At 36.6% G+C, this 72089-nt stretch overlaps 2 pseudogenes; both read left to right on the forward strand.

Moving 5' to 3' along the window:
* The first annotated feature begins 21126 nt into the window (after positions 1-21126).
* On the forward strand, positions 21127-41214 carry LOC139704311 (zinc finger protein 845-like; annotated as a pseudogene).
* A 928-nt stretch (positions 41215-42142) lies between these two features.
* On the forward strand, positions 42143-47683 carry LOC139704312 (zinc finger protein 34-like; annotated as a pseudogene).
* The last annotated feature ends 24406 nt before the right edge of the window (positions 47684-72089 follow it).

A 72089-nucleotide genomic window follows, 5' to 3' on the forward strand; every position in this document is an offset into this window, starting at 1 on the left:
TGGTGGTGGTGATGATGATGACGGCAGTGGCAATAATGATGACAATGATTATGATGGTGAAAACAGCAATGGTTATGCCAATGATAGTGACATAATGTTGATGGGAATGATGTCATGAAGAGGATGATGACCATGTGACAATGATGAATGTTAGCAGCTGACATGAATTAGATTATTTTATCTTTCCCATTGGGCAGAGTCCAGCCTAGATTCTGTTGCCCTCAGACTTGGTCATGTGATCTGTTTCACCAGTGAAAGAGAGTGGACAGTGGATTCTTTGGGAGGCATGATGAGATTCCACTTACACATTACGGTTTCTGTTGGAAACATGGCCTCACATCTCAGCTCTTCAGAAACAGGTTTAGGTGGAGAAAGGGACTGTGAAATTGGGTGGTGTGTGCTGAGTTCCTGTGGCAGATGTTGTTTCAGGATTTGTCTGAGCAAACATTTATTGAGCATCTCTGTTCTAGGCATTGGGGATAGAATGTAATTGGAGCTTATAATTTTGAGAGGGGAGAGAGAAAAAAATATAGGGTAGATCAGGAAAGGTAAAGGCAATGGGCACAATGTGGGGGGCACAGAGATTGTCTGTTGGAGACAGGGATGAGAGGGGGAACCTACAGACTGTTGAAAAGCTCATGTCCAAGCAAAATCCAGAGGGAGTGAGTGGGTAGTCCATATGATAAGTGGGGACGGGAAAGTTCTAGAGAGAGAAGTGGAATGACAAGGGCCCTGGGGATAACATAGAAAGCTAACCAAGGGGGACAGTCCTGGATGAGGAGGCCAGGAACTCCAGGCAGGGCCTCCATGGGATTACCAGGTCCAGAGACCCTGCCACCCTGGACAGCACTTATCCATATTCAAGAGTCCAAGAAGATGATCAAAATGTCAATCCACAGGGAGCCCTTAAAATTCAGCTAATCCCACTCCACTGTGCATACATAAGTTGCCCCTAGTACCCCAGATTGCTATGTCCTATTCTGTGGGTGCAGCCCCGTGTGTCCCTGCTGGGCACCTTCTCTCCCTTGAGGCTCTAACTCACATGTCCCAAATGTCCCTGTGGTGTGTCATGTCTTATCATCCAAGGACCCTGGAATCTTGCAAAATAACTGCCAGCATTCGAGCAGGCCTTTGTCACCCTGCTTTAGCAGATCTCTTCCTTGTTCTGATTTTCAATTTTTCCTGTTCTTGAGTGGCATCAGATAACTCCGTGGTTGCTCCATGTGTTTGCTCCTAAATTACATCTTCACTAAAGACAGAATACCATTAGTTCAAAAGCTCATGAATGCCAAATCCAAACTTATTTACCCCTAATTATTTTAAAAATATAGATGAAAGTAGAAAAATTCTCACCATTCACATCCCACCTGCTTTGGGCACCTAGCATCTAATGTCCAATTAAAAGAGGGTGTGGTTAAGAGACCCCAAGGTGATACCACCCTTCAGATTTTTATAACCCCTGCCATACTTCTAGCTATATTACCTGGGCAAATAATTTCCAGAGACACTTTCTCTGACTCTCTTTTTCCCCATGAGTTCACTTGAAATTCTCAACTTTTGGATGATGGCTCTTTGTCATAATTCCCTGGACAGTTTCATGCTGTGAAGGGTGTTATTTTTTTTTCTTTTTCTTTTCTTTTCTCTTTCTTTCTTTCTTTCTTTCTTTCTTTCTTTCTTTCTTTCTTTCTTTCTTTCTTTCTTTCTTAACTAGGAATTGAACTCAAGGGCATGCTTAACCTTTAAGCCACATCCCCAGGTTTTTTTTTTTTTACTTGTTTGTTTGTTTTTTTTTAACATGGTCCCTCTAGGTTGCTTACAATTTTAAGTTGCTGACTCTTGTTTCAAATATGTGATTCTCCTGCCTCATTCACCAAAGCTGCTACAATTACAGGCTTGAACCACCATACACAGTGAAACATAGATTTTTTTTTCCAATGAGACCCTCTCCCATAATTGTATTTTTATGCCTTATAAGCATCCAAAACCCCCAAATTTCTTACAATAGTCAATTTCAACTCCATCACACCAGAAGCAATCACTATTTTTATATTTTCTCAACTGATTATAGTCTGTGTTAGAATTTTATATAAAACACAAGAGTTTATGTATTTTTATTTAAATAAACTTTAGTTATCTTGTTTTATTATTAATTCATAGTACATCTAACAGTAAGGCATTGAAGGACTTTACTAAATGCTATTCAATGCATAGGTAAATTGGCCAGAGTGTATTTAATTTTCTATTTGTAGACTCCAAACTACAAATATTATGTATTATGAATAAAATGTTACTAAATGCTACTTTTGTGATGTGTGTCTTCACTTCTCTTGGGTAAAACTTCAGAGTGGAGGTTTGGGGACTCACATTTGGTGTCTATGTTCAATTTCAGAAACAAAAATGGAAAATACAAGTTTGTTTTTCAAAATGTTGGGTCCATTATATATACTCAGAAATATCACAGAGGATTTCCAGTTCCTCTGCAATCTTGCCCACATGAGGGGCTATTAGCCTTTTGTATTTTAACCACTCTAATAAATATGTAACAATATGTCATTCAGATTTTAATTTACATTTATCTTAAGACTGGTTTCTTTTTTGTTCTTACTGATATTTTGTACATCTTCTTTTAAGAACCATTTTCTAATCTTTTGCACACCTCTAGGAAATGGGTTATGCCTCTTTATCATTGAGTTTTAAAAATGTTTTTATATATCATTTACCAGAACTTTGCAAAATATTTGTTTTGTAACATATTGTCTGTAGGTGAGTAAAACAACGTATGACTGTGAGCTATATATTTCCAGTTCAAAATTCAAATTGTATCTTACTTTTTTGATAATTTTATTGTTTTACCATACAAAACTTCACTTATTTTAGGAAAACAAAAGCAATCACATGAACAAGCAGCTGTAGTCTTATAGAGGTCTGCCTTAAACATTTCACAAGTGCTTCATGCCAAACTCTGCTGGAATATCTAATTGAATCTCGACATTGACCATTTGAAGAAATCAAATTTAACATAATTTCCCTATCAAAGTAAATGTAAGCCTTAATGTTAAAACTAGATAGAAAATATACAACAAATGTTGGTAACATGAACTGTGCTAAAGAACTTTTAAAGAGAAAAAAAAACAATTTTATATTTACTCTTGTATTGGAAATTGTTTTCAATTATTAATCTTTTCACCTGGTGTGGTCACCATTGGTATGAATATTTCAATGACATAATATAAAAAAAAAATATTTAAAAGGCCTGGGATTTTAAACCAATCTTTTGACTCTGAACAGTATTAATCATGAACGCAGCCTAATTCCAGTATAAGATTGGGAGACATCTTGTCAAAAAGCTATAAAAAGTTTATTTTTATTTTCTGTAAGAAAACTAAAATTTCTCTTTGGCCTGACAATATTTTGATGTTTTAAACTTGTTTGGAATTTCTACCTGTGCTTTGAATTCACCTATGCCTGGCTATCCCTGACCGGATAACAACCCTCTCTAAAACCTTACTGGTGCCTCATAAATCCTGGCTCCCACTGACCAAATAACAACTCTCTCAAAATCTCAGTGGCAGCTCATAAATTCTAATGTTTGGAGTTGAAATTATTCCCTACCTTGAAATGTTGAGACATGTAGATCCTTAACCTGCTATCTGCCTTTGTTTTATGCTTGTCAAAATCTTGTTATCTGTATAGTACCAGAGACACCTACCTTCTTTGTAACATTTTGTGCTGTAAAAACTTTTTCCTGAAGATCAGGGGGTGATCTCTAGCATGGAGTTTTGTAAGAGAGAGTTCTGTCCAGGTTTTGTGTACACAATACAATCTTGATTTAATTTGATTTCAAATCGGAGTTGGTAGTCTTTTCTTTGTGTTCTGTTTCAACATTAACCTTTTTTTTAACTTCACTGTAAATAAAACCAAAGAACAAAACAAAACTCCTGTAAATGAACCAGGTGCATAATAATAGCCATTCTTTACTGAAAGCACCATATTGATTATAGAAATGATATAAGCTTAAAAATTAAAAGATAGCTCAAATATCAAGGAAGTTTAGAAGTTAGAATTTTTTTTTTCTTTCAGAATATAGGTGGTAAAATAGGTAGATGGAACATGTGCTGGGATAAATCAAAAGTCTTTGTAGAGGAGGCAGCAGAGATTTGAGTCTTTCTCAGGTCTATGTTTTGTACAGAAGAGAAAATGTGAAGCATAACTATATCAAGTAATGTGCAAAAAATCACAAAAATATTTATTATAAAAAATCATATCTACAGAAATGGTTCAAAAGAAGCAGTTTTTTTGTCAGGAATAAACATTTGGACATGAATGGAAGTTTTGGTACTATTTTTTAAGTAGTTTTACTCATAGAGAGTAATCGTTATACCTTTTCTCCATTTTACAGGTTGGAATTAATTACAATTTATATATCTGCTAAAAAAGGTACTGAACACAGAAAAATATTAGTTGCTCATGTTTAAATCACCTACATTATTTGATCCTTCCCTTTTTAAACCAAAAATATGCATAAAACCATCTCTTAATAAATATCTCTATCTCTGTATATTAGCAGCAACTCAGTCATAAAGTATACTATGATAACTTGTCTCTTCATGTACTTATAGATTATGAATTTGCTGCTTAGCATTTAGATATAATTTTCTATGGTGTTCTCTACTTATTTATGTCTCTATGCCAAGTTTTATACCAAGCTCTTAGTATGTGCCTTAATTACTCTGTGTAGCAATGTAGGATCCATGTCTTATTTGTGATACTTTGTTCCCAGAACTGTGTCTAAAGGGAAATATGTACAAGAAGATTATCCAGGCAAAAAATATCTATCTAACATTATATTTTATTTTATACTTATTTATATATTTATGTATACATATTATTTTTTATTATTTAAAAATACATTTTGTTCTGAAACTACAGTGATACTAGTGTATTTTAGCTTGAATTATTTGTGAGAAACAATCAAACTAAAAAAGACATTTCTCTTTGTTGGCTGGTGTTTTTTTTTTTTTTTTTTTCAACTGCAGGAGCCTAGTGAAGAATGGCAGATATAGATGTGTAACTCTCTAGTTTGAGGCAGACCCATCAAATTAGATGACGTTTTGCTTCTGCTTTCTATCTTGATCATTAGAAACATACCTTTATATTCACATGGAACGTTTTTGGAATTCTGTTCTCTTAGTTCTTCTAAAAAAATAAATAAAAGTGAAAAAGAATGCAGGAAAGATAAATAAATAATTTCAAACAATTCATTTTTTAAATATTTTTTCAAATTACCAAAAATTCTGAAAATTTAGAAAAGTTAAAAGCTTTAGAAATAGCCTAAAGCAATTTTCTCTTTTGCTCAGGACAGTAGACTATATCTCCAACTCATTCCTCTCTAGAATTGTACTGTGTGCAAATATGAAAACAAAATGTGCTAAGATGCCCCACATGGTTTATAAGTTTTAAAATCCTCACAGGGGATCAAATGTGCCATTTTCCTACTTTACAAATTACAAAATCTGAACTTTGTATACTTAGCAAACATTTACAAAACTGTAATTCAAAATGACCTAAAGAATAAAAAAAAAAAAAAAAATGAAGAACTGACCCACTGAACATTAATCATAGGGACTTATACTATTGAAGCCATTATATTAAATGTCTTTTTATCATTGTCACAATTTTCCATGTTTATATCATCAATATATTAATCAAAATTTTTACCCACTTAATAACAAATACCTTCATTTCTATTTTAATTGTTTTTTAAGAAAAAATAGTAGTAATTCATATTAATAACTTAGTGTTAATACTTATTAAAGTATGAAATATATACTTTAAAAGCTATGGCTCTCACAAGTGAAAAATCCAGTCTAAATTCCTCTTAAGATTGGGATCCATCTCATCACACAGCCATGAAAAGTTAATTTCTGCTTCATTATAAATTACTGTGATATCTAAACTTGCTTGAAATGCCTGCCAGTGCCTTGAATTCACCCATGCCTGGTTTTCCCTGATGAGATAACAACCCTCCCTGAAAATTTAGTGATGACTCATAAATTCTGGCTTTCCCTGACCAAATGACAACCCTCTCTGAAGCCTTAGTGGTGCCTCATAATTTCTGATGTTGTGATCTAATTTTACTCCCTAAGTGATGAACAATTTTAAACCATTAACCTTGTACCTGCCTTTGTATTATGCTTGTAAAAATCAGGGTTGTTTTCCCTGATAACAACCCTCCCTGAAACTTTAGTGATGACTCATAAAGGGCTATCTGGTCTCAGATTCAATATACATGATTTGAAGCCCCTTCCAGTCAAGAGCATTTTGTGGGAACTGTCCAATCCTGTGTGTCATCAGGGAGGAGGAGAGTGGGATTTTACTGTTATTTCTTATCTCCTAAGTCCTCCATTTTTGCCATTTGGCTGGCTTTTCCTGACCAATAATAACCCTCTCTGAAACCTTAGTTGTGTCTCATAAATTCTGATGTTGTGATCTAAACTTATCCCCTAAGTGCTGAACCATTTAGACCATTAACCTACTCTTTGCCTTTGTATTGTTTGTCAAAATCCTGTAATCCTTTTAAGTTCTCAAGACACCCCCCTTTTGCAACTTTTTGTGGTATAAAACTGCAGTCCAAAAGAGCTGGAGTGCTGTCTTCTATTCCCATGGGTTTCAGGAGAAACTGTTATCCTCAAATTTGGGACCCCCAAAAGACAACCAGAGACCAAGATTGATGTAAGCAGCAAAGATGCATTTATTGTTGTTATGCTTGAATTCTGGACCCCTAAAAGACCACCAGAGACCAAGATCGATGTAAACAGCAAAGAGGTGTTTATTGCAAGCTAGCTCGGTCCTCCGTGCATGCACACACAACAACTGGTGACGCTGAGAGGCCCCGAGCCCAGGGTTTGCAGCAGTTTTATAGTCTTTGGAGAAGGCAGGGACTTCACATACATCATAGCATCTCTAAGCAAATCATCACACACTGCAGGAAAATCAAATAACAACTCTAAAACATGATTAGCACATTCATTGGCGGGAACAATTTGGGTAAGGGTGATTGGTCAGTACAAAAGGGGTATTCATTTGAACTGATTGGCTTAAGGCAAGAGGGGAGTATGTGCTGAACTACATGGTTTCTCAACACCATAAACTACTGGGAGGGTCATCTGGCATCCCAGGTATTTCCCTGTCTCATGTTGATTGGTGGCTGTTAGGGGGTTTCTATGGATCACCACCTAGCCTGAGTCAGGGAAAACTGGTGCAGCAGATCTCTCCTGTTATTTGTAGATAAACCATTTAGCAGGGTGGGAATGTGCCTAGGAGTGCTCTGTGGGTCTTTCCAAGGACAAAGGTCATGTCCCTTCCTTGGACAGGCTTTGCTCTGAGATAGAGGCTGGTTTTTCATTGTGAGCTAGCTCAGTCCTCCACGTACACATCAACTGGTGATGCTGAGAGGCCCTGAGCACAGGGTTTGAAGTAGTTTTATACACTCTCTGGGGAATCCAGGGACCCCACATACATCATAGCATCTCTTAGCAAATCATCACACACCGTGGGAAAATCATAAAATGAGTCTAAAACATGATTAGCACATTTACTGGCGGGAACAAGTTGGGTAAGGGTGATTGGTTAGTAGAAGAGGGGGATTCATTTGAACTGATTGTTTAGGCCATGAGGGATGTACCTGCTGAACTATGTGGTCTTCTAACATGTTTTCAACCACCTTAAACTACTGGGAGGGTCATCTGGCATCCCAGGTACTTTCCGTATCTCATGCTGATTGGTGGTTGCTAGGAGGTTGCTATGGGTCCTCAGCTAGCCTGACTGAGTCAAGGAGACCTGGCTCAGCAGATCTCTCCTGTTATTTGTAGATAAACAACTCAGCAGGGTGGGTATATGCCTAGGAGTGTTCTGTGGGTCTTTCCAAGGACAAGGGTCATGCCCCCTTCCTTGGACAGGCTTTTCTCTGAGATAGAGGCTGGTTTCTCACCTTGTATCTTATGTTTTTTATGTATTTTTCTAGCTGTAGCTGGAAACAATACTTTTATTTCACTTATTTATTTTTATGTGGTGCTGAGGATCGAACCCAGGGTCTTGCACATGCGAGGTGAGTGCTCTACCCCTGAGCCAAAATCCCAGCATCTTATGTGTTGTTTTTTTTGGGCATTTTTTACTTTAGAGGGTTTCTTTCCAGTTCAAAGTTCAATCTGTCACCTAAAAAGAACAGAGATCAAAAGAATTTAAATAAAATTTGATAGTGATTGTCATTGTTTTATATTAATTCCTGAATAATATACAAGCATATATAATTCATAAACTGAAATAAATTTATATGTAAGTTTAAATTAAAATAATCTGTTGGTTGAGCTAGGATCTCACTTCTGGAAAAACAAACAAACAAACAAACAACAACAAAAAAAAACCAACTTGCCTTAAAATAACAGCAGCCTGAGGCTCTGGGTTATATTTCCAAGATTAAAAAAAAAAAAAAAAAAAAGCAGGGCTCAACAACCTGAGATTCTAACCCTTATTCATGTCTAGATTGGATAATATTCCCTGTCACTCAAAAAAAGGGCTCACTGGTCTCAGATTCAATGTGCATGATCTGAAGCCCCTTCTAATCAAGAGCATTTCGTCGGAATTGTCCAATCCTGTGCGTTATCAGGGAGGAGGAGGGTGGGCTTTCACTGTTACTTCTTTTCTTCTAAGTCCTCTTTTTCTTTCCATTTGGCTGGAATTTAATCTCATACTTCAGAGTCGCAGATTGCTCTGCTGTACAGAAACTGAGGATCCCAAGCAGGCTCAACTCCGGAGAACCAAGAAATGGTGAGTGTGCATTGGCCTAGTGAGGGAGGCTGGGGGAGAAAGACTATTTATTGGAACCACAAGACTGGCTGTGGTGAAAACAGGTGGTAGCAGATTGGGACTCTGGGCAGTCTCTGCAGGCTTTACTCCTCCACTGGGCCACTATGTCCTCAGTCCTACTGGCCAACCAGGTGGGGAATATGTCAGTGGAAGAGACTCTTTGCTGTCTTCCTTATGCTTAAAGGGCATCCTCAGTATCTGCCTAAAATACTATGTGTCAGGTGTGTTCCTGCAGCCCAGTGTCTTACCAGATGCTGGAGATTGACAGGTGGAATAATTATCAAAATCAAATCTCCACAGGCCATTTTCTTGAAGGAAAGGACCTGTTGTTTGGGGGCACCTAAATTCCTCTTGAGCCAGCTAACTTTTATTTTGACTTTCTTTTATTTTTACATTTATTATTATTATTATTATTATTATTATTATTATTATTATTATTTAGGTAGTTAGTGTTATTAGGTAAATCAGGTCTAATATCAAGTAAAATGAAGAATGAACATTATATTAGAATGGAGTTCAGGAAAAGGGGAATTGAAAATGTCCCCAAGGCCCAGAGCCTGTCCCAAGGAAATGTTAATGAAGCAGCTCCCAGCAAACAGGGAGATGATAATCCAAAAGCCTTTCCTGCCCAGATTACTGCTTCAGCCCACCTGTCCCCCAGCCCTTGGGCCTTCCCATGTACATTCCATCACTGCAAGATAACAGATCAAAGGACAGAAATGTGGGAAAGATGAAGGAAGAACTTAGTTATAAAACAAATAAGATCTTGCCCTTCCATGGATTCCTCCTCTTTTTCCTCTGGAGAGAAGTCTTTTCTACTATCCTTTAATAAAGCTTCAATGTTCCACTCTAAACTTGCCTTGGCATGCTTTTCTGATATTATACTTCAGCATTGCAGAGGCAAGGACTTGTCACCGGTAAACAGCCCTAATAGTAGGTTTAAATTTATTTTGAGAAAGGTCATAGCTAAATTGCTGAGATTATTTTTGTTATGGTTGATTTATCTAGACTTTGCTATCACAATAAAGCATACAGGTTTTACATACAAATGTATTCATATGGGGATTATATTTATATTGTGATACTTTGATCATTATTGTAATATTATGATTTCTCAATATATATGAATAGTAGGCCATGATAAGTTCTTTTTTTTTTTTTTTTTTTTTTTGCTCTTATAATTGAAAAGGTTTTTGGCTAAAGTTACATATAATTTTGTAGATTAATTTTTAAAATTTATGATTTGGTTACTTATTTCATTTAAAGTAAGTCTTTTTGATTTTTTTATTATTTCATTATTGTTGTATTTAATAGTCAGGACTATTTTGACATAATCATAACACATGAAATATAATTTGCTACCCATCAGTATCCAGTAGTTCCCCTTTCCCTATTCTTCTACTTTCTTCTATTGTATAATTATTTATAGTTTTTTAAAATTATTACATTATAGAATACACATAAAAGTAGACTTCACTGTGATATATTTATATTTGTACATAGCAATTTTGGTGAGATGCATTGGGGATTAATTTGGGGGAAAATGATCACCTTTATAATGATGAGTTTTATCATCTATACATGGGATGAATAATTCAGTCTTTGATGTGCTTCTCATAATTTTTATTTTCTTATAAGATCTACATATTTTGTTTCTAAAAATTTACATATGTAAAATACCACTTTCATAAGGCACCTATGTAAAATTTATACATAGTGTTTTATGCTCTTTTTTAAACTGGATATGTTATGAAATGTGACTGGCCTAGTGACCATTTTTCCTACAAATTATTATTCACCTCTTCCAAGATGTGTATTGTATTGAGCCATGCCCTTGGACTTAAAGTGTTTGGATGAGTACCATTGCGTAATTTTATGTTATCATGGTTACATATGCTCTAATTTCACTTAGTCTCTATGATGGGAAGTATCATGTATAATCAATAGCAAAATATTTTCCACAAATAGATACTAATTTAAACTCCTTTTGAGTTAATTATTATTCATTTGTTCTAAAGTTTATCAATATTATTATTTTTTTTCCCAAATTGGGTTTTTATTTTGCATTTCTTTAATTTCTAAAAATTTTGAATTTTTAAATCTAATAAACATAACTCATGTATAAATTTGCAGTTTAAATTTTTGGCCTTTATATTTTATATGATTTCTGGCTTAAAAGATGAGAAAATGGATCCAAAAATGCAGCTAGAGTTTGATTTCAACAAAAAGAAAAAAGTTTAAATTATTTTTAAAAATTGCCTTTTTTATCCTCATCATTTATTATAGGTCTCTTTTGTGATTGTATGTGTAGGTTATTTAAAGTGGATTCTAGGGCTTATCTTTGGAAGTTACTACAGGAAAAATAAATAAGAAATATCTCAACACTATGGCTGCAGGACAGTGAGTAAATGTCCCCAAAATCATATGGTAATTAAATTGTTAAATGACATATTTACTAAACATCCACTCCTTAAAGAATTTTTTTCGTAAATATTTTTGGCAGTGAATCATGAATTCTATTATTTGGATTTTGGTGTTTAATATAAATTCATATGGAATAAAATTTGGCCAATCCTAGAAATATTCATACATAATTTGTTGTTTACTTAATGACATGCTGAGGAGATAGCAACTAATGAGCATATTTATTTTTAGAAATAGTTACTTTTTTGCTTTTCAGTTTCTAATAAGCCTTTTAGATTTATTGCCTTACTGAGTCTCTCAGGGCCACTGATTTTTCTTTTTCTTTTCTTTTTTTTTTTTTTTTTTTTTTTCATTTTGTAATCTCCAGGCATTTACACTTCTAAGAAATCTGTCTTGGGAGCTCTGTTTCTGAAGAGTTTCTTAACATGAAAAAAAAGTATTTGTGTTGCCCCTGAAATGTAATGTCAATGCACTCTCTTCAAAATGGAAAGAAAATAATATTTCCCCAGACTGACATCCCTGTGTCAGGAGCTAACAATACATTGATGGTCTTTGAAGAAATTTCATACAGTTCTGTCTCTGGGTAGTGTGATGTGGGCTGCTGAATTGCCATTTAGTATACAAATACCCATGGTTTTTTTATCTGTACTGTGGGAATAATTTTAGAGGATACAGATGAATAATGCTCTTCATGGAGGCTATGAATACCTGTATGTTCTGTAGTGCACAGCTGACAAAGCCCCTGGAAAACACTGTGCAGATACTAATTGGTTAATGATTATCTGCCACTCACATAAAATTTATTTCAAAAGCTTGTAATAACCTTTTCACTTTAGGCATCCATGTCATCCACATTCCCTAGTATAAAAGTATGAATCTTTCTTTTCTGAATTCCAGGGTCCATTTCTCTTGTGCTTCAAAGTGGTGCAAATAATTATGGGTTTTTTTGTCTTTCTTTTACACTGTATTTCTAATAAAAATGTTCTCTGCTCCATGTCTCTATTTCCCATGTCCAGCTATGTTTAGAAAATGACATAGAAAATTGTATTTGATAATTTATAAAGGAGAGTTGAAAATACTTCTGGTTCATGTCTTCCTTCCTTAGAAACTGAACAAGAAGTATGCTTGGTCCTGCAAAGGGAGCAGCATAACCTATAAGATATATAGAAAAAATGTTGATTGATTGTATATTCTCTTCTAAGAATTGTCTGTTCAGATCCTTGGCCCATTTGTTGAATGGGTTGTTGTTGTTGTTGTTGTTGTTATTGTTATTATTATTATTATTTGCTTAGATTATTGAGTTCTTTGTGTACCCTAGAGATTAGTACTCTATCTGATGTGTGAGGGGTAAAAAATTCCTCCTAGGATGTAGGCTCTCTCTTCACCTCACAGATTGTTTCTTTTGCTGAGAATAAACTTTTAGTTTGATTTCATCTCATTTATTGATTATTTGTTTTAATTCTTGTGCTATAGGTGTCTTGTAAAGGAAATTGGGCCTAATCCTACATAATAAAGATTAGAGCCTGCATTTTATTCTATTAGATGCAAAATCTCTGGTTTAATTCCTTGGTTCTTGATACACTTTGAGTTGAGTTTTGTGCATGGTGAGAGGCTATATTTTCTCCAGTGCATGTTTTTGGCACCTTTGTCTAATATATGATAATTGTAATTTTTTGGGTTAGTCTCTGTGTCCTCTATTCTGTACAATTTGTCTATCAGTCTTTTTTGTTGCCAATGCCATGCTGTTTTTGTTACCATTGCTCTGTAGTATAGTTTAAGGTCTGGTATAGTGATGCCACCTGCTTCACTCTTCCTGCTAAGGATTGCTTTAGCTATTCAGGTTCTCTTATTTTTCCAGATAAATTTCATGGTTGCTTTTCTATTTCTATGGGGAATGCCATTGGGATTTTGATCAGAATTGCAGTAAATTTGTATAGTGCTTTTGATAGCATGGTCATTTTGATAATATTAATTCTGCCTATTCATGAGCAACGTAGATCTTTCCATCTTCTAAGGTATTTTCTGATTTTTTTCTTTAAGGTTCTGTAGTTTTTTCTTATAGATCTTTCACCTCTTTCATTAAGTTGATTCACAAGTATCTTATTTTTTTGAAGTTATTGTAAATGGAGTAGTTTTCTTCACCACCATATGTACTCTATCTTTTGTATGTAAATTTTTAAGCTTTGTATTTTTTATATATTTCAGTATTATTTATTAATAACTTATATTCAGCATTTAATGTGTCAATATGTTGTTATGTTTTATGAGTCTAGGGATAAAATAGCATTTTATTATCACACTGTTTTCCCAATATCCTAGCATCTTTCTTTGGAATGAATGCCATTTTTCCTCTTCCCTGCACTGCAATCTTCATTATGTATCACTGCCTAAATAACAAGAGGCTTATAAAGAGTTTTGTTTTTGTTGTTGTTTTCTGTAATTCCACCATTTATTTTATTATGAGGTTTACCCTGATTGATTTAACTTCATAGCATCAATCATGTGGCATCATGATATTTTCATCAGCAGTAGACTTTATGTACAACAGTGGATATAGCAAATATCTTAGCCATGAACTAGTCTATACCATCTAGATTCTTGTCATTATACTCAGAGAAATGAAAAATTGCAGAATATTCTTAGGATAAAATTTCCATCAGAGTGTATTTCCATCAAGTGAGAAATCATTATATATGCATATATTTGCAAATATATACTATATAATTAAAATAATTATTATTTGGTGAATTTTCAAATTTGCTACTGCTTTTTTAATTGTATCTGCTTTTTTTTATTTGTACTGTAAATTGAACCCAGGGGTGCTTATCCATGAAGCCACATCCTCAGTCCTTTCTGTATTTTATCAGTCTTGCTGAGTTGCCAAGTGCCTCATTAAGTTGCTCACTACAATATATATAAGACAATATTATATATAATATTGTCTTCGAATTTATGATCCTTTTTCCTCATCCTCCTCAGTCACTGGAACTACAGTTGTCCATCACTAGACCTTGCTCATTTGCTTTTTAAAAGCACCAACATTGATATTGGTAACTCTTTCTGTGTTATGTTCATCTTTAATATCTTCTAATTTTTCTCTTTTGCTTAAGATTTTCTTTACTTTTAGTTTATAAAATTTACTTTTCATTGGGATTGAGGATTTGATAATAAATTCTTAGTCATTTTATGGCTTACTAATTATTTTCTGTATGTTTTATTTTCAACCTCAGGTTTAGTTGAATTTTAATTTTTGCAGCTGTATAGAGGTCTAAGTGAAACATAATAACCTCTATGGATATTGTTTAAAGAAATGGAAAGACAATTTAACCCAGGTTTTTTACTGTACTGTATACACCCGAAGGACATAAAATCAGAATGCTACATTGACTCAGCCACATTAATGTTTATAGCAGCACAATTCACAATAGCTAAGCTATAAAACCAAACATTCAATGAGGAATGGGTCCATTCAATGATGACAAGATAAAAAATTGTTGCTTATGTACACAATAAATTATTAATCTGCCATAAAGAAGAATAACTTTATGATATTTGCCAGTAAATGAATGGATCTGGAGATGTTATGCTTAGTAAAACAAACCATTTCTTTAAAACTGAATTTTTTTTTTTTCTGATATGTGAAATCTAAAGTTCATAAAGTGGGGAAGGGTAAGAAAACAAGAACTGTAGATTGCACAGTGGTAAATAAATAAATAAATAAAAAGGAAGGAGATAGAAATATTAAAGATATATATAAATCCTACCATCATAGTCACCAACAAGAACAGGATTCTAATTAGGATAAGATATATCCCGTGCTTATTAATACCATAAAAATTGATTCTACTCTCAGGTAGAACTAGAAAGAATCAAAAAAAAATTATATTTTTTGAAAAGATATATCTATATTCTACTATAAACATCTTACAATATATGCATCAATCAAATTATGCATATATTATTTTGTGTGTTAAAATTATAAAACGGAAAATGCAAACAGGATTGTTTTTGTTATTTTTTATATTAATAACATACATAAATACCATAAAATGTTTGAACTTAAATTCACTATTAAATATTTCCATTAAGTGGTCTGTCTACCTTGTTACATTTCAAAATTTTTCTTATACCATTGGTATTGGGATTACTAGAGATCTCACTACATATTCAGAAAATCCAGCTCTATCAGAGAAATAACAAATAAGATTCTACACTTTAGTAAATTTCTGATTAGTGATTGTACAATTAAAATTTGAGGATTCCCTTTTTTAATTACAATAATTTTTTCATCTGAACTATATACATAATTTAGATCATGATATAAAAAAATCAAAAAATGTATATTTTTGTGGTAATGCCTGAGTTTTATATTGTGTTTAACAAATGTGGAATATATATATATATATATATATATATATATATATATATATATATATATATATATATATTTGAACTTAAATCACTTTTTCTGCAGAAGTAGATAATAGTATCATTTTTTTCCAAAACACCACCTACATGATAGTCTACTAATTCTCATTTTAACTTCAATTACCTTACATACTGTGCAAATGTTCATGTTGTCAATGTGTTATTTACTTATCTATTCTTTTTACAGTTACTGTTATCATTCAGGGATATAGCCATTGATTTTACTGAAGAGGAATGGGAATGGCTTCAACCTGCTCAGAAAAACTTATATAAAGATGTGATGTTAGAGAACTATAGAAACTTTGCCTTCCTTGGTAAGTTTAATTTCCCTTTAAAATTTTTAATTAATAGTTATTATTTGATGTACTTCTGTTGTATCTTCTGGGAACTTCTCTGTAAGAATGAGTTTCAGATTTGTGTTTCAAAGAAAAAGGGCATTTTTAATACAGATAATTTACTCTTTAATATATATTATGTTACTCTTTAATCTCTCTCTTTCTTGGTATGTTATACATTCTCCACTTTAGATAAGTAGTTCCTAGCATACTTTAATGATGTTAACTCTTGTAGCCTACACAGAGCAGGGGACACAGCGAGATGTTCAAATGGAGAAAACCAATATAAAAAATGTTGGTAGAGTAGTTATTTAGCAGAAAAAAACATTTCAGAAGCTTAGGTTTATTTCTTTTGATTTTAATCATTGAACACATACTGCCCTACATTTATCACATTTTCAAATTCTTTGTGATCCTCCATTTTCTTCTTTAGTGATATCCCAGTTTATTCAGATTAACTATCAAAACTTAGGTTTTATTGTTAGGGCCAGCATGATGTGTTACAAATCTTCTTGTGAGGAAACCTGTAAAGAAACAAAGAGAAGAGAGAGACTCAATCTCAGTGAAAATTTAAAAAAACTGACCACTCCTCTTCATGGCTGTACATAGTATACCCCAAAATTACATAGCTTCTGTTGCAATGACTACATTCTAACCTAGTATTATTTTAACACCAAGTGTTAGCTAACCAAGATAACGTACAGTTAATACAAACATAGAGTCTCTTCTCCCAAAGGACATTACCACAGAAACTAGATAGTGCACCTGTAGAGTTGTCTTAATAGCTTCAGAGAGAAACTGCTGGGAATTTCAATTGTGGGACTCAGGGTGCCAGTTTCCATCACCCCCACACTTTCTATTTCCAAGGTCAGAATACCTAAAGCCCCCCCCCCCTCTTTTTTAAGGCCTTTTGAAACAATAATATCACTTATCTCCTTAATGCTGGTGGGGGCAAAAAATAGGATAGCCATAGACAACAGCAAGTACAAACATCAGTAAACATCCACCTATGAATATTTTTTGACGCAGATGAAATTGAGTAAACATGATGTTAGCCAATCCAACAAGTCAATCATCAATCATCTTGTTGTACCTTTTTAATCATATCTTTAAGGTAATCTAACTCTTTTGAAATAAAATTACTATTATCACTTAAATTGAAGGAACACATGTAATTAAACTTATGATATCCATTATGATATAACAATACCAGATAATCAATTGCAATCATGAATTTTAAGTATGGCTTGACAATGTTGTTTTTGTTCTTCATTAAGCATATTAACAGCCATGGAGGCATGACTAATACTTTTTATGATAGCATAGGTGAGTTTCATAGTAGTTTTGTAAGCCCATAGAGCTAGTCAGGGAAACCCACTAAGGAAAATGTCAGAGCATCAAATTCTGCCTTAGAAAGAAGGTTCACTGAATTATCACAGTTTTTATCAAGAGGAATAGACCTTTTGTGAATAATTGTGCAGGATTGTGACCTATTAAATACTATGTGGATGGTAAGGACACAGTTATTCTGCTAACACAACAATGAATACCATGAGATATTTTTTTCAGGTATATAACAATTTCATCCAAGTGAGTCAAGATATTGTAATGGGTTGTAGAAGTTCAGGATCTGACAGTACTGAATTTCCCACAAGTGGTGTACAAAAATAGAGCAAAGCATTAACAGAGTTTTGTGTGAGTTTAGCAACCAAAGAAGTAACTAAGTTATCCATAGTACATTCTACCCTATTTGAGCCAACTCCTTTGGAGCTGAGGTTATTAATGGTTTTATATCCCCCCAAGTATTTGGAATTATAGTATCTTGGCTTCCTCTTTTAATGTTTCTCCTCTTTTGAGGAGAATAATTATTCTCTTGTTTGGAGGGACTCTTCTCTTCCAGGGTTAAATGAATCTTACTAATCAGCTTGTCAAGTACCTGATGTACATTTATAATTGCTATATTTCATGCATCAAAAAGAATATGTTTGCATAATTTAACAGTCTATGCTTTTCCCCACATGATCAAAGGCATAGTACCTTGCCATGCTGATAAGCTGGAATCTTATATATACAGATAGATAGATAGATAGATAGATAGATAGATAATGGATATTTGAGAATAAAATGCCTATTCAATGCAGATGACCAATTTTGAGTATTAATTTTATGTTGTATATTGAGCACATTAAGTGTAAATAAAACATTATTTAATGTATATTTTAATATGAGAGAGGCTAGATCTTTTGTTTGTTTCTGTTTGAAAAGGCAAGGATCGGGATATAATTTATTCATTCAACAAAAGCTTGTCCAAAACGATTATGAGAAACTTCATAATTTAAAACTATATCTCATTCATTAAAAATTGTGCAAAAGGATGAGATATAAAGGCAGAGGCATTATCCATCTTTAAACAAATAGGCCCTCTAGGAGCAGATCATGCTTGGTTTCTTTTAATGCTCTCTGCTGGTACTGACTTAGAAGTTTCTTTTTTTAGATTTAATTCTGTTAGTAAATTTTTTATTGGGTTTTGTAATAATGCATTAATAATCATAAATACTTTGAAGTGATTAACTCATTATACTTCTGCTTTGTAAGCTTTTTTTCTATATTTCTTATTTTTTCTATTTTGATTAATGATTTAAATTCTAGATCATTGATTTTCATTGTGGCATGATTGGATTTTTTACAAATATATATATATATATTTATATATTATATCCCCTCAAGTGTAATGTGTGTGTGTGTGTGTATCCCACTTATCTTTATATATCCTATAGGTTTTTAATTTTTACATTATTTTACAAGTTGCTTAGACTAGTCTTAAACTTGGTCCTGCATGATAAGCCTCTCCCATATTGGTAGAATTTCAGATTGGCACACTTAGGAATGCCCCTCTCATTTTTTTCCTTAAAGAATTATTCACATACACAATTTGTGCTTACTTATATTTATATTTTTTGTCTCAATTTCACTCTCTAAACTTACTTTAAATTGTTATTTAGTGTTCTTTGAGTAATTCATAATTGCCGGTATCCTAAATTTCAGTTTTTAGTGTTTTTTTTTTCTTTCTTGTCACTTGGATTAAGCCATGCTTCTTTTTGTTTATATTTGCTGTATTACTTTTTTTTTATTAAAGGAGCCAACAGTAGATTATATAGTTCCTTTTTGGAGAAAAAGTATAAAAAAAAACTCTTAAATAAATAAAAATAGGCAAGAACAGTGCTGCATCCTTGTAATATTTGCTAATTGGGAGGCCATGAAAAAGTACTTCAAGATTGAGGGAAGTCATAGAAATTTGGAAACAGCATGAGTCAAAAAATTTTAAAAAGACTTGTTTTGTAGTTCAGTGATATAAAATTTGGGGCTGGGGGGGGGGTGGGCGGTTAATCTCAAGCACCACACATGAAAAATTAAAAGTTGGATGACTTAAAGTTCCAGAAATGCCAGTGCTAAATATGTATCCATGAATAATTAAATCAGAAAACTGAAGAGATACCTCTGCTTTTGTATTTAGTGCACACATTGTTCTCAGTATTAAAGCTATGGGCTCAATGTATGTGCCTATCAATGACCAAATGTGTAAAAATATTGTACTTATATACTATTATTATTTAATTATAAAATATTTTGTCTCTTAAAGGGTTATAAGAAATATATGCAGGACTTTGCATTAAGAGAAATGTGGCATGCAGAGATTAATTTCAGGAACATTTGATTCATATGTGGTATCAGAAATTTAGTGGGTAAAATTTTGCTCACCAGGTACTGTGTTTTGTGTAGGGTTGATATTATACTCAAAGTCACATATTTTTATTTTATTGAGCATAAAAGGGTCAAGAGTTTTGTTTTACCACATGGTGAGTGTATTATATTCTTCATAAATACTAATAGAAGAAATACAATACCTTGTAAGAACAAAACTGATAATTATCTAAAATAATAATTGTGTTAATTCATTCTTTTTTTGTGTTAATTCATTCTATTTAGTCATTTTACCTTGTATATATAGTATAAAATACCATGATATATTTAGGAAATAAACAAAGGTGTATTTGTCAATGAAAGAAATCATCATATCTCACAAATTTAAAAATATAAAAATCAATTAATTATACTTGATTGTTATGCATTGTCTTCATCCAAGTATTATGGCCATAGGCTATCCAAGGTTTTTATAGTCATTTAAAATGTTTTAATGGAAAATTTTTTACACATATATGTGTATATTTCTTAGTAAATTTTTTGTTCATTTTTCTTTTTAATAGTCCATAGCCTCTTTAATCTTGTTGAATATTTGTGGTATTATCACTCAAAATATACTAGTTATTTTCATGTCTGTATGTCATGGTAGACCAAAGCCAGTTTTTAGACACTCTTTGAAAAAGCCACAAATGTTTGTATGTTTTACATTTGTCTTGTTCTACTGAGAGTGAAGGTAGCTGATAGATATTTCCTAAATACACAATGCTATCTTATAGAGAACAAATGGCTGTGGATGATAAAAGTAACATACTTACCTTCTCTTTATTATATAACTCTTCTTAATGATGTATTCCTCTTGGATGCTGTGGTCTCTACAAAAATTTGAGTAATATTCTCAAGGTAATTTTGTTTGTGCATTTTTATTGAACTGATATATTTTTTGATTTATGATGACTTGGACTTACTAATCTGCTACACTCCTTATGTATTTATTCTACCTTAATTTCATGTTATGTATGCAAAATATATTTATCCCTGTCTAGTAGTTATTGTTTATTTTTTTTTATTTTTGTTTATTTCAGCCATGACTCTACATGATACCCAAGAATATTCACCAGAGAAGGGCATAAAACATATATTTCACAAATTGATAAATGGGAAATATAGAAGTTGTGATCTTGACTATTTACAACAAAAGAAAATATGGAAATCCACAAGTGAGAGTGAACACCAGAAATCATATAAAAAATCAGGCGTTGTTCACCACCAGAGAATTTATACTGGAGAGAAGCCCTACAAATATAAACAATGTGGCAAAGCTTTTAGTAAAATAAATGATCTTATTAACCACAGAGTAACCCACACTGGACAGATGCCCTACCAATGGGCAGAATGTGATAAAGTTTATAAAGAAAAATCAATCTTTATTAAGCAAAGCAGAATTCTCACTGAAGAGAAGCCCTACAAATGTGAAGAATATGGTAAAGTTTTTAGTCAAAAATTAAACATTATTTACCAAAGAAGAATTCACACTGGAGAAAAGCTCTACAAATGTAGAGAATGTGGCAAAGCTTTTAATCAAAAAACAGACCTTATTCACCACAGCAGAACTCACACTGGAGAGAAGCCCTACAAATGTAAAGAATGTGGCAAAGATTTCAGTCATAAATCACTCCTTATTCGCCACAGCAGAACTCACACTGGAGAGAAGCCCTACAAATGTAAAGAATGTAGCAATGCTTTTAGTCAAAAATCAGACCTTATTCACCACAGCAGAACTCACACTGGAGAGAAGCCCTACAAATGTAAAGATTGTGGCAAAGCTTTCAGTAGAAAAGAAGGACTTACTTACCACAGGAGAACTCACACTGGAGAGAAGCCCTACAAATGTAAAGAATGTGGCAAAGCTTTCACTCGAAAATTACAACTTATTAGCCACAGCAGAACTCACACTGGAGAGAAGCCCTACAAATGTAAAGATTGTGGCAAAGCTTTCAGTAGAAAAGAAGGACTTACTTACCACAGGAGAACTCACACTGGAGAGAAGCCCTACAAATGTAAAGAATGTGGCAAAGCTTTCAGTAAAAAATCAGACCTTATTTGCCACAGCAGAACTCACACTGAAGAGAAGCCCTACAAATGTAAAGAATGTGGCAAAGCTTTCAGTAGAAAAGTAGGACTTACTTACCACAGAAGAACTCACACTGGAGAGAAGCCCTACAAATGTAAAGATTGTGGCAAAGCTTTCAGTAGAAAAGAAGGACTTACTTACCACAGGAGAACTCACACTGGAGAGAAGCCGTACAAATGTAAAGAATGTGGCAAACTTTTCAGTAAAAAATCAGACCTTATTTGCCACAGCAGAACTCACACTGGAGAGAAGCCCTACAAATGTAAAGAATGTGGCAAAGCTTTCAGTCACAAAATAGACCTTATTCACCACAGCAGAACTCACACTGAAGAGAAGCCCTACAAATGTAAAGAATGTGGCAAAGCTTTCAGTCACAAAATAGACCTTATTCACCACAGCAGAACTCACACTGGAGAGAAGCCCTACAAATGTAAAGAATGTGGCAAAGCTTTCAGTCGAAAATCACACCTTATTTGCCACAGTAGAACTCACACTGGAGAGAAGCCCTACAAATGTAAAGAATGTGGCAAAGCTTTCAGTCGAAAATCACACCTTATTTGCCACAGTAGAACTCACACTGGAGAGAAACCCTACAAATGTAAAGAATGTGGCAAAGCTTTCAGTAAAAAATCAGACCTTATTTGCCACAGCAGAACTCACACTGGAGAGAAGCCCTACAAATGTAAAGAATGTGGCAAAGCTTTCACTCGAAAATTACAACTTATTAGCCACAGCAGAACTCACACTGAAGAGAAGCCCTACAAATGTAAAGAATGTGGCAAAGATTTCAGTCACAAAATAGACCTTATTCACCACAGCAGAACTCACACTGGAGAGAAGCCCTACAAATGTAAAGAATGTGGCAAAGCTTTCAGTCGAAAATCAAACCTTATTCGCCACAGCAGAATTCACACTGGAGAGAAGCCGTACCAATGCAAAGAATGTGGCAAAGCTTTCAGTCGAAAATCACACCTTATTTGCCACAGAGAATTCACACTCGAGAGAAGCCCTACAAATGTAAGGAATGTGGCAAAGCTTTTAGAATAAAACAGGCATTATTCACCATAGAAGAACTCACTCTGGAGAATAGTCCTAAAAATGTGAATAAAGTGGCAAAACTTTTAATAAAAAATAAAACTTTATTCACCACAGCAGAAGACACAATGGTGAATATGAAATGTAAATAAAGTGATAATACTTTTAAAGAAAAACTAAACCTCATTAACAACAGAATTTATACAGGAAAGAACCCCTATGAATGAAAACAATGTATCAAAGCTTTTAATAAGAAATCATTTCTTTTTCACCACTAGGCTATTTATTCTGAAAAGAAGACATATAAATATAGAGAATGTAGAAATATTTTAAATTATATGTTGTACATTACTAGAAATCAGATAAAATATGCTGGAGTGAAGCTTTATAAATGAGACCATTGAACCATTCCTCTAAGAAAGGGTAAAAATTTAATCGCCACCACAATAATCTTAGCAGAGAGAAAGTTTTGAAATGTGAAAATTGACAATGTGACAATGCCTCCAAAATGTATTCACCAATACTCAGCACCTGTGGATACATACTGGTAAGAGAGAAAACAAATGGGGGATAAAACATTTCATTGCCACATGTTTCTTAAACACTACTGATTGGTGTAGAATTCACTGTCCCCAGAAACTCTAAAATGTTAAATAATATTTCCAAAACTTAATCAAATTTTAAATTCATTGAACATCTGAAAACTCATACCAGTAGTGAACATTGAAAATATTTTGTACAAAATATATGCCTTATACAACAACTAAACATTTATAGTAAACACCCTGACAAATATGAGAGTAAAATCATTATCTATACATTAAACCTTGATATATATGAGTATCAGTAAAAGACACAACTCATTTAAATATAGAATATAAGTAGTTGTGTTTAACTTTTGTTTAAATTTATTAAGCCTTATCAAGTTATTTGGTAGTAATATCAGTCATAAATATCATACATGCATGGTGCAGAAACCTTATCTTTGAAAGCATATAATTTTCTTCTAAATAAAGTATTACTATTTTCACTTTTAAATATTAGAGAAAACAGTTATAAGAGATCTATCTTTTGATGTTTAACACTGAATTGTAATACTTTACACTTTATTTATTTATTTGTATTGCAGTTTAAATTTAAGGATTTTTAAACACTGAGCCACATTCCTAAGCCCTCTCCCCACTATTTCAAATTCTGGGACTGGTCTTGCCAAGTTGCTTGAAATCACACTAAGTTTCTGAGGCTGAGTTTAAACTTCTGAAAATACTCAGCTTCCCAATTTGCTTGGATTACAAGCAAGGACCATCATGCTCACTTTACAGTGCATTTTTTTTTTTACCTATATTTACCTTATGTATGCAATATGTCTTTATAACTGAATATTTGTTTATATGTTAACACTCATGTATTGCATCATGTCAAAGTGTTCCACTTGACTAAATTATTTATGCAACAGTAAAACATACTATTGAATAAATAATACTCTAGCATCTCTCAATACTTTTACACATTTTAATAAAACTTAATATGGAATATAATTGCATAAGTCAGATCATTATAATTTTCTCTGTTTGTATTTACAGTGAAATTAAGTGTTCTATGAAGGACATAGATATAAAAAAGCCCCAGATTTTCATATCTTGAATTACAAATTTTAACATTTTAACAATTCCTAATGATTTGAAGAGACTGAATTTCCACAAATGTAAAGATAGCTCTTGTGGAGAGAAGAGCTTTATCTTTCTTGTGTGTGCATAATGGCCTTCTAGACTTCAGCCTCATTGGGGCCATTTCATTTTTCTGTGAATGAATGTTTTGTTTTCTATGATCAGTGTTTTCATGTACTTTAGTAAATTCTGACATCACTGCTATTCTATGGGTAGTATTGTATCAAGGCAGGAATAATCAATGAGCTATGTTTCATAGTCTTATTTTCTATGGACCAGTTAGTAAGGTAAACTGAGAAGGTTGTATGTAAAGATTAAGTTTCTTATCATAAAATGTTGTCTTGCCAGTTACAATAGGATAAAGGCTTCTTATTCATGGAATCCATAAAAAATCATATTGAATATCATTCAAAAATTTATTGATATTACATATAATTCATGAAGAACTGAGTTTACAACAACATATGGTTAAGAATAAGGTCTGGGGACATTTTACACTCTCTAATATAGACATTTATAACAATTTAATTATACATGAAACTACACTAAATGAAAGAAAAATCAATGGGGTCAACACACAATAGCATACAAATAAAATCTTGTAAAGACGTAAGCAAAAGACCAATAGTGGATTAAGTTTGGCTTCCAAATGCTAGGGCGGTGGAATGGATATATAATCAGAGGTAATTGAAGAAAGATATGTTACTAACTTTGAGCTAGGACAGCATTTGAAAGAAAAAGAGTCCCTACAAAATTAACAATGATTATTGACTTTCATTTGTATGCTTTGTAATATATTCCAAAAGACTTCTACATGTTTTATTTCAGTCAAATTGGGAAACAATACAGAAATTTAAAAAAGACAAATATTGCTCCTCTGGTTTTAAAAGCAAGAAAAAGAATATAGAGAGATTTACTGAGCTAGAAAAATTTAGTAGTTAGAGGTAAAAAAAAAAATAACTGAGATTTCCAGAGTCTCAGTATAATCAGTATTTCAGCCATCCCTGGCTGCACAGGGCATTTTTGCTTAACAAAAAATTTGTTCACTTATGTACTGTTCTGAATATGTAGTAAGATCCCTAGTAATCCAATACTGATGGTGTAAGAGAAATTTTGAAATTTTTGGAACAGCACCCTCAAAACTATGTCAAGACTGACTCCAGAAAATCTCTGTTCACAGTACCATATTTCAGAGTTATGCTTGTCCTCAGTTCAGGAAGATGAAGGACATGACCACTTATTTTTATGCTACAGGTGAAAGATACATTTTTTACCAATATTTCTCCTGAGACATAAAAAAAAAAAAAAAAAAAAAAAAAAACTACATAGAAACTGTCCTGAGTGAGGACAGGGAGATTTAACCAGAAAGTGAATTGGGAGATTCCATTATTATAGATGTAATTTTCTCAACATCTTTTCAATGTACCTAACCCAGTATTGATACCAAAATTAATGAACAACCTCTTCTCATGCTGAATGTGCATGAGGCTACTATATAACATGAAAACAATTGCAAATGTGTCAGAGATGCATTTTATAATATTAGTTGAAAATTCAATTGATTGATCATTATCACACTGTGTTTGACCCCAGCAAATACCTTCTCAGTGTGCAAGAAAAATGGGAAAAACTTTAAAAAATCAAGAAAATCCATGTCAAAGAATAACAACTATTTTTTTAATAAGGAAGTGGTCAATGACTTTTTGAAACAACATGACAATAAACTTTCCCCTATCACATAAAGGAAAGCCACAATTCTGTTAAACTTCTTCATTTTATTCTTTGAATATGCCAAGTATTTGGCAAACTGCCACATATTGTTTTAATTTCAGTGGTGTAAATTATATCTGGTTTTCTCTAAATTGCTACTTATTTAATGCAAATTTGTTGAGAAATTAATTCTGCATTAGCTGAGTAGTGAAAGGTAGTGAGGAATGGAAGTCATTGAAAGCTCTATGATTTGCAATCTCAGAATGGTGGGAGGAAGCTGTATATAATCATGAGAAACATTGAGTACTATTAATTTGTTCCAAATATTTATTTACCTTAGTATCCACTTTTCACCTAAACTATTGCTTTTAAATGGAGCTGACTATTAAATATCATAGGAAAGGACATCAGAGCAATCCAAAGAATGATGTTTTTGAAAAAAGCAATCAAATCATAAACATCTGGTTGAAACAAGAACTGGCCCACTGTTGGATCTTAGCTTTTGACTTTAACAAATTTCCTTCTATCTTTCTTTTGATGATGACTAAAAGGTACTTCTATTAAGAGCATGACCAGAACAATTTATGGCAATTTGTTTTTCTAAAACATATATAAAATTGACTTGCTAACTCAGAATAGAACTTAATGAGCATATCATGTTATGGTTAAAAAAAAAAGTATAACTACTCAACATGAAGATTGGTCTTTTGAAAAAAACAATGTGAGGGTGAAGACCAATTTGGAAAGTTAGTATTGAATATTTTATATAAAAGGAAAGGCAGTAATATTTAAAAAAACGTTTTGATTATTAGATGTGTGTAAAAATTAAAAGGGAGTGTCCAGGCCTGATGTGGTGGTACATACCTGTATTCTCAAAAATCATAGAGTCTGAGGGAGAATAATCACAACTTCAAGGCCAGCCTTGGAAACTGAGACCAGGTATCAAAGCAAAATATCAAAGAATTGTGAATATATATGAATGAAAATTCACCCCTGGGTTCAATCACCCGGACTCTATAAAACAGTAGTTTCCAAAATTTACACCCAAATCAGCAGCCTCTGCAACTATGTAAAGTTCTAAAAGGAAACTAAATTTAGCCATATCTACTACTAGTTGTATGATATTGACCATAATTTTGAAATATATACATAGAAGACCCTTCACAATGTTTTAGGGTTCCCATTATTTTTCCAATTGCAATGAGAGAGGGAGGAAAAGCAATTTAGCTCATGGGCCCACTTCTTTCTCTTCAGGCCTAATGAGTCAAATATTAAAAGGCTTTAGTGTTTATTGATTATTATTTACATAATCATAATGATATGTGTTCTGTGATTTCTTGCTTAATCTACATTGAACACTTTATTATTTCTGAGTATCAGCATCTGTACAGACCACCACACCTCACTCTATTTTTTAATACTTACAAGTCCCTATGTTCATGCTTCATCAGTTAGTTATTCTCTTTTAAAAATAATTATGTGTTGCATTCTTTGTCTACAGAAAATTTATGAAGGTTAAAAACCAGTAAGCATTTTCACAAATTTGACTTTAAAATAGTTTGCATCACAAAACACACACCAGAAGTAAGAATGATTTCTTTCTCTAATTTATTAGCGTTTTTGACATCCAGTATCAGGACATGAATGCTGCTAATGGAGGGATGTCCTTACCATCAAGAACAATCAATACTACTTTCTTCTATCCCATTAAATGTTACAAAAAGTGCACATTTGACTGTTTTTCATATGCAGAACTTGACTTTCCATTTTTTGTGTTTAGTGGGCTTTTACTTTCTTTTTCATCACTTTGTTTTTCCAGTATTTTCTAATTTTCATTTTTTTGTGTGTGGTGAAAAAAAAAATAGGTCACTAGAATCTTCTAACTTTTGCTACATTCCATCAATTGATTACTTAAGCATCATTTTAAAGGTAGGACTGAGGTATGCTAAAAAAACTATTTTCAAGGTCTACTGCAGAATCAGCATAACTTTCTTGAGCTCTGTAGTTAGAGCCACTATTTCTGTCCACAAACTCTGCTCCCTTTGTTTTATTTTTCTTCTATATTTAGTAACCCTCTTTGTAATGAGGCACAGAAAATTGCTTTTTAGAATTTTATCATTTATGAAGATCTATTTTTATTTATCATTGATGGACAGTCTGCTTCAGTTTAGAATACCAGGTTGAATACAATTTTTCCTTTAAATCTTGAGGTTATTCTGTATGTATCATCTATAGCCCATCATTAATGATAAATACTTGGGTTCTATTCTTGCTTTATTGAAACTGACTATAGATTTTCTTTACAGGATATTCTCTTTGTTTTAAGCATAGCTACTTGAGAAATTCTGTAGATATATTTAGCATGTTTAAATTTTATTTTCTTGATCATATCATTCAAAAAAATAGAATATTTCCAGACCTTATTTTCTTTCTTTCCAGTATATACATGTAGGAAACTGGATAAAATGTGGAAAATAATATGTCTGTTTTTCAGACATCAGAAACAGGCAAGCAGGTGAGTGAAACCATAAATAACAAGTGCAGAATGGTGAGGTGAACTATAACTTTATTTTTAAAATTGTTCTTAATAGTGTAATTTGATAAGCTTCTGTAAAAATTATGGATAAAGGGGAAGTAAGAATAATCAAAGTACACCAGTGTAAGAAAAACTTGAGGTTTGGCAGCTGAGAGCAGACTGTGGGGAAACTTCATGTTATAATAAGGAAGAACTCCCCACTTTCCCTTCACCCTCTCACCCACTTTATCTAACCAGAATCCACCAAGATGCCCAGAATAAAAAGTGTCAAGTTCAATAGTCACACTCTCTCCAAATACAAAAAGCAGTTACAATTCAACTGAACACAGAAGCTTGTGAGCAAAGTTATGAGGATCTGAGACATTATATAAAATATTAGGTTAAAGATGATTCTGTGTGTTTTATTTTTCTGTATGTGTGTGTTTTGTTTTGTTCTGAGGGTGTGGTTATTCCTTGGTCACGAGAACTCAACAAAGAAATGGTTATTTTGATCAAGTATCAGTGGCTGACCCACATTAAAAAGAGACAAATGTTAAAAAATTTTTAAAAAGTCTAATTACAAAAAAATATGTGCTGCTTTCATCCTCCACATTTTGCTTTTTAAAGTGTTTTTTTTTTTAATTTTTCATTTTTTTAGTCCTGAAAAGTTGACAGTAAAGGAGCTTCAGCAAGAATTTACAACCAACTGCATGAGGGTCTGGGAAGCTGAGAGGCTGGAGCAGGGTTGGGAGAAGCAGACAGGAAGAGGTCTTTCCCTTAGTCACTGGAGGCCCACTATAAGTCAAAAGAGACAAAAATCAATAAGTGTTTGTAAACCAGGAAATGACACAGATTATCAAGTTAGTATCAGTTATAAAAAATTCATATAATCAAGAGAATAGAGAAATCATGAACATAATTAGGAAAAAAATAGGTGTAAATTTTATTTTTAGAAGTTTATTTGTGATACATAAAATTAAAGATGAATTTTATATTTCTATTTTAAATGGAAGGCAGAGAGATATGCAAGTCATATAGTACTTGAAAAACCTTACTTCAGTACAAAAGTATAATCAATTGATATCTTCTACTTATTTTACTCTCTATCTTCCTTTACATTTCACCTGATGTCACACTTGTAGAGTGTGACCAATAACTAAGCAAATAACTAATCAAGAAGATAGTCATGAAGTTACTCTCTTTCTCAGAAAACCCCAATCAATTTTAAAGCAAAGAAGTAATACAACACCTATTCATTTCCTCCTTAGGAAAAGGTCCCTTTGTGAATCAGATAGAAGGGAAATTGGCCAACCTTTATCAAAATGTTACTAGAAATAAATATGAGTTAGCTTCATTTAGAAGTAAGCTGAAATAAAATAACACCATTGTACAGTATCTTTCAGCGTTATCCTTGAAAAATAAAAAAAATAAAATAAGAAAAAATCTCTTTCCAAAGATCAGAATACTTGGCAGCACACTTCATCCTTAATTACACGTGGAAAAAGAAGTTACCTCAGGTAAGAAGGTACATAACTAATAGGAAGAAATCAAGACTTGTCTATAAGGAATTTTGTAAGATGATAAAATTTGGGGGGTACAGTAATCAGGATGGATCTCTGAGAGAGACAATGCAGTGTAACTATGGGATTTCATGCTATCAAATACCAAAGCACATACATCATGGGCATTGTACAAGACAACCAAGTTGACAACTTGACTTGGCTAGTTGTTTTATCCAGCCTCTTATGATGCACAGGATGATTGAGGACTGAGTAACATAGTGGTTTCCAGTCACTGCAATTTTGTCTATCAAATGCTTCTTCCAAATATCCTGCCAGCTAGGAGGAGAGGTCTGTCTCTAGGTTCTTATGACAGCATCATTCTTTTCATCATTCTCTCATAATAAATTAACAAGTGGATCTCTTTTAACCCAGAAATAATTATAACTAGAAAAACCCAAGCATTTTTTTTTACATTTTGCTTTTACAGACAATAAATCCTAAGCAAGCACCACTAACAAAGTGCCAATAGATCATGCCTAAAATTGAATCAGACCACAGTTAACAAAAATAAAGATATTATATGACCATGGTATTCACTGTATTTTCAACTACAAAATAAAAATAAAAGCTACTCGCCTAGTAGAATTCTGGAACAGGTGATGGTGTTGCTTACACTTCTTAAATTTCACATCATTATATCAGGTTGTGCTATCAAGAGATAGACTACATAGATCCAGGAGCTAGAGTGTCAAAGTTGAAGAGTATTCCCTCACAATCACTCCCATTAACCAACTTGGCAATTATATTTTCTTACACCATGCCTCTGCATCCTCCAGTTTTATAAATCCTAATTATTTAAGATGACACTCTTCCATCAGAATGTCTAACAAGATTCCAACTAAAATTTAAACTGCACCTGAGGATTCTAAATTTTATGTAATAAATAAACAGAAAGCAAGAGGAAAAATTACAATCCTAGCTAGGTCAATTCACTCTCGTTACCAGAAGGACATTGATTCCATGTTGCAATAGAGATAAAAATCAGATGATTCAATTTGAAAACAGATTATGCAATTCTCTACTTTTTAGTACTCACTTGCCCTACAGGAATTGTAAAAGGACCAATGCAGTAGTTGTGTCTTGAGAAATGTATGGTGAGGAGGCTCAAATGATTTGGGGATGAGTATGAGTTTCACTCCATCTGTTAATTTATAGAGACCAAAAGAAGTCCATTTAGGACATCTAAAATCAACAGCAGAAGATGAACATTAATTTGACATTCAGTCTACACAGTTGTCAAAACAGTAATTAATTGCAATGTTTTCCCTTTTTATAAGTTTTCTTCAGGAATAGAGTCTCACCAGTACCATAAACTAAGTATAGAACTTAGACTGCAAAGTAAATTTTTGTGGTGTCACTATAGGGAACTGTGCTTTATTGCACCATTAGGACTGAAGGATTCATTTCCCAGACAATTGCTGAAAGTGGTCTTTTCAAAATATTTTCATCAGTAGAAAAGATTTTTTTTTGATATGACCATTCAGTCTTCCTACACTCAAGACTATTTGAGCCTCATGTAAATCACACTCCATGTCTCAAGTAGAAACAACTATGAGAGTGCAAGATAGCTCCAAAATTTCACTTGGAGTAAGCAGAAGCCTCCTCTGAGAGTAGACTGCAACCCCATATTCTGTGTGCCCAAACCTGCTTTCTTCTCTATTTCAAATGTGCTGATCTGAACTACATTAATTTATAGATTTCCAATATGCCTAGTCATGGTCTTAATCTACCCCCTGGTAAGCCCTAATTAGAACTCAAATGCATCCTTCATCTGCTTCCAGACTTTCTGTTTTCCAGAAGTTCTTTGAAGTCTTTTCTCACTGGAGATTACCTCCTCTTTTCATTATGGATGATTATCTCATTTTATGCTTCTCTTTGTTACTTTAATTCATTGTGGGTAAAATAGATGTGTATATTTGAACATCCAGATCTCTAAGTAAAATAGTTAGCTTAGTTTATGGGCTTATAATACACAATCAAACATGTTCAATACATTTTAATATAAATTAGATGAATAATCAAAATTGGAGAAAAGAAAATATGCTTTATATGGATATAACTCTGCACTTCAAAATTATCATTGTTTTTCACAAAAACTAAGAATTTTGGAAGGTAACATGGCACCAAGAAAAAGAATCACTATTTTTTATATATAGTTGGGCTTAAAAGAATAATAATGTCATCATAAATTGATGATATCATATAAAACAAAAAGCTTAATGACCAAGTTCTGTTTATTTTTGAAAAAATATATTTGAGGCAAAAATACCAAATCAATGAATCTCCTCAAAATACTATAAAGATACAGTGAATAGCATTTCTACATAATTCATGTAATTTTTATATTATGTAAATTTTCTGGAAATATTTGTAGAAGCTAAGTATACTAATATTCTCTCTCAAGGCACATTTATTTTGAAGCATATTTCCATAAATCTTCAAATACAATTAAATTTCACTTATTATACACAGATCAGTACCCCCAAAATGACCAAATTCCTGGAAATAATTCCTTTGGCATATTTCTATTTCCCAGACAATAAAGTCATCTTTAATATAATATATCTTCTACCTTTTCAGTGACAGAAAATTTTTGAATTTTAAGTAAACTTCTCCTGTAGGCTCAAAGTTCACATATAACTATGGTACTAATAAAATTAGTGATGGGTGTTAAGAGAAAATTTTTAGTACTTTTAAGGGAATTGTTTGAAATCATACACTAGATCAACACATGATCCTTCAAACACATTATAATAATGAAAGCACAGCAATAAATTTGGAATAAAGAAAATATAGATATTTATTAGCTAGAGGACTTTGAAAACACATGCTTTGGACCTAAAAGACAAGTATTTTGCTTTGTAATTACAGCACTTTTCATAGCTGTGTGATGAGTTGTAGGTCCATGTTTTTGTTTTCTGATCTCACATGCTTCATTTATTCAGATGTATTAATGTAATATATGCTTATATGAGTAATTTGCAATTATATGTCTCTTTCTAATACAGAATATTTTTTTTTAGAAATTCTTGGTAATCACACAGTTTCTAAATTACAGTGCAATTACCATGAAAGTTAGAAAATGCACAGTGGCTTAAAGAACTCCTCATCCCAGAATCTAGCCTTAGAGTTTTCAAATAGTTGATGGTCAGTAAATTTATATGGTTCATAAAGTTAAAATCTGTTGAATCTTACAGTAAAGAAATAGGAAACCAGAGAGGTGCTTCTTCACACATGCCAAGCTGTCATTACTGGGATACCCAAGGAGTCCTACAGGGCAGTCTGTCCCTCTGATGGATGTAGTTATTTAAAATCAAAGTCCTGCTTTCCTTCCCCACAACTTTGGCTTTCCTGTGTCATCTTGTTCTTTGTGTTTCTGTGACCAGAGACGGAGATAGGTTTAAAATTATTTGTTCATGCTAAAGACAAAAAACAAACAAGCAAAAGAAAAAAAAAAACTAAAAATCAACTGAGTTTGTGAAAACATCATAAATTTAAGTACAGTGATCAGGGTAGGATGACATTCCACTGACCTAAATGTTCCTTTAAGAAAAATTAGATTCGGACATTTCCATTGTGACACAAATTGGAAAGGGCATATATGTATATATGTACACACGTGACACTAATACATAAAGAACTAATGAACACAAATATTCCTCCTCTAAACTTTTAAATTATATTCCTGTGTATTTTTAATCCAGGAATGGGAAATTACTAGCATGTTCATTTGAGTTTCAAAAATATTCAGTGTGCTTCCAAACCCTTTTATCATGATCCTCTTATTTGTCATCTCCTAACTGAGAGTCCAGGGTCCATAAATTTTTAATTTTTTTGAGTTAAATTGGATCCAAAGACTTTATGAGATATATAAGTCGTTTATGGCATTGTGATATGGCCCTCTATGAAATGAAGTTTTGAACATGGAAACTCATTTCCTTCTAAAAGTTTAAAAACTTATAATTACTCAAAGTATAGAATTCACATCAATAGTAGTTCTATTTTATTTATTAATATTCCAAAGCAAGTTTATAAATAAAAAAAATGCTAAATTATAGATGGGGATATGGCTCAGTGGTGGAGCACTTGCCTAGCATGTGTGAGGTCCTGGGTTTTATCCTCAGCATCACATGAAAATAAAATAAAGTTTTATAAAATATCAAGTTAAAACTCATGTCCTCTTTTATAATATGTATACAAATAAGTAATGTTTAAAATCTCTAGATGACATTCCATATGTAAGTTGTATCAGTAGAACTCATTAAACTTAGTACAAATGGGAAACTAAAATTAATCATCATTCCCTATTTTTAAAAATGACTCATATTTAGGAGGATATAAATTAAAGAAGCAAACATTGTCAGAAGAAAATATCCTCAATGTAGAATATGGAACACAGTTCTCTGGACTAAGTAGAACTGTTGGAGCTGAAGTCTCTATTCTGCAGCTACAAGAAACCTCACCAGTATGCTAAAATTGCCTCCTTCCACAGTCTTTCCATGACCCAACTGAACACTACTTCTGAATCTAAGAATGCAGAGGCACTTATCCAGATGGATGAGGCCAAGGAGGATGTGGTACAGGTAATAGCCTAAAGAGTTGAATGTTTTAAGGTGGCTTTGCTAGAGTTAGAAAGGTAATCACATAAATGGAACTCTTGGAGGTAGGTTAAGAATTAGGTGGGCTCCATGCTCTCCACCAAATGCCAATTTGTTTGGAAGTTTTAAATCAGTGCTTCACCAGGGCCTAGCAATTGCTGGTTCACACTGGAACATTGCACCCCAGGGATCTCCACTGCATTCCACTCATATGGTAAAGGACATGTTCCTGGTCTTGGGGTCAGTCTCCAAACTCTATCTCTCCTCTCTCTGTCCTTTCAAATTCCTGGCCAGTTGCATATCTCTCAGCTGGTCCTTCAAGCAGCCAGATTGAATGAGGAGTGGAAAAGCTGGGTAGGTTTTCACAACTAGTAGTCCACTATGTAAACTCCTCTCCATGTTTGATTTTCTTCTGGTGACTTAGGCACACTCTATCTCATGCAGGTGTGTTAGCCAGGTCTGTATTTAGGGCCAAACTCAGATTTTCAAAAAAATCAGCTCCTCCTGCTTCTGGCATCGGCACTGTGGCTGCAAAAATTTTTATTTGTTGTCCTCCACATACAGCTGGGACAGAATTGGCTTCTTTCCCATACAAGGATATTGTGAAGCACATTTTTCATTTTAGCCAAGCTACACTCTTGACCAATAAACTCTCCATACCCAGATACATATCAGACATTCTAAAATGTGGGTTTCTTTAATTCTTTTATCACTCCACTGTGCTCACAAAGGGATGGTTGTGACTTATGCCATGCATGGCAGCTGATGTAGAAATGGGGATATTTTCCTTGCTTTATTATATTCAACTTTCTGAGTCCCCAATCACTTTGAATGATCACTATAAAATTCTGGTTAAATTTCCCCACCACCACCACCATTTTTGGGCACCCACATGGTTTAGAAACTTCCCATATGATTTCATGTCATGAAGCAGTGAGGAAAGTGACCTTCTATATACCATCAACTTGAAATCTCCCTCATAACTCCATATTCCTGTGGTCCCAGATACTTCAGAGGCTGAGGTAGAAAGATCACTTGAGCCAAATAACTCAGGGTTGGCCTGCCCAACACAACACAGGGAGACCACATAACCAGATGTCCTTTCTTTCTACTTCCCTAATCATACAACTCAAGGTCTTTGGAAAGGAACAAACCTATCCCCAAACCAGTAGAAGAAAGAAAATAATTAAGATCACAGACAAAATCAAATATATTGAAAAGAAAAAAAAAATCAATGAACAGTTGATTCTTTAAAATGATAAACAAGCTGGGTAAGTTATTGGACAAACTAATTAAAAGATTTTAAAAGACCCAAATTAATAAAATCAGAAAGAAAAAGGGAGAAATAACCATGAGATCACTGAAATCAAGAGAATCATTATAGTGTGTTTTGGAAACTTGTATTCAAATAAATTGAAAAACCTAGAAGAAATAAACACATTTCTAGACAAGTATGACCTGCAAAAATTGAATCAAGAGAAAAAAATAGCCAACGATAACTAGCAATGAGATAGAAGCAGTAATAGAAAACATTCCCACAAAGAAAAGTCCAGACACAAAGTGATTCTCATCTTTATTCACTTAGACAATTAATTAATTCTATTATACAAGAAGAAACACCAATTATCCATTAAATAGAAAACATGGAACACTTCCAAATTCATTCTATGAAGCCAGTATCACACTCATACCAAGGCACATCAAGGAAAGAAAACTATAGATCAACATCACTGAAAACTTAGATATTAAACATTATTATTAAGTTCTTAAATATTAGCAAATTTTATTCAACAAAACTTATGCCTCATGACTAACTTTATTTATCCTAGATGTGCAATGGATGGTTTACCATAGAGATATCAATAAAATGTAATTTATTACATAAATACAATTAAACACACAAAATCATTAGTCATCTACATAGATGTATAGAAAGCCTTTGATAAAATTCAGCACCAATTCATGATAAAACAATACTGAAGAAACTAGGTATAAAAGAAACTTACCTCAACATCAAATTTAATATATGTTAAAAACCCAGACCCAAGTAAACATAAATAGAGGAAAACCAAAATATTTCTTTTAACATCTACAAAAAAAAGATGTCCACTCTTACAACTTCTAATTAATATAGTACTAGAAATATTAGCCAGAGTTACTAGTCAAGAAAATCACAGGGGGTAAAAATAGGAAAATAAGACAAATCAATACTCTTTATAGATAATATTATCTTATACTTAAAATATCCAAAAATATCAATCAAAAGACTATTAGAGCTAACAAACAAATTCTGCAAAGTCATGGGTTACAAAATAAACATGCAAAACACAATGTCTTTGTGTCCTCTATTATGTACCATTGGTCTACCCTCTTGTTTTGGTACCAATACCATGCGGGTTTTGTTACTATTGCTCTGTAGTAAAATCTGGTATCACTATACCACCAGTTTCACTCTTCCTGATTAGAATTGCTTTTGCTATTTTAGGTCTTTTATTTTTCCAGATGAATTTCATGATTGCTTTTTCTCTTTCTTCGAGGAATGTCATTGGGATTTTGATTGGCATTGCATTAAACCTATAGAGTACTTTTGGTAATATGGCCTTTTAATGATATTAATTCTGCTATCCATGAACAAGGTATATTTTTCCATCTTCTAAGGTCTTCTATTTCTCTATTTAGGGTTCTGTAGTTTTTATTGTATAGTTTTTTCACCACTTTTTTTAGGTTGATTCCCAAGTATTTTATTTTTTTGTGTGTGGATATTGTGAATGGGTAGGTTGTACTTATTTCCATTTCAGAGGATTTGTCACTGATATACAGGAATGCCTTTGATTTATGTGTGTTGGTTTTATATCCTGCCACTTTGCTGAATTCATTTACTAGCTCTAGGAGTTTCTTGGTAGAACATTTTTGGATCTTCTAGGTATAGGATCATGTCATCCAAAAATAGTGCTAATTTAAGTTCTTCTTTTGCTATCTTTATGCCTTTAATTTCTTTCATCTAATTGCTCCAGCCTGTGTTTTGAGAACTATGTTGAATAGAAGTGGTGAGAGAGGGCATCCCTGTTTTTTCCCAGATTTTAGAGGGAATGCCTTCAATTTTTCTGTTTAGAATGATGCTAGCCTGAGGCTTATCATAGATAGCTTTTACAATGTTGACGTATGTTCCTCTTATCCCTAGTTTTTGTAGTGTTTTTAACATAAAGGAATGCTGTACTTTGTTGAATGCTTTTTCTGCATATATTGAGATGATCATATGGTTCTTATCTTTAAGTGTATTGATGTGGTGAATAACATTTATTGATTTATGTATATTGAACCAGCCTTGCATCCCAAGGATGAATCCTACTTGATCATGATGCAAGATCTTTTTGATATGTTTTTGTATCCATTTTGCCTGAATTTTATTGATGATTTTTGCATCTATGTTCATTAGAGATATCGGTCTGTAGTTTTCTCTCTTTGAAGTGTCTTTGTCTGGTTTAGTAATCAGGGTGATGTATTACAACTACCTTGTATTAGACAAAAGTGCTGAAAACATGTAATGCAGGAAGGATAGTATTTTCAACAAATGGTGCTGGGAGAACTGGAAATCCATATGCAACAAAATGAAATTGAATCCCTTTCTCTCACCTTGCATAAAAGTTAACTCAAAATGAATCAAGGAACTAGGAATCAAACCAGAAACTCTGCATCTATTAGAAGAAAAAGTTGGCCCTAATCTCCATCTCATGAGATCGAGCTCCAAATTCCTTAATAGGACACTTATAACACAAGAGTTTAAATCAAGAATCAACAAATGGGACGTATTCAAACTAAAAAGTTTTTTCTCAGCAAGAGAAACATAAGAGAGGTTAATAGGGAGCCTACATCCTGCTACAAATATTTATCCCTCACACTTAAGATAGAACTCTAATCTCCAAAATATACAAAGAAACAAAGAACACAAAAAAATAAACAACAAGAAATCAAATAACCCAATCAACAAATGGGACACGGATCTGAAAAGGCACTTCTCATAGGAGGATATGCAATCAATCAAAAAATACACGAAAAAAAAATGCTCACCATTTATAGCAATCAGAGAAATGCAAATTAAAACCACTCTAAGATACCATCTCACTCCAGTAAGAATGGCAGCCATTATGAAGTCAAACAAGAACAAGTGCTGGTGAGGATGTGGGGGGGAAGGGTATACTTTTACATTGCTGGTAGGACTGCAAATTGGTGCAGCCAATTTTGAAAGCAGTATGGAGATTCCTTGGAAAGCTGGGAATGAAACCAATATTTGATTGACTATTCCCCTTCTCAGACTATACCCAAAAGACCTTAAAAGAGCATACTACAGGGATACAGCAACATCAATGTTCATAGCAGCACAATTCACAATAGCTAGACTGTGGAACCAACCCAGATGCCCTACAATAGATGAATGGATTAAAAAATGTGGCATTTATACACAATGGAATATTACTCACCACTAAAAAATAACAACATCATGGCATTTGCAGAGAAATGGATGGCATTAGAGCAGATTATGCTAAGTGAATCTAGCCAATCCCTAAAATACAAATGTCCTCAAATCAATCCTTCATGGATAACAAGGAGCAACTGTACTTGTTGAAGTTTAAAATCATGCAATACTTAAGAAAGGAAGTATTTAATAAAATTATAAATGCACTGCCAATGGCGCAGAGATCCCACTTCTAGGAATGTATCCCACAGATGGACCTGCACATGTATAAAATGATACGTATAAAAGCTGTTTCACCACAGTAAGGTCTGTGATAAACATAGAGACAACCCAAATACCAAACAGGGGGGGCTGTTTAAGTAAACATGGCACTTAATAGACACTGTTTAAACACAGCTGTATTTTTTAAAGTGTTTTCTATAAATAAATATTATATTCTTTCTAAATAAATACTAATTGGAAAAGATCTTAAGAGCATATAAAGAATAAGCCATGGGACAGAATTACTTACATAGTATGCTACATTTTATATACAAAGAATATAGTACACTGGCATTTCTCCTACTATAAAAGGAAACAATTGACATCTATGGGAAATAAATTAAAGGAGGTTATGTAAGAAAGAAGGGTGAAGGGGGGGAATAACGGAGTTGGAAATTGGATTTTCCCAGGCATGCCTGTGTCATTTTAACTTTTGAACCATAAGAACATGTTATCTACATTAAAAGAATTTTTAAACATTAAAAAGAATACTTACAGAAAAAAAGAGAAAGAGAAACCTATAGATAAGACTTAAAACCAAGCTTTAAAGAGATTTTTTGCTTTGAAATTAGATGCTGAAAAGCAATCTTGGTGTGGTCATCACAAAAAATATGCTTTCCCCCCCTTCAATCAAGTTAAAGGATATGATAATCTGTTTTTAAAAAGCTATTTGAAGGAGTAAGAAATCAGGAAAGAGGAGAAAAATGTACAATGAGGACACTCTAGTATAATGGTTCTCCAAGTATGGTCCCTGTACCAGCAGCATCAGCATCATGTGATAATTTGTTAAAATTAAAATTCTGAGGCTCCCACCCAGACTACTGAATCAGTAACTTTGTACTAGTCCAGCAATCCTGGTGATACCCTCAAGTCTGAGAGTCACAAATCTTGTCTGGTGCTTCCCATAGGTTCACATATACCACCAGTCTGCATTTCAAACAAGCTCCAGAATCTAGGATCACACTTGGATAAACAAAGCTGAAGTCCTCCTGGGGGAAAAAGGTATGTAACCTTCATATGGTTGAGTTTTCTATGAAATCTGTCCTCAGTATCAGATGGAAAAAGTCCTTATACAGGCTTCCTAGCCAAGAGATATCATGGATCTAATTTCCTACATAAACTGGGTACACAGAGAATAAATGTTTTCAAACACATTCTTATAAAAATAATAACATCTGTGAATCATCGAAATTCAACCTAAGGATGTCTCACTTGAAAAAACTTATAAGTGGACCTACAAAGTTTCAGAAATAGGGAAAAGAAATAAAAATAATCCATATCCATAAATTCTGCTTGTGTTGTCTGAACAACTTAACCTCAAATGTATTATTAACTGCCCACCACCTGCTCTCCATGGAAAAGCACCAAGAAGTTTGTTTCCCTCAAACCCTTTTAAAAAAAAAAGTCCTCATGTTTATAAACACTGGGTCTTCCATTTGTTTTACAGGAGGAGAAAGATCTCTATAAGAATCTTCTGAACAAAGAATTCTGGTTTAGCAGAAGGTAGCGCTGATGCCCAGATGGCACAGCTGTCTCAAAGCAGCGGCAGCAGCATCGTGCTTAAGCCTGAGTTCCCCCTAGCCCTCCCCGAGACCCCAGCTTCCCTGGACCCCCGCCCTGGACCCCCATCTCGCTTGGCCCGCCATGCCCCAGCCCTGCCACTTGGCCCCAAGCCCTGCTGCAGTTGCTCCGCCAAGAGATGCTCTGCGCTCCTAGCCCAAGCTGGAAGAGGGGCCCAAGAGAGCAGCGAGTGTGAGTGGTGGCTGCGGCATATGGCGACAAGGCCCCAGTCCGCCCAAAGCGTAGGAGCAGCGGCAAGAAGAACCAGCCAGGCAAGTCCAGCCAACTGGTGGTGGAGATGGTCCGCAGGCTGGGCGAGCACGCTGGCAACATCCATGCAGAAGCCAGGAAAGTGGTGTGGTTCCACCAGTAGAACAGCCCACCTACCTCAAGTGCTGAGTGTGCGCTGGTGGAGAATGCCAGGCTGCTGCAGGTCAAGGGCACAGGCGCCAACAGCTCCTTCAACTCAACCCCAAGAAGCTGGAGGACAGCGAGTGGTGCACCCTCCTTCGCGCCCGCTGCGCACAAGCCTAAGAAGCCAGGGGGGGGCCTCATCATGGGGACCCCCGACCTGCCAAAAGTGCCGAAGCCAGCTAGTGCACACCCAGAAGGCTGCTGCCAAGGACAAGGGCATCTGCAGTAGCGGGGAGAAAGAAGGTGAAGAAGGTGGCCAAGTCCAGCATCCTCAAGGTGCCCAAGGGCTGCAATTGAGCACCCGGCCTGCCCGCGACCAAAGTTGAGGAGGACTGTCCCTGCAGCACTGTGGCCTCCCCTCCCCTCCCCCATGCGCTGCGGAGGCTGCTGTTCCCGGGAGATTTTTGAAACAGCTCCCAGCATACCCCCATTGGCTCTGGCCCTTGGCAAAGGCCATCGCCATGGTTACCATCTCCCACCCTGTCGCCAATGGGCGGGCTGCAGTTGGCCCCCTCCCTCTAACCACCTCTGGGCTCACAATTTCTCTGTAAGCAGGGCAGCTTGGCACTCCCCTCTACCGCGTGCCTCTTGGAAAGTGCAATAGAAGATTGTTGACCTTTGCAAAATAAAAAATAAAAAAGTATTCTAGTTTAGACAGAAGGATTTAGAAGTCAAACATGGTGGGACACTGTTATCTCAGCAGCTCAGGAGGCTGAGACAAGAGGATCTCAAATTCAAAGCCAGCCTCAGCGATGGTGAAGCACTAAGTAACTCAGTGAGACCCAGTCTCTAAATTTATAGGGCTGGGGATATGGCTCTGTGGCTGAGGGCCAAGTTCCATTTCTCAGATGTTGAAGGTTGAACACCTGAAATGCTGAGGAAAGTGTAAAAAGCAAGTTTTACTTAAATGATAGAACAGAGATAGACTTCTTAAAAGAGGTCCCAGGGAAGGGGGGCCAAGGAAGTGGGGGTATTTTGCTCCTTTTATACTTTTTTAGAATTCCTTTGTACTCATGGTGTTGTAGGGACAAACGAGGCAAGGCACCAAAGATAGCAAGAAACAGTTTTATTTAGCTGCATCCAGGTTCAGACGGCACAGTTTTTGCTGTAATTAATCAATCCCCTGAACCCCAAGTTCAGGGAGTTTCAGCGTTTTATACCCAGCATATAAGGGGAGGGGCTCAGAAGTTCACAGTCTGCAGAAGTTCACATAAATCAGCTTTTTTTTTCACTGTTCTGGGCAAGGTAACTCTTCAAGGACAACACCTGGGAAGGGGAGAGCTTCTTCTCCCCTTTCTTTCCTCCCCTTGCAAGCTGTTACCATAGAGCCAATTTGTAACTTATCTTAAAAATGTAGACATCTCTGTGAAGCTCAGCTCAAGGCCAGAGTCCTTGTTTACACATTTCCTCAAAGTACTATACTGGATATATTTGTGAAAAACTAATGAGAGGGTGTCCAGCACCTGGAGTGTTGGTATCTTCTCGGTCAGTGGCCAAGTAAACAGAGTGACAGAAAAATAGGAAGTTTATCTACATTGAACTCTTTCACAGAGACTCTTTTGCTGACAGTACTAAAATCAGCCATGGTGAAGATGGCTTTTCTGTGGAGAAAGGGTTTACCACTTCAAAATAATAGTAAAAATGTGCATAACACAGAGTACATCTGCAACTTAATTTATTTTTTCCCTTTGGTGTTCATGATTTTTAACCTAGACTAAACCCAGATATTTTTTTTTTCTCATGAAACAGTTTCTTGATATGAAAGCAAGAGAACAAGATAGATCTACTGGAAAAAATACTTCCTCTACCAGCAGTTTGACTAAACACCTGAAGATATTAGAAGATCATTATTTTATTGTTTTCAACATGGCAAATCTGTTCTCTATAAACCCCCACATTAAAGGCTGAAGTGGACAAATCCACACAGCACAATAGAAACCACACAGAGCTAATGGATTTTCAACTGTGAACCAATGGTTTCTGGCTCTTCTAAAGTGTACAGTCATCTGAAGGGCTCTTTAATTAAAAAAAAAAAAAATTGCAATAAACAATGTAATCCATATCCCTGGAGAGGAATCCAGGCATCACTGTTTTTGAAATATTTGAAAGTAATTATCATCCATAGCAAAACTAAAAGCCACTACTTTAAATAAATATTTGTGATGAATGAGTTGCAAAGACACATAAGATATGTGCTCATGACTTTGGCCACCAATTTGCCAGTTTGTTTTTTAGTTTGTTTTTTAAATATGAAAAATAACAGTGATAATCAACTAACAAATACAAAATTTTATTTTTAATCAAAGTCTTGAAGATTCTGCTTGATAAGTGCTTGTATTACAGCTTTATGTTTGAGATGACTGAGAATATTATGACAGGAGAACATGGCATAAAAAGCACTAGGTGTCAACAATTCCTTTCAAGTACATACTCTACAATGAACTAAACAATTCCCAATATGCTTTATTCTTGTAAAGTTTCCACTAAATAAAAAAACTCTTAGGAACAAACATTTCATACATGGACAATTATGGGGCAGTTATCCAAACCAGAGTACCTGTATTGTATTATTGATATCCTTTAAAACACTGATTTTTGCCCACTAAACTCAGTTAAAATTTACTGAGAATATACCAGGCTCAGGACACAGTTTTAAGTGACTTGATCATTAACCACATCATTTTACCAAAAAATTTAATTGCATAAAAATATTACAATAAATGTGTTAAGCCATGTGTTGTGCTGCATTGCAAGAATTTTTGCAATGAAAGTATCATATAATGCTGGATTGCAAGTTTAATGACAGGCTTGGTGACATAGTAATGTGTCATTTTGTCATTTCAATATACATAATGACAGTGATAAGGTGATGCTTACTACCATCCCCTATACTAAGGGAAAAAAATGAATGAATAAAAAATAATGTTTACCAAATTGTTGCTGAAATTTAAATAAATAAATAAATAAAATTTCATGTCCCAGTGTTAGAGCAAGGGTAATTGCTTGAGAATAATAAAATATTAAAATAGAAAGTGAACCAATTTGAGATTTTTACTGAATCACAAGTTGTTGCTAGTATTCTGACATACCTAATTATTTGATAAACATAACTTTTAAAATTTCTGTTAATGTATGATGCTCATATAAAAACACATAAAGCATTTATGTAAATATTCAGAAATTATTCAAAGGTAAACATGTTTTGGATCAGCCTTGCTTAGGAATGCCCCTCTCATTTTTTTTTCTTAAATAATTATTCACATACACAATTTGTGCTTATTTATATTTATACTTTTTGTCTCAATTTCACTCTTCAAACATTCTTTAAATAGTTATTTAGTGTTCTTTGAGTAATTCATAACTGTCAGTATCCTGATGTTCAATTCTTAATGTTTTTTTTTTCTTTTTTTGTCACTTGGATTAAGCCATACTTCTCTTTGTTTATGTTTGCTGTACTATTTTTTATTTGTTCATTAAAGGAGCCAACAGTAGATTATGTAGTCCATTTTGGGGGAAAAAGTATAAAATCTGTTAAGTAAATAAAAATAGGCAAGAACAGTGCTGCATCCTTTTAACATTTGTTAATTGGGAAGCCATGGAAAAGTACTTCATGTTTAGGAAAGTCACAGATATTTAGAAATAGCATGACTCGAAAAATTCTAAAAAGACTTGTGTTGTTATACATTGATGTAGAATTTTTAGGGCTAATCTCAAGCACCACACATGAAAAATTAAAAGTTGGATGACCTAAAGTTTCAGAAATGCCAGTAATAAATATGATTCCATGAACAATTAAATCAGAAAATTGAAGAGATACCTCTGCTTTTGTTTTTAGTGCAACATAGTTCTCAGTTTTAAAGCTAGGGACTCAATGTATTTGTGTATCAATGATCAAAGGTGTAAAAATATTGTACTTATTATATTATTATTATTTAGTTATAAAATATTTTCTCTCTTAAAGTGTTATAAGATATATATGCAGGACTTTGCATTAAGTGAAATGTGGCAGGCATAAATTAAGTTGCAGGAGCATTTGATTCACATGTGACAGTCAAATATTTAGTGAGTAAAATTCTGCTCACCAGGTACTGTGTTTTGTGTAGGGTTTATATTATAGTCAAAATCTCCATATTTTTATTTTATTGAGCATAAGAGGGTCAAGATTTTTGTTTTACCACATGGTGAGTGTATTATGTTCTTCATAAATACTAGTAGAAGGAATGCAATACTTGTAAGAAAAAACTGATGATTATATGAAATAATGATTGTGTTAATTTATTCTATTTACTCATTTTACCTTATATATACAGTATAAAATACCATGATATATTTAGTAAATAAACAAAGTTGTATTTGTCAATGAAAGAAATCATCATATCACACCAATTTAAAAATATAAAAATCAATTTAGTATACTTGATTGTCATGTGTTGACTTCATCCAAGTATTATGGTCATAGGCTATACAAGGTTTTTATAGTCTTTTAAAATGTTTTTATGGAAAATTTTATAGACATATATGTGTATATTTCTTAGTAAATTTTTTGTTCATATTTCTTTTTAAGAGTCCATAGCCCCTTTTTTTTTAAATTTTTTATTGTTGGTGAGTCCATAGCCTCTTTACCCTTGTTGAAAATTTGTGGAATTATCACTCAAAATCTACTAGATATTTTCATCACTCTTTGTCATGGTAGACAAAAACCAGTTTTTGGATACCCTTTGAAAAAATCACAAATGTTTGTAGATGTTTTACATTTCTTTTTATTTTACTGACAGTGAAGGTAGCTGATAGATATTTCCTAAATACACAATGATATCTTATGGAGGACAAAAAGCTGTGGATGATAAAAGTGACACACTTTCCTTCTCTTTATTATATTACTCTTCTTAATAATTTACTCCTCTTGGATACTGTGGTCCCTACAAGAGTTTGAGTAATATTCTCAAGGTAATTTTGTCTGTATATTTTTATTCAACTGATATATTTTTGGATTTATGATGACTTTGGACTTACTAATCTGCTAAACTCCTTATGTACTTATTTTACCTTAATTTTATGTTACGTATGCAAAATATATTTATCCCAGTCTATAAGGCATCTTTTTTTTTGTTTGTTTATTTCAGCCATGACTCCACGTGATACCCAAGAATATTCACAAGAAGGGCATAAAACATATATTTCACAAAGTGATAAATGGGAAATACAGAAGTTGTGATCTTGACTATTTACAACAAAAGAAAATATGGAAAACCACAAGTGAGAGTGAACACCAGAAATCATATTAAAAAATCAGGCCTTGTTCACCACCAGAGAATTTATACTGGAGAGAAGCCCTACAAATATAAACAATGTGGCAAAGCTTTTAGTAAAATAAATGGTCTTATTAACCACAGAGTAACCCACACTGGACAGATGCCCTACCAATGGGAAGAATGTGATAAAGTTTATAAAGAAAAATCAAACTTTATTAAGCAAAGCAGAAATCACACTGAAGAGAAGCCCTACAAATGTGAAGAATATGGTAAAATTTTTAGTAAAAACGTAAACCTTATTTACCAAAGAAGAATTGACACTGGATAAAATTCCTACACATGTAAAGAATGTGGCAAAGCTTTCAGTCAAAAGTCACAACTTATTTGCCACAGCAGAACTCATATTGGAGAGAAGCCTCACAATTTCAAAGTATGTGACAAAGTTTTTACTCAAATATCAACCCTTATTTGCCACAGCAGAATTCACACTGGAGAGAAGCCCTACAAATGTAAAGAATGTGGCTAAGCTTTCTGTCAAAAATCACACCTCATTTGCCACAGCAGAACCCACACTGGAGAGAAGCCTCACAAATGCAAAGTATGTGACAGTGCTTTACTCAAATATCAACCCTTATTTGCCACAGAAGAATTCACACTCAAGAGAAGCCCTACAAATGTAAGGAAAGTGACAAAGCTTTTACCAATAAAATAGGCCTTATCCACCACAGCAGAACTTACACTGCAGAATAGTCCTACAAATGTGAATAATGTGGCAAAACTTTTAATAAAAAATAAAACAATATACACCCTGATGAATGTGAAATGTGAATAAAGTGATACTACTTTTAAAGGGAAACTAAACCTTATTAACAACAGAATTTATACAGAAAAGAACCCCTACAAATGGAAACAATGCTGCAAAGCTTTTAATAAAAAATCAATTATTTTTCACCACCATGCTATTTATTCTGGAAAGAAAACATATAAATGTAAAGAATGTAGAAACATTTTAAATTCTATATCATATATTACTAGACATCATAGAAAACACACTGGAGAAAAGCTTTATAAATGAAATCATTGAACAATTCCTCTAAGAAAGGGTCAAATTTTAATCCTCACCACAATAAGCATAGTTAAGAGAAAGTTTTGAAATGTGAAAATTGACAATGTGACAATGCCTTCAAAATTTATTCACCAATACTCAGCACCTGTGAATACATACTGGTTAGAGAGAATACAAATGGAAAAAAAAAAAAACATTTCATAGCCACATGTTTCTTAAACACTAGTGATTTTTGGAGAATACATTGTGCCCAGAAACCCTAAAAAGTTAAATAATATTTCCAAAACTTATTCAACTTTTAAATTCATTGAACATCTGAAAAATCATACCAGTAGTGAACATTGAACAGATTTTGTCCAAAATGTATGCCTTATATTACAATGAAACATTTATAATCAACACCTTGACAAATGTGAGAGTATAGTGAAGTCATTATGTATACATTACACCTTGATGTATATGAGGATCAGTAAAAGACACAACTCATTTAAATATAGAATATAAGTACCTGTCTTTAACTTTTGATTAAATTTATTAAGCATTATCAAGTTATTTGGTAGAAATATCAGTCATAAATATCATACATGTATAATGCAGAACCTCATCTTTGAAAGCATATATATATATGTATATATATATATATATATATATATATATATATATATATATATATATATATTTCTAAATCAAATATTACTATTTCCACTTTTGAATACCAGAGAAAACAATTATAAGAAATCTATTTTTTGATGTGTAACACTGAATTGTAATATTTTAATCTTTTTTATTTTTTTTTTTGTATTGCAGTTTAAATTTGGGGATTTTTAAACACTGTGCCACATTCTTATGACCTCTCTCTGCTTTTTCAAATTTTGATACTGGTCTTGCCAAGTTGCGTGAATCCACACTAAGTTTCTGAGGCTGAATTTAAACTTCTGAAACTCAGCTTCCCAATTTGCTTGGATTACAAGCATGGACCATCAAGCCCAGTTTACAGTGCATTTTTTACCTATTTATGTATGCAATATATCTTTATAATTGAATATTTCTGTATATGTTAACACTCATGTATTGCATTGTGTCATTAAAAGACAGATATCACAGTATTTCACTTGATTAAATGTTTTATGCAACAGTAAAACCTACTATTGAGTAAATAATACTCTAGCATCTCTTAATACTTTTACACATTTTAATCAAACTTAATGTGGAATATATTTTGCATAATCATGTCATTGTAATTTATTTTCTGTTTTTTTTTCATGGTGAAATTACGAGTTATAGGAAGGACATAGATATAGGAAAATAAATAATAAATAATAAATAAATATTTTTTTTAATGAAAAATATGCCCCAACTGCTTTGTCTTGGAATTGCATTAGAAAAATATGAGGTGATTATACTGTGTTTTATGACCTCAGGCTCTGAGCCTTAAAATACAAAAGAATATTTTGTTTATTTTTAAATATAGTTTTATATTTCAAACATTCAAATCAAATTCCACAGCAATCAATGATAAAAAAAAAAGTACGAGAATAACAACTGCAGTTTGTTGTCTCATCATGACCTTTCAATACCTATTGTAGATTGCCTGTGGGTTCCACTTTTAATTTAAAAGATAATAATTTTTCCATACAATTTGGATCAAGTGGAGGACAAAATCTCCTGCATTGTTTTCCTGGGCAAGCTGTCATACTTGAAACAAGTGAATCCCCAATCAAAATATATTTACATTCTAATTATATAAGTTCTTAACTGATCTAGCATAAAACAAATCCACTTTCTTCTTGTTGAATACCTTGAGCCCAAAGATATGTAACCTGAGAGCTAAAAGAAGTAGGACATAAATGAAGGGGTCTTTTTAGCATAAGGCAAATTGCACTTTTTTGTATTTGATTTTTCTGCTTGTGATGATGTACACTTCTCTACCTACTTAAAATATCTGCTTCCACAGACTTCATGATTCATAGAAATTCTCAGGAATATTATCTATCTTTTAATTTCAAATTTTTAGCTTTCTATATAGTTACCGCACCATCTCATGGCCAGATCAATATTTTCTTGAACTTCTTCATATATTAATCTATACACTATCTCAGATATGTTTGTTTCTAGATTGTCAGGGATCCCTCCTAGTGAATTCTGAGATGTGTGAGAGGTTGAACAAGCATAGAAATTTGCTTATAAAAAATAATCCATGGTGGGAAGTAAAAGGAGAAAAGATGCAAAAGTCCTCATCTAAACTTGTATATGTTGATACTACACAAGGGTATTACAATGATGTCTGGTTTGGGGTAGGGAAGCAACTTTTCTTATACACTATGACACAAAGTTCATCAAATACGGTTGTTATAAACTTTTTGAGAACACCCAAATTTATCTTAGTAATTTCTACATTGAAAAACTACTGTTACTTTTAAACAAAACTATTCATTGCAATAAATCTGAAATAGTTCTTTAATATTGCAGAACAGAAAATTGGTGGCATTGCTGACTGAATGCCAATATTTTCCAATAACACCTATAGGGGTACTTAAGAAAATGCATAGATAATTAAAGTAAAGAGTGAAATGACATCCAGAAACAACAAATTATAGTAAAAAAATGTATTAACTTATTTCAAATACTAGTGCACTCTTTTGCTTTTTTCCCCAAAAGTTATTTTTTTTAACCTTTTGGTATGATATTTCACTTCATTTATATAACATGATCAATAGTATGTTTTTTTCATATTCACTCTCTGATGCATCCCAAATATATTTGCATAGAAACAGTACTTACTTCTGAAATCTATTTTGCTATTTTCAAATGAGGTCTTGCAGTTTTTTTTTTTTAAATATCTGAAATAATTAGGATGAACTTATTTCTAATTAGCATATAGTAAATTTCTGATAAATATTTGTGAAAAAGATGAAGAAATAATAAGAGCATTTATATAACCTGTACAATATGATATGCGGTTTTTCATGTTTTTAGCTGCAACTTATTGAGTATTATGACAATCTTATTATGTGGGTAAGATGTGGGTATGATGAACCAATAATAAATAAAAATTACATGCTGCATTGTTAGTAATTCACCAAACAATTTTTTCAAAAACAGACTCTCTGATGTGTGGTTTTTATCAACTATTATATTATGAATGAATGAAGTTCAGTAAATGAATAATTGGAACTACATACTTGCTTAGGGTGCCTATAGCTCATTGTTAAAAAACCTTTATATAAAATTTTAATACTGTTTCTCACATTGTGACTTAATGGAATTTTGATAAAGTGTACATTAATAATGCTGAAGTCTTTCATTGAATCTTATATCAGTTTATGAAATAAATATGCTATATGTGATTTCCTCAATTCTGAGTGTCTTATGTTTTAAGAAACTGTATGGACAATTCAAATTAAAGTTAACATACTAATATCAATAGCAGAAGCACCACAGGAAAAATGAAAACAAAGAATTGGGAGATTCCACCATTATAGATGTAATTTTCTCAATATCTTTTCAATGTACCTAACCCAGTATTGATACCAAAATTAATGAGCAACCTCTTTTCGTGCTGAGTGTGCATGATGTTATTATATAAAATGAAAACAATTGCAAATGTTTCGCAGATGCATTTTACAACATTACTTGAAAATACAATTGATTGATCAGTATCTCACTGTGTTTGACCACAGCAAATACCTTCTCAGTGTTCAAGATAAATGGGAAAAAATAAAAATAAAAAAAAATCAAGTAAAATCCATGTTAAACAATAACAACTATTTTTTTTTTCATAAGAAAACTGTCAATGTTTTTTTGAAACAACATGACAATAAACTGCCCTATCACATAAACAAAAGCAACAGTTATTTATTTTATTATTTGAATATGCCAAGTATTCTTTGGCAAACTGCCACATATATATTTTTAATTTCACAGGTGTGAATTATAACTAATTTTCTCTAAATTGCTACTTATTTAATATAAATTTGTTGAGAAATTATTTCTGCATGTGCTGATTAGTGAAATATAGTGAGGAATGGAAGTCATTGAAAGCTCTATGTATTGCAATACCAGTATGATAGGAGGAAGCTGTATATAATTATGAGAAACACTGAGTAATATTAATTTGTTCCAGATATTTATTTCCCTTAGTATCCACTTTTCACATAAAATAGTGCTTTTAAATGGAGCTGATTATTAAATATCATAGGAAAAGCCATCAGAGCACTCAGAATAAGAAATTTAAAAGAAAACAATAAAATCATAAACATCTGGTTGCATCAACTAGCCAACTCTTGGATCTCATCTTTTGACTTTTCTAAATTTCCTCCTATTTTCGTGTAATGATGACTAAGAAGAAAATATTTCTATTAAGAGGATGACCAAAAAAAAAAAAAAATTATGGCAATTTGTTTTTCTAAAACATATATAAAATTGACTTTCTAACTCAGAATAAAATCTATTGAGTATATCTTTTGATGGTCAAAAAATGTATAACTACACAACATGAAGATTGGCCTTCTGAAAGAAAGAATGTGATGGTGAAAACCAATTTGGAAAGGTAGTATTGAATATTTTATATAAAAGAAAAGGCAGGGATATTTAAAATAGTTTTGATTATTAGATTTATGTAAAAAATTAAAAGGTAGTATCCAGGCCTGATGTGGTGGTACATACCTGTAACCTCAAAAATCATAGAGTCTGAGGCAGAAGTATCACAACTTCAAGGCCAGCCTTGGTAACTGGGACCAGATATCAAAATAAAATATCAAAGAATTGTGAATATAGATAAATGATAAAGCACTCCTGGATTCAATTCCCAGGACTATATAAAACAGTAGTTTCCAAAATTTATACTCAAATCAGCAGCCTCCACTCTATCTGCAACTATGTAAAGTTCTAAAAGGAAACTAAATTTAGCCATACCTACTACTAGTTGTATGATATTGACCATAATTTCGAAATATATACATAGAAGAACCTTCACAATGTATTAGGTGTTCCCATTATTTTTTCCAATTGCAATGAGAGAGGGAGGAAAACCAATTTAGCTTATGGGGCCACTTCTTTCTCTTCAGGCCTAATGACTCAAATAGTAAAAGGCTTTAGTGTTTAATTGATTATCATTTATACAATCATAATGGTATGTGTTCTATGATTTCCTGCCTAATCAACATTGGACACTTTATTATTTCTGAATATCAGCATTTGTACAGACCACTGCACCCCACTCTGTTATTTAATAGTTACAAGTTCCTGTGTCCATGCTTCATCAGTTAGTTATTCTCTTTTAAAAATAATTATGTATTGCATTTTTTGTCTACAGAAAATTTATGAAGGTTAAAATAAGCATTTTCACAAATTTAACTTCAAAATAGTTTTCATCACAAAACACACACCAGAAGAATAGCTTATTTCTCTAATTTATTAGCCTTTCTGACATCCAATATCAAGACATGAATGCTGCTCATGGAGGGATGTTCTTCCCATCAAGAACAATCAATACTATTTTCTTCTATCCCATAAAATGTTATAAAAAATGCACATTTTACTGTGTTTCATATGCAGAACTTGATGTTCCTTTATTTGTGTTTAGTGGGTTTTTACTTTCTTTTTCATCACTTTATTTTTTCTGTATTTTCTAATATTCAATTTTTTATGTGTGTTGAGGAAAATAGATCACTAGAATCTTCTAACTTTTGCTACATTCAATCACTTCACTACTCACTAGCTAATATTTCTATTAAACCATCATTTTAAAGATAGGACTGGGGTATGCTAACAAAACTATTTTCAAGGTCTACTGCAGAATCAGCATAACTTTCTTCAACTCTGTAGTTAGAGGCACTGTTTCTATACACAAACTCTGCTCCCCTTGTTTTATTTTTCTTCTATATTGAGTAACTCTCTTTGAAATGAGGAACAGAAAACAGCTTTTTAGAATTTTATCATTTATGAAAATCTATTTTTATTTATTATTAAAGGTCAGTCTGCTTCAGTTTAGAGTACAATGTTGAATACTAGTTTTTCTTTAAATCATGAGGTTATTCTGTATTTATCATCTATAATCTATCATTAGTGATAAATACTTGGGTTCTATTCTTGCTTTCTTGAAGCTGACCATGGTTTCTCTTTTCAGGAAATTCTCTTTGTTTTAGGCATAGCTACTTGAGAAATTCTGGATATATATTTAGCATATTTAAAATTTATTTTCTTGATTATAGCATTCAATCAAAGTGGAGTATTTACAGAACTGATTTTCATTCCAGTATAAACATGCAGGAAACTGGATAAAATATGGAAAATAATATGTCTCTTTTTCAGACATCAAAAACAGGCATAGCAGGTGAGTGAAACCATAAGTAATAAGTAAAGACTCGTGAAGTGAACTATAACTATATTTTTAAATTTTTTCTTAATAAGTTCAGTTTGATAAAATGCTGTTAAAACTATGGGTAAAGGGGAAGTAAGAATAATCAAAGTATACCGCTGTAAGAAAAACTTGAAGTCTGGCATCTGAGAGCAGACTGTGGGGGAAACTTCATATTATGATAGGAAAGAATCCTCCACTTTCCCTTCACCCTCTCACCCACTTAACCTCACCAGAAACCACCAAAATGCTTAGAATAAAAGGTTTCAAGTTCAATAGTCACACTCTCTTCAAATACAAAAAAAAAAATAAATAAATTTCAACTGAAAACAGAATCTTGTTTGCAAAGTTAAGGGGATCTGAAACATCATATAAAAAGTTATGTTAAAGATGATTCTGTGTTGTTTTTTTCTTTTCTTTTTTTCTTCTTTTTTTTTGGTATGTGTGTGTTTTGTTTTGTTCTGAGGGTGTGGCTATTCCTTGGTCACCTGAACTCAGCAAAGAAACTGTTATTTAGATGAAGTATCAGTGGCTGGCCCACATTAAATATGGACAAATGTTAAAAAAAAAAAAAAACATTTAAAAAAGCCTAATTTTGAAAAAAAAAATGCGTTGCTTCTTCCTCCCTCCACATTTTTCTTTTTAAAGTATTTTCTAAAGTTTTTTTTTTTTTTTTTTTTTTTGTCTTGAAAAATAATAAAAAATTCTGGAAGAATTTACAACCAACTGCATGAGGGTCTGGGAAGCTGAGAGGCTGGAGCAAGGCTGGGAGGAGCAGACAGAAAGGGGTCTTTCCCTTAGTTACTGGAGGCCAACTATAAATAAAAAGAAGCAAAAATCAATAAGTGTTTATAAACCAGGAAATGGTACAGATTATCAAGTTAGTATCAGTTATAAAAATTCATATAATCGAGAAAATAGAGAAATCATGAACAGGATTAGAAAAAAATAGGTGTAAATTATATTTTTAGAAATTTATTGGTGATACATAAAAAATAAAGATCCCAATTTAAGAATCTCATTTCATTCTAAGAAAATTAATTCAAAATGCCAAATAATTTAAAAATGTATAAAGATTCCCCTTAGACTAGAAAACAAAAAAGGAGTTTCCATTTGTCGGCGTAAAATCACCTTGGGTAGTAAAGACTGAAGTTTAATTCTTAAGACTTAATCCCTAGAATTGAGCTCTTGGCAGAACTATTGGTTCCATATGTCCACAGAATGTTTCATTTAAAATATATGTACTTTTAAATTGGTCTCTAACCACTCCACGCATTTTCCCAACCCTTAGAGCCTTGTTCTCCTCGGAAGCTAGACTCATTTATTTGCATTGGAGGTAACCTATTTCCAGCATGCCAAAACCTATTCACTTTCAAAGCCACTTTTGGAGATTTTATAGCCTGAAATGGAATAAAATTTAAATTTAATAAAATTTGAGACCTGAGCTAAAAAAAATAAACTTGTTTAAAAGCCAGCTACCCAGACATTGAGGAAAATATTCTGAGAAAACCCCACAGGGCAGAGGGGGTGGGGAAAGCCAGACCACCGTTAGCCTGCCAAACGTTATTTGGGGCTGGCTTTAGAAGAGAACCAGAACTGAGGATGCAATGCAATTATTTAAGTCCTGAAAAAAAAAATGCTCTCAAGTCCAGTGGGAGATGATTGCCTCTGACTCCAACTGATTCTGCACATGGGCCTGGGGAGCTTCTGGCCTAGGAGAATGCCCAGGACACCGTGTCACACCTGGGCTTGAGGTTTAGTGTGCAAAGGAGAAGGGCCTGGACTTGCATCAGGTGGACTCAGGGTTGAACTCGAGGCCTCCTGGGGGAGCAAGCCACATTTCTATTTAAACCACAGGTTATAACAACAGGGGATTTTTCTTCCTTTGTTTCTCCTGTCTCTGTCTTTGTCCCTGGCTGGCACCCCCTCCTCTGGCCCTGAAGCTGTCTCTCTTTCCCTCCTTCTGGCTCCTAGGAGTGAGAAGGCCTAGGCTGGCTGTGACTCAGGCCCAGGGAAGGAGGCCATTCAGGGCTCCACCAGCCTCAGGGTATTTATTACACCCTCCCCCAGCCCCAGTCCTTCTGCAGCCTCCAGGGCTGCAGCTCCAAGGGCATGAGGTCTGTTGCACACTCCCACGGAAGGGCCTCTGGTGGATGCATATGAGGCCCCCAGTTGGGCTTTTCGGCCTCCCCCAGAGAATGTTCATTTATCTCCGCACCTCCTCTCCCACTGCGGGGAAGACACGCAAGAGGAGCGCTCCAGCAACCGTGGCTGGCTCAATGACAGTTCCAGCAAGAGCATGGGTGGACCCTGTGGGGACGGGGGTCTGGGTACAGTAGCCTCCCTGGTGTTGGGGCTGAAAGGTCAGCTCATCTGCCTCAGTCACCCCCGCAGGACTCTGTGTGCGCGAAGCTGGGCGAATGCTCCGCTGCTAAGCCACCTCTCCAGCCAATCACAGGAGTGTTTAAAGACAAGTCTGTGGGGCGAAGAGGATGCTGTTCCTTCATCCTTTCTCCTACAGATGCACATCCCACTGCAGGGCCCTCAGCTGGCCCAGAGGGTGGAGCCCCACATTGTGGGTGAGAACTGAGGTCCTCTAGCATCATTAATTCTTATTTTTAAAAAGTCGCTAAAGTTATTTGGGTTACTTAGTCGGAAAGAAATGTCTTTAAGACACTCAGAGCTGGAGCTATTAAAGTCAGATTGTCAGCCCCTGTTTGCTAGGTAGCCAGGAACTCAAAATAGTAAAGGCATTTTAGAATCGACCTTCTTTTCCATCAATGGCTTCCTCTCAGTTTGAAGCAGGGCATGGCCATCCAGGACCTGGGGGACAGTCCTCGGCTGCTCGAGTCTGGGGGCAGGGTTCTGGTATTGAATGGAGGGAGCGTGCCCGGTCAGTAAAGGAGGTGTGGATCCGATCCCAAAGAGGATTCAGGCACCAGGTTTCTCTAACCCTTCTGGAGTTCTGTCCAGCTGACCATCAGTCTCTCCCTCCATCTTGTTTAGCCATCCTTTTTTTCAACAAACATTTCTTCCTATGAGCTGAACACAGCATTAGTCCCTGTCCTCAGGAATCCTGCCTTCTGATTGCTTGAGACAACAGCCCTGAGAAACTCACAGGGAAGCCCACGATTTCCAACATGACGTGTGCTCCAGAGTCTAGACCAGTGCTGCCCGAGAACCTTTGCAGACAGGGGAATTTTCTCCATTTGGACCGCCTCGCATGGCTGCCACCTGCCCTATGTGGCTGTTGAGCATTTGAAATGTGACTAGTGTGACTACTTTTGTTAGAGATGAGCTCTTGCTGTGCTACCCAGGCTGGCCTTGAACTCCTGAAATCCAGCCATTCTCCACCTCCCAAGTAGCTGGGACTATAGGCATAGGCTCTGCCTCACCTGGCTTACTATTTTTAATTTGATTTAACTTTGATTTTCACTTAAGTAGCCACAGGAGTCTAATGGCTACTGTCATGGATAGCATAGGCCCAATATCACCCTCACCTGGGAACCCAGGCCCCTGGATCTTGCTGAGCTAGAATCTCTGTGGGTGGAGCCCGGGAATCTGAGATTGCACAGTCTCTCCAGGTGATTTTTATGCAGCTTTGCTCAAGCAAGCTTGGCAGTGGTTGTGATGCTACAGTGCGATTCGGTTGGGCTGGGTGCTGCTAGGAGCAGGAGAACTGAATTCCAGACATAGAGAACGCTCCCGAGAAGAAGGGATGGTAGAACTGGGTCTAAGAAATAAAGAGGTGATGTGGATGGGCTTGGGGGCTGGGGCATTGGTGGTGATGGTCCACAGCTCCCCAGGCCCCCTGGTGGGACGGGCTTTGCACACTTAATGAACTCATCGTATTCGAGTAGAGAGAAGGGAGTTTGTGAAGAATCTGGTCCCCCCCCCCGCCTCCATTTGTTTCCTGGGAAATCCTCTCCAGGCCTCTGCCTCTCCTTCATTGCGTCCCTAATCTTGGAGTCCTCTTCCAGAGCCCTCATGTGGAAACCCAGGACAGGCCAAGAGGAGAGGCTTCCACCAGCGCAGTTTTAAATCTGAGGTAACTGGATGCCTTTTGGGGAAAGGCTTCCTAGTAATTTTAGTGGCATCTTTTCTGTTGTCTAGACCTAAGATCAGCATTTTAGGAAAAAGTGTTGAGGCACAGCTTCCCCTGCCTGCCGCCTCCCTCTGTCCTCCCCTCGGCACTGCAAGGACTCTGGGCAGAACAGCAGGTGGCCAGAGCCTCTGCTGAGCCCCAGCGATTCATTTGGCAGCTAAAAGTTTTGTCCCTGGAAGACCCCAGACTTATTTTGAGATGGCAAATGTGGCAGATGCTTCCCGGCTGGCAAGACACCAGCTGTCTGATCTCAGCCTCAGGGGTGGTATTTTGGGGGGATATTGGCAGCTTCTTATCTAAAATAGATTTGTGCCTTGCTTCACCCTCTCAGAAGCTTTGGCAGCACTCTGTGTCCCTAGGTCTTGGGGTGGCACCTGGGGCATTGGAACTGCTCCGTGTCATCCAATTGCTCTTGTCAATATTACTTTTTTCTGTTCTTCCAGGTCCAGGACACTACCTAGATCTATCCACTAGACAAATATATTTGTAATAAACTCTTCAAAATTTTTTGGCAAGAATATCCTGGGAGAGCACTGTTTGGTTCACAGGAACAAATAGCTAATGGCAGAATTTGAGCCACCAGGACCAGACACTGATTTATAGAGAAAGATACTTTCCATGAACCTCTTATGTCATCCTCAGTGCCAAAAAATCATTCCCAGGTCCTACCCTGAAATCCTGAACCCGAGGAGTGCACCTGGCTCCAGGTTTTTGTTGGTTGGTTGCTCAGGTTTACAATTTTCTTGGGGTCTTGGGCTGTGGCTCTGCGGTAGAGCGCTTGCCTAGCATGTGCGAGGCCCTGGGAAGAATCCTCAGCACCACATCAAAATAAATAAACAAACAAATAAATAAATAAAATAAAGGTATTTTGTCCAACTACCACTAAAAAATAATATTTTAAAAATTTCCTTGGAATTAGAACATAATTCTTTTTTATATTTATTTTTTTTAGTTTTAGGTGGACACAATATCTTTATTTTATATTTATGTGGTGCTGAGGATCGAACCCAGTGCCTCACATATACTAGGTGAGCCCTCTACCACTCAGCCACAACAACAGCCCTAGAACATAATTCTTAAGATTCAGGGAAGTTTGCACAAAAATCAGGTTTCTAACTGTCCTTCAAAGTCACCAGGAGATCTGGCAGCCCCAGATTGAGTTCTCACACAGCAAGGATCGCTGGCGCTGTCCTGCCAGTTTCCACGACTCCCGAGTGCAGCTGAGCTCTCTTTGCCCCTTTTGTGTCTGGCCCTGGAAGCCTTGAGTGTTGCTAACACACTAAGGGTTAGATGAGCTGGGGCAGCAGGCAGGAGTCAGCATGGAACTTCTGGTCCAGCCCTGCTTCCTGCTTGCTGTGTGACTTTGCTCCAGTCATGCCACCTCTCTGTGCTTCAGTTTCCCTATCTGTCTGGAGGCCAGTAGACTAGATCAGTGGTTTCCCACTTTAAGCCAGGGCAAGGCTGAGAGGTGGGCTGCCTTGTCTCTCTTCTCTCCTTTTTGAATTAGGCCTGGCCATCAGATTTTGCTTAGGTAACTCCCTGCTTTTCCAGGGTTGGAAAACTCCCGGGTAACTACTTGTGTTAACCCCATAGCTAGGGGCATGAGATGTATTAGAACAGGAAAGGGACAAGACCTTTTTATTTGTATTTCTTTTGTGGTAGTGGCAATTGAACCCAGGGTGCTTTATTGCTGAATTCTATCCCCAGCCTCCACCTCCTTTATTTTTGAGACAAGGTCTTCTAAGTTGCTGAGGCTGGCCTTGAACTGGTGATCTTGTTGCCTCAGCCTCCTGAGATGCTGGGATTAAAGGCGTGCGCCAAGGCTTCTGGAACCATAATGTGTTTATTGATAAGAATGATGGGATTTGCTGAGCCACATTATTCTCCTACAAAGAGACGCTCTTCTCCCCTGTTTTACAGAAGAAGAAACTGAAGTTTTGAGAGGTTGAGTAACTTGCTAGAGGTCACACAGCTATGAGTGGCCAAGAGCCCGGGTTTCTGTCATTGTAGACAGTGAGGCCCTAACTACTGTTTCTGTCCCTTAGGTGGCTTGGGAGGAGGTGGGTGTACAGCGGTGCCCTTCGGCAAAGGGGAGGCCAGTGCCCTGAGGAGACCCTGCCATCTCTTGTGCTAGCTCTCCTCGAAGGACATCGGCACACACAGGGAAGTCCCCCTCTGGCTTTGTGCTCAAGACCAGGCTTCCCTCCACCAGGGCTGACCCGGGCTGCATTCCCGGGCTCCAGGTGATCAGGAGATCTGGCAGCCCTGGAATGAGTTCTTGCACAGCAAGTGTCAGTGGTGCTGTGCGCTGTCCTCTGATGGGATAGGGAGATGCACGCGAGGCCCATCGAGCCAAAAGACACTTGTTATTCTTTGAAGGTGTAATCATTGCTCACCGAGGTCCATAGGCCACATTGTGTAGCCCGGACAGCTGCTGTGGTTGTTTAGGAGGAACCTGGAGAATGAGGGTGTCTCGTAGTTCTCAGGACCCAGTGTGTCCTGTCTGAGCCTTGGTTCTCCCATCTGAGAAAGGAAAACCCCTGTCCGTGCCCACTCCCATCCTGTGTCCCTTTGATGGAAAGGGCAAGGGTAACAACCCCTGCCAGGCTCCCCCTGCAGCTCACCCTCTCTGCAGCTCCTCTTGGGAAAGGGGCTGAATCCCCCCATTAATAGGTGACATCTGAAAAGGTTAATGTTATAGGCTCTGGCCGATGTCCTCAGCTGCTGAGGGCTGGGCTTGTGACTGTTTCCAAGGCCTTGTCCATCCCAGGCCTGGGTTCCCAACGGCTGGGGGAGCCTGGACCCAGCTGGGGACACCTGGCAGCCTCTAGCCAGTCCCTGGGCACAGGCTGCCCTTCCTGCGCTGGCTGCTTCCTGAGCGCTCTGGGCCCCAGGGAAGGAAGTGGGAGCTCAGTGAGCCCACCGCCCTCCAGGAAGGAAGAGCTTGCTTTCTTCCTCCAGGTGGGGCCTGGGCCTGACTCTCCAGGGCGGAGTGGAGGGCTGTGGGCTCTCAGGCCTGCTGAGATCACCCTTCCCAGGTGGCTCCTGGGTGGGATGAGGGTGGAGACATGCTTGGTCTCAGCTGCTGTCCTAGCAACAGGGCTGCTCTCCTGTCCATCAGGGTTCAGGGTTCGCACATGACAGAGGTGACAACTTAGGCCCAAGAGGGATTTCCTGGTCAGGGGAGAGCTGCTGGGATGGATGGGAGGAGGACTAGGGCTTTGGTGGCTCCAGACCCTAGGGGTCCAAGGAATGGACCACCCTCCAGGGAACCCCACCATGGGGAGAGCCCCTCATCCTGGTGTCGCCGCGTCCCTGGGCTGCGGAACCAGGGCCTGGGGAAGCATATGCACTGTCCTGGGTTAGCAGGGAGATTCCCTCAAGGTCCGCACAGGGTGAGGGGGATCTTAGGGCACAGTCAGGGTGCCGGTAGCAGAGGCAGGGCAGAGGCTGCCTGGTGGCAGGGACACCTGCCCAAGCACTGCTGCTGTTTGGGTGTGCAGTCCCGCCATCTTGGGAGGCTTCAGCGGCCCAGGTCAAGGTTGTAGGGTGGGCTGGGTGGAGAGGTTTGTCACCCATCAGGCCAGCTTTGGGCCCTGGATTGGGTTTACCAAGTCACAGCACATGGGACATTGGGATGGGAGGGGTCTTGGGGGAAACCTGGTCCAGTCTCACCTTGTACCACAGGAAAATGGGAGTCCAGAGAGGCCAAGAATGTCTCCAGGGCCCCACCACCCAGCAGGGACAGGTTGGAGTGAGGAGGTCGAGATGGAGCACCACAATACCCTGTCCCCAAGGGAACATGGGCACCCTGGGGTTGGGGCAGAGGGTTGTAAGGAGGACACACACACACACTTTTAAAAACACTGGCTGCTCATGAATGCATACGGGATAAAATTAAAAACAGCCCTCAGCCACCCACCTGCCTTTCCCAGAGGCCACCGTCATTCTAATTTCTGCTGCCTGGTTCTAGGCAATTGTGTGTTCGCCCACACGCATGACAGACGCAGACTTCTTCCTCCTGTAACCACACCCTGCCGCAGTCTGTGTTGGAAACGATTCCAAACCCGTTCATTCAGCACCACTTCAGGACTTTCTCTTTCCCTCCTTTCCTCTCTGCCTCCTTCCTTCCTTCCTCTCTCTTCCCTCTTTCTTTTTTTGTACTGGATGTGGACCCAGGGCCACACCTGCTAGAAAAGCACTGGACCACATAGCCACACCCTCAGCCCATTCTGTTTTATTGGGAGAGGATTGAACTCAGGGGCACTCCACCACTGAGCCACCTCCCCAGCCCTATTTTGTATTTTATTTAGAGACAGTTACTCACTGACTTGCTTAGGACCTCCCCGAGTCTGAGGCTGGTTTTGAACTTGCAATCCTCCCATCTCAGCCTCCCACATGTGTGTGGCTACTTCTGTTTTTGAGACAGGGCCTCACTGAGTTGTCCAGGCCAGCGTGGAACTTGCAATCCCCCAGTTTCAGCCTTCCAAGTCACTGGGATTGCGGGCATGCGACACCACATCTGGGACTTTAGTACTTTGTAAGTCAACTTGTTTTTGTTGACACGTGACACACAGACAAGTCCACTGGCCACCAGTGTGTTCCAATGAGGAACAACAGGTCAAGCTTCCCAGGGGCTGACTCTGCTCCACCCTCTGCCTGAAGACAGTGGCTGCCCTCACCTGGAGGTTTTAATTGCTATGTGTTTGTTTTAGTTGCTTTGTGTTTGAAAAACCAAACCAAACCAAAACCCAAACCAAAATAACAAAAAACCCAGCCAGCACACTCCACTGGCGATTTCCCAGGGAGGATTGCTTGGGATGGCAAGTGTGGTGCTGGGCCTGGGGCTCTGATTCTGTGACACAGGATGGCTTAGGCTGCCCAAACCCAGTAATGACAGTGGGAAAACTGAGGTTCCCTCTGGGGGCCACAGGGACCTTATTTCCTCCTGCTCACCCTCATTCCAGTCCCACCCCCTTGACTGTCCACACACAGTCCACCATGCCTGCAAGACATGGCTCATCTGTCATGCTGTAAGACACAAACTCCCCAGGACAAGTGGGGAAACTGAGGAAAGTGGCTGAGCCTCTGCAAGCGTATGTGTCCAAGCCTCTACCAATAACATGGCTTGGCTCTCTGTCCCCTCGCACAGTCAGGGCCTTGAGTGGAATGGGAGGGGCTTGTGGGTAGAGCACCCACAGCATCTGCTACAGCAAGTTACCCAGCCCCAGCCTCCATGGCTTCATCTGTAAAATTGGGACATCAGAACAATCTTGCTTGTTTGTCTGTTTTTTAAATCATGTTGTTGTATTTTTTTAACCTTTATTTTATTCATTTTTATGTGGTGCTGAGGATCAAACCCAGTGCCTCACACAAGCTAGGCAAGCAGCTCTACCACGGAGCCCCAGCCCCAGCTCTGGAACAGCCTGGTTTAAAAAATAAGAAGCCAGTCATGGTGGCATGACCTTGTAGTCCCCGCTGTCCCAGCTCTACAGGAGGCTGAGACAACAAGAATCACTGGATCCCAGGAGTTGGAAGCCAACCTGGTAAACATAAGCAAGACCTCGCCTCAAACATAAGATAAAGCCAGGCACGGTGATGCCCACCTGAAATCCCAGCAGCTCGGGAGGCTGAGGCAGGAGGATTGTGAGTTCAAAACTGGCTTCTGCAAAAGTGAGGCTCTAAGGGTTGGGGTTGTGGCTCAAGTGACAGAGCATTCACCTAGCACGTGTGAGGAACAGGGTTCCATCCTCATCACCATAAAAAAAATAAAGATATTATGTCCACCTAAAACTAAAGGATAAAAAAAAAAAAAAAAAAAAAAAAAAAAAAAAAAAAAAAAAAAACAAGGTGCTAAGCAACTCGGTGAGACCTTGTCTTTAAATAAAATACAAAATAGGGCTGCAGATATGGCTCAGTGGTCAAGTGGCCCTGAGTTCAATCCGTGGTAGCCCCCCAAACAATATAAAATTTAAAAAATTATTCAGAAGCTCTATGTCATAGGGTGATTGTAATTTGTTAAGAGAACGGTCCTCAAGCCTGTGGCTCAGGGTCAGGCAACAGCATGTGCTGTGAGTTTATTTGATGGGTAGTTACTGAGTGCCTCATGGCCTCAGGCCCCAGGTTAGTGGTGGTGACACAGCAGTGATTGTGACTGACTTGGCCTTGGCCTTGTCACTGTGGAGCTGAGACTCATGGGGGACCATCCATCTGGTCAGTGATGACAAATGAGACAGGGTCACTGAAGAGCAAGAGAGAGTATGGGGGCATGGACACCCCGAAGGGGGCATCTGTTATGTCTCAGGTAGGTGCTATGTTGGAGACCCCTTCCCTACCTGCCCTGGGTCTCTCCCAACAAACCAACATGGCCAGTGTCTTTAAATTAGGACTGGGTGATGTTTATATTTTGCATTGAGGGATCAAGTGAATGAAGAATATACATCTTGAAACTCTACCAGTGTCCTCAATGCCAGGATGCAGTCTCAGGTGGCCCGTGGCCAAAGAAGGTAGGAGGGGCAGGGCTTACTCCTGGAGAGCATGGTGGGCAGAGCAGCCTGTGTTGGAATGATATTTTCCTCTCTCCCCCCACCATACATCAGGAAGAACTTGTTGCAATATAAAACATTACCAGGATGGAACCCTACTTTTTTATTTTTATTTTTTGTACCTGGGTTTCAGCCCAGGGGGGCTTAACCATGGAGCCACATCCTCAACCCTTTTCAGATTTTCATTTTGAGACAGGGTCTCATTAAGTTGCTGAGGCTGGCTTTGAACTCACCATCCTCCTGCCCCAGCCTCCTGCGCTTCTGGGTTTCAAGTGTACACCTGGCCTGGAGCTGCACTATTGTCACGGACACAGTCTGCACCTGTCATAGGCCCCACACTCACCATGGTGGGCGTGCCCATCTTGTGGCCTCAGGCTGCCAACCCTTGACTTCTGAGGGGTTTTCTCTGGCCCCTTGATGTTGTTCACGAGTTGGTCCAGAAGTGGGGATGAGCTGTGCTTCCTGAGCAGCCTTCAACCAGCCGCATTACCCCTCCAGTGGGATGACCAGCACCTGCTCTGCCCCATCCACCCCAGCAGAGCAGAGCACCGCTGTCCCCAGGGCAGGAGAGCATGTCCCCTGCCGTGTCTTTCCTCCCTCTTCACCTTGGCAAATTCTTGGATCTGCTTCCTGAGTCTGCCTGACCCTTCATCCAGCCACCTACCTGTCCTTTCTCTAAGTTCTCCTGCCAGTTCCTCAAACATCCTTGGTTACAGGGCACTGCCAGGAGTACATTACTTGGTATTTTTATTTAGATCAATGTTTTCATTTGCTCACACTTTTTTTTATACTGTAGTAAGAAAGACATGACATAAAGTTTACCACATTAAGCATGCGTGTGTGCATATGAGTGCGTGTGTGTGCACGTGCCTCTATGTGTGCATGTGTATGTGTGTGCATGTGTGTGTGTGTGTGTGTGTGTGTGTGTGTTTCTAGGGATTGAACCCAGGGCCTCGTGCAGGCTGGACAAGCATTCTACCACTGAGCAGCCTCCTCAGCCCCTAACCATCATTCACTCTGGGTTCTGGTGGCAATGTTACACAACCATCCCTCTACACATCTCCAGAACTTTCCATCATCCCAAACAGAAGCTCTTTCCTCATTAAATAATAACTCCATTCCCTTCTCCCCACAGCCTCCAGTAATATCTATTCTACTTCATCTGCATGAATATTCCCACTTGAGATACCTAAGGCAAGTGGAATATTACCATGATTTTGTTTTCTGAGCCTGGCTTATTTCACCTAGCATAACATTTTCAAGGTGAATCTACGTTAGAGCATGTGTCAGAATTTTATTTTTTTATGGCTAATAATTACCCGGGTTTGGTGTCAACCACATTTTTTTTTTTTTTTATCCATTCCCCCATGAGTAACCTTTTGGATTGGCTCACCTTCTAAACTCAGTCAGATCCTAAGCAATAATATCCATGAAAACCAAGGACTGGGGATGTAGCACAGTGGCAGATTACTTACCTAGCAGGTTTGAGGCCCTGGGTAGGAACTTTTTTTTTTTTTTTTTTTTTTTTTTTTTTTTTTTTTTGTACTGGCAATTGAGCCTAAGAGTGCTTTACCACTTAATTATATCTCCAGCCTTTTAAATATTTTATCTTGATATGGGGTCTCACTAAGTTGCTGAGGCTAAACTTAACTTGCAATCTTCTTGCCTCAACCTCCTGAGTCACTTGGATTATAAGCGTGGGCCACCATGCCCAGCTCTGGGTTTGATCTTTAGTGCTGCAGAAAAGGAAAACCAAACTAGAGTTAAATGGTAAAATATGTTTTGGATACTCATTAAAATAAATATATAACTAACAAAGTAAAAATTAAAAGTGTTCTTGCAACCCCCTAGAGTAACCCTGTCTGCCACTAGAGGTTCACATGCCACCTCTAGGCGACAGTCTGCACACTGTGTGCATGTACAGGACAAAAATAAAGACTCATAACTGAGTCTCCAGACCTAACTAGTATCTACCTAGTGCCTTATAAATGCTCAAAATTATTTGCTGGATGGTTTAGCTCTGAAGATTCAGAATCTCTCCTGGCCCAGGAAAATTCAGAGCTGCATTGAACATTGGCACAATCCAGGAACTAACAAGCTTATGCTGGGGCTGGAAGTTGTGTGAGGGGCACTTGGATGTGTGCTGTATCATCCTGGTGATGTCTGTGCCCACCCCCTTTCCCCCACTCTGACCCCTTCAGCATGCACCAGCCCAACTTCTCCTGCCCGCTCCTGCCTGCCTTTGTCTGTGGCTTTATCTGGGAACTGGGGCCAATGTTGCCACCATGCAGTGGACTGCCAGGAATTAATGGCCCCTGGAAATAGCTCTTAACCAATGATTGACAGATCCTCCCCTCTCTGGTGATAATTTTGAAGTGGGACATGTCCTGTACTGGGTCCCAGAGTTCCCAGCAGGATGGCAGTAGGATCCATAATACATCTTTTACTGATGGCTCCTCTTCCCCTTAATTTCCCTCTCCCCTTGGGGACATCCTGTCTCCAAGTAAACAACATACACTGGGACCCTTAGCTCATTCTCTTCTTCTGGAGCAAGCCACACGAAGACACTGGAGAACATGAGATTTCAGCTCATTTTTTGTACCTAAGAAATTTAATATTTTTTCCTTTTGGATTTCTTTCAATACAGCGATTTGGGGTAGGAGGAGGAAAGACCAGAAACTGTCTCTCTTTACAGCAATCTCTTTTCCACAGTGGTTACCCCCAACTTGATGGAGCATTGTAATTAACATATGAAATCCTTACTTCTGATATTATTAAATTTGTTATGCTTATAGAGTGCAGAACGTATTGAAAAGGCAAATTAAAATGTTATGTGTTAATAAGCTTGGATTAAATTGGGCTTGGGAACCCAGGAAAGGCAAGTTGGTCCCACGTGGATGCTGCGTGGAGTTTTGAAGGAGCCTGCCCTCCCCTTGAAGTTGCCACCACTGAAATTACTCAAGAAGAGGCCAGATCTTAAGAGGAACCCCCGCCTCCAACTTGGATCCATAAGTGCTTTTCTGTGGAGTGTATGTTTAGAGGTGGGTTTCTCTAAACTTCATTCCCCAGACAGGAGCATGGAAAGAGGAAGAGGAAATTAAGAAAGCTTTTGAAAGGTACAAGGAAAAAAAATGAAAAAAAATCAAACAAACCCACTCCAAACAGAGTAAGCACAAGGAACAGGGGCCACATATGTGAGGAACCCCTCTCCCCACAAGCTCTAGGTGATCCGTTTCCCAGGGTTGGAGAATTTGCCTGAATATTCTTGGTCCAGGGTGAGGGTGGGTTGTCCTTTGATCTGTGGGAGGACGGACAGTCAGCCCCACCTTCAGGTTCCTTATCCACCAATTGGACCATGGAAAGAAAAGATTTTTTTTAAATAGAAATGCAACAAGAAAACATGATTTAAATAAAATTGCAGTATAACAGTGATTTCCATAGCATGTTTATTGAAATAGCACTGTAAGTCCTCTAGAGGTGGTTGAAAGTACACAGGAAGTAGGCACAGGTGACACACAAATACTGTGTCATTTTGTTTAAGGGACTTGAGCACCCAGGGATTTTGGTATCTGTGTGGGGACAGGGAGGGTATCCAGGATACTGAGGAGTGACTTCACTGAGGAAAGCCCTCAACTAGAAGAACTTAGAAGACAGAAAACTTGGAGCTACTCTCTCAGCAAGGCCATCATGGTGCCCCTGGGGACTTCACAGTCCCCTCTCAGTCCATGGCTTTCCAAAGCTCTCCCTCTCTCAAACACTACTCTGTTCCCTAGTCTCTTTCTGCCTCTCTGATGGCTTCTCCTTGCCCCCTCCACTGTGGTCTTCTCTGGGGCCCTTCCTCAGCCCTGTACTCTCTCTGCTCCATGAACTCTTCCCTAAGTTTCTTTTCCCACCTCTCCCTCTCCTGATCTTTCTCTTTTAACCTTCAAACTTTTATACCCATTGTCCATGGGCCACCTTCACCCAAGACCCCCAAGCTCAACGTCCCCCAAACGGAGACTACCCTCTTCCCCATGACAGTTCCCCATCTTGAATCTCATCTAACCTAACATTCAAACTGGAATTTGGGGATCCATTTCTAATGCTCTATTAGTGACGTTTCTCTGTTACAAATGACCCTAGAACTTAAAAGTGGCATTAAAACAATACATTGAATCCTCTTCCACATAGGCTGTGGGTCAGAAATCAGAGTGGCTCAGCTGGGTGCTTCTAGATCAGTCTCTCATGAGGCTGCAGGACTGCGTTTGTCTGAGTGTTGGACTGGGGCTGGAGGATTTGCTGCGACATGGCTCGCTCTCTGGGCTGTGGGCAGGAGGCCTCAGTTCCTCATTATGCTGACTTCTCAATGGGGCTGCTTGAGTGTCATCATGACAGAGCCCCTGGCTTCCTCCAGAGCCAGTGATCCAAGAGAGAGGGGAGTGGGAGAAAGAGGCATGACGACTTTTTGTAGTTATTTGTTTTGGGTGGTGCTGAGGATGGAACCCAGGGCCTTGCACATGCTAGGCAAACACTACCACTGAGCCACACTCCCAGCCCCAGAATGCTATTTTGTTAAGTTATGAAAGTTATACAAGTTCATTGCAAAAAATTTAGAAAAGTTGAATTTACAGAAAAATTCCTCTAATCCTACCACCAGAATAAATGCAAAATACTGGGCTGCCGTTGTGGCTCAGCGAAGAGCACTGACCTAGCACGTGTCAGGTCCTGAGTTCGATCCTCAGCACCACATAAAATAAATAAATAAAATAAAGGTATTGGGTCCAACTAAAAATAAATAAATAACTGCTATTTACAATTTGAAGTGTTTCCATCTAGACCTGTGTATGTGTGTGCATGTGTATGTGTGTGTGTGTGTGTGTGTGTAGTTGTATCATTTGGGGGGTGAGGAGGGGTGTTTCCAGAATGCAGTGAGTGCTGGAGCTGTGGCAGAAGGGTCACCAGGAGTTGTGGCCTTACCTAGAGGGACTCAGAACACCCAAGAGAGAGGAGCCCGGTTGAGGGGATCTTCAGTATTAGGAATGCCAGAGGACAGAGAGGCGAAGAGAATAGGTAGAGGCCGGAGGAGAGTAAACTGCACAGGAGGTAAGTACATTTTAAACAAACCAAAGACTGTGGATGTATCTCAGTGCAGTTGGCCCTGGGTTCAATCCCCAGCACCACAAAAACAAAAATAAAAAATAAATAAATAAAGATCAAGGTGCTGGACGTGGTGTTGCAAACCTGTAATCCCAGCAAGCACCAAATAACAGCAAGTTCAAGGCCAGCCTCAGAAACTTAGTTTGAACCTTTCTCAAAATTTAAAAAATGAAAAGGGCTGGGAGTGTAGCTTGTTGGTAAAGCACCCCTGGGTTCAATTCCCAGGACCAAAATAAATAAATAAAATAAAATAAATTGAGATTAGAAGAGGGATGTCGATCAGTGAGTGGTAGAGCACTCACTCAGCACACATAAGGCTCTTCCCGAGACCACCAAAGTAAAGAAATAGATAATAAGGAAATAAATTGGAGTACAGTTTGAGCTTTCTATTTTAAGCTGGGCTTAAAATACGTTGTAAGAATTTTTATATCCCATATTTTATATATTATAATACATGTTATTATAAAAGCATAATAATATAAATTATAATTTAACTTGTTATAATTTATAATTAATATAAATTAGGGGCTGAGGGTGTGGCTCAGTGGAGGAGCACACATTTAGCATGAGCAAGTCCCTGGGTTCCATTCCATCACCAAAAATTATATATATATATATATATATAACTTTTATAATACAAATACACACAAATACATAAATACATATATATTATTTATATTATGTATTTATACATTATTTATGCATTGATATTATGTTCTATATTTATGTTATTTATATATTTACATTACGTATTTATGTATTGTTACATAATATATAAACATTTTATTTATTATACTTCACATATGTTTTAAAATGGTAAATGTATTGTACTATTTAGAATTTTTTAAATATATATATATAAAGAATGTTTTTCCAGCCAGGCATAGTGGCACATGCCTATAATCCCAGCAACTCAGGAGTTTGGAGCAAGAGGATCACAAGTTCAAGGCGGGCGTCGGCATCTTGGTGAGATCCTCAGCAACTTAGAGACAGCCTGTCTTAAAATAAGAAACGTCTTATTTTAGGGGGTTGCTGGGGATGTGGCTCAGTTGTCGAGCACCCTTGAGTTCAATCTCCAGCATCAAAAGAAAGAATGTCATTCAAACGCAAGATATTTAACTACTCCAGACAAACTCAAAGGACAGCGCTTACTGACCTCCTCATCGAGCCCGTCCTGTCTTCCCCACATCAAGGTCTTCCCTGAGCCCTTGCAATAACTGCTAATTTGCCCGCCATCTCTGGCTCTGGCTCCTTGAGTTCCTGCTCTGCCCATCCCTGCAGGGCTCATCCTGAGACACAGATCTGGTCACACTGTTTTCCTGTAGAAGTCCGCTCCACGGCTCCCTACTGTTCTTGGCCTGAAGTCCAGGCTCTTCCATGTGTCTGACAGGGGTCTTCAGGCCCTGGACCCCTGCCCCCCCTACAGATGCAGCTCCAGCCCTCCCACTGGAGCCACATGGTCCAGCCATGCTGGTCTCTGCTGATAGGAGGCAATGTGGTATAATGGCTGGTGCCTGGACATTGGAGCCAGCTGCCTGGGTACAAATCTCAGCTTTCCTGCTTGCCCACTTTCTGACTTTGTAGAAGTTCCCCATGCCTCAGGATGATGGGGGGACTCCATGAGTTCCTGCATAAAGAGCGCTCAGAATGGTGTTGGCATGTGTATGTAAGTGCTCCATGGATACATCAGATGTTTTCATCATCAGTGACACTCCTTGAACACAGTGGAGCAGTTCCCCAATCAGAGCCCCTGGAATCTGGGTGGGCTTAGGATGCTTCAGCCAATAAAATGCAGGGGGAGTCCTGCCTGTGACTTCCAAGGCTGTCACACAACACAACACAGTGCAGAGCCTCTTCTCCAGTGCAATACTTCCTCTCCTAGGCACCCTGATGGGAAAGAGCCCATGCCACACCTGTGGGAGAGGGGCTGGCAGTCCCAGTCTCTG

Source organism: Marmota flaviventris, unplaced genomic scaffold (genome assembly GCF_047511675.1).
Source record: "Marmota flaviventris isolate mMarFla1 unplaced genomic scaffold, mMarFla1.hap1 Scaffold_49, whole genome shotgun sequence".
Taxonomy (NCBI): Eukaryota; Metazoa; Chordata; class Mammalia; order Rodentia; family Sciuridae; genus Marmota; species Marmota flaviventris.